We start from the raw sequence: 56,409 nt of genomic DNA, 5'->3' as shown, positions 1-56,409 counted from the left end.
AGTGAATAATATTCAATGCAGAAATCTACTGCTTCATAAGCCAATATGCCAAGATGTAAAGGTTCAAAGTTCACGAAATTTGACGCACTGCATCTTGTACCATGTTTTATGGATACACACACCACATTCTGTGAAATGTGTTCAAGGGGGGGGGGGGCGCTGCAACTGACAATTTTAATATCTCAAGAATAGTTTAGCTACAGCTAGCCTATATCACCTATGTCTCAGCTTAAGTTTTTAAATTTGGTACTTGGCTACATTCTTTAGATGCATGCTACATTTTGTGACATTTCACTTCAGTTTCATTTGGCTCGACAGAATGGTAACTAACAGCCGATACAAATTCAGCAGCGTGCATGCCAATGTGAATGGTCAATCTTAATTAAATTTGTAAGAGCATTCATAATGACAGAAGCAGTGTCGCTTAGCTTTAGAAGCTACAAAGCCACCCAATTTCAAATCATCCATAAGATGTTGATACAACAAGCTAGAACATTTCCCTGTGCTCGTCTCACATGGTTTGATCTTAAAAATGAATTTTGTGAATTGATCAACATTTACCAAATGGTCCTCTTTTACACTATCAAGCAGTCAAATCACTCAACGCTGTCTACTTGGGGCAGTTTGCACGTTCATCTTTGACCCAAAGGAACGTTGCTTGCGGCTATTGAACTGATAATGATAGTAATTTCCTGTTATAAATGTGAATACTTGTGAGCGTACATATTTAGTATTTATTTATATTTATATTTAAGACTACCAGACGCCACCTACATCCCTACAAGTTGTTTGGGAGGGTTGCCAGAAAAAAGCCTCTGCTGTCAATCAATCAACAACAAACTAAAGTGCCTACAGTTTGCCAAATGCAAGTCAGACTTTTATTATAGAGTTATATGGTCAGATGAGACCAAAATAAAGCTTTATGGCAACAACCATCAAACGTGGGTTTGGGGTAGACAGAAAGATAGCCATACAGAAGAGCACCTCATACCCACTGTGAGCCAAAGGCCCTGGACATCTTGTTAGGATACGGACTCGATCAAACACCAGCAGATATTAAATTAAAACCTAACAGCCCCTGCCAGGAAGCTTAAAATGGGCCATGGTTTGACCTTCCACCAGGACATTGACCCGAAATGCACCTCAAAATCGAATGGTTCACGGACCGTAGAATAAAGGTTTTGTCATGGCCATCACAGTCCCACAACCTACAGTAAGCCCCATAGAAAATCTGTGGGATGAGTTAAAGTGTAGAGTCTACAAGCGTCGACCTCGGAATCTGAAGAGAAACTGTATATAGGAATGGTCTCAGATCCCGTGCCATGTGTTCACCAACCTCATCACGCATTATAGGAGAAGACTCAGAGCTGTTATCTTGGCAAAGGGAGGCTGCACAAAATATTAAATGAAGGGGTGCCAATAATTTGAGATTTTTTTTTTCCATGATAAGAATGTAATGTTTCTTTCAATTATGTTACTTAAATTAAAGGTTATTTTTGTGAATATTGAGGATAAACTATGAAGAAATGTTTTTGCATCTTGTTTTGCTCATTTTTACTAAAGTATGCCAATAATCCTGGAGGGCACTGTAGGTGAAGCCTCTCTCGCTCCCTTGATGCATCATTGCAAGAATAACCGCCTTTTTCCTGACTGATCATTGTCCAAGAGAGAACACAGACTAGTTCAGATTATCAGGCGGTGTTTGTTCTAATTGAAGATGTGCTCATCTTTAATAACCATCAATATCAACACAAATGCTATTTTGCAAGATCAGTTTCCAGTTTGTGCCAATCATGCATATTCAACACATATGAAATACTTTTACATATTAAAAAAAATGCTGTAAGTTATATTCAAATAGCTGTAGGGGACAAAACTAAGTACTCATTTACATAATTGAAAATAAGACTGAAGACAATTTCCTTCTGCAGTTTGGGTGTGCTTGTCTAATTTATTAAAAGGTTATCTGAACCTCTCAAAAACTCAAGGTCCATTCTAGAGCAGTAGTCCCATTTCGGTACAGCATTTATAGGTTAATCTAAAAGTTTTATTTCATAAGAATTTTCCTTTTCAAATGCCCTTTAAAAATTAAAGCTTGGTTCAGTATGTCCATACTTCACTGAAACAAAGTCCATGGTTAGGACACCACTGAAATAAATATGGAATATGGTTGACAACTTGCTCAGTTTTCTAATTCATACAATAAAGTTATTTCTACTACCACAACTACTACTGTTATTTAATTATTTTCAGGCTGGTGGCATAAGTGTTGTAGAATGTAAATACCGGTAGCTTATAGAACTTGTGAGAATTGCAAACAATTGGTTTCATCAACATGTCTTAAATAAGATTAATACACTATCAATCAGACAAAATAAACTCTGTTAGGTAGTCCCCAGGGCTAAAATGGTTCGATCAAATCAAGAAACGAAAGGGAATGGGATCATCTGCCATAATTCTCCTGTAGTGCTCCTCAAATATGGCGTTTTGTTCAGAGCTGAAATGGTTTTGCCAGTCGCCAACCTCTCCTGTGGACACAGAGGAGAAAGAAGTTCAGAACACAGTCTCTCCTTCTTGACTAAACCTTCATCTAACTTGCTCCTGTCTTTCACCTTTTCTCATGAACACTGAGGCTCGCCTATCAAAGATGGTGTCCGGTACCGATGAGTAGTTAGCCATAGGATTGTCACGCATGGCAACAAAAGTTGTCCTCTGTACTATCTCATCAATCAGTGCTTTTGACAGGTTTTGTCCAAGAAAATCAGCAATGCGCTCCACCTCTTGGTAAGGGTTCTGGTGTGCAGAAACAATTAAAAGGGAAAATAAGCATAAAGCCAACTACCTAAAAACAGGTCATGCCAGCTCAGTTCAGTCAGCTCATTCTCAGTAAATGCATACAGGGTCAAAACATACCTCCTTCATGTCTTCAAAAAACAGGTAAAGAATATTCTTCTTTTCTCTCTCTCGCCAGTATCCTTTTACATGATCATACCAGGAACCCCATCCCACTATGAAGCAGAATATCAAAATATAAGACTTAAATTACTGATCAGAAATCATAACCACCAGTGTAACAATGGACATAGATAGATAACAATACGCACATTGTCCTTTCATGAACTTTTCTAAGTACTGGTGCCAGGGTCCTGGTTCTGGTTGTACAAGATTCATTCTGTCAAAATGGAAATATGACACAGCATTGTCTTTGGGATTGCGTGCCATGTATATAACCTAAAACATAAAAAACGATAGAGACAGCAAATTATGCTTGGATTTGAGTAATTGGCATGATGTGATTAGAAAAGCAGAATCCACAAACAGGTGGGAGAAGTCCATTAATATACATGTAGATAAAAACATATTTAGCCTGGAATAATATTTATTTACAGGTGACATACATGTGTAATCATATATGTGACTGTATATTTCTCACCTTGCAGCCTGCCTCCCAGAATGTTGTGGGAACAAGCTGGATAGGCAGATGTGTTTTGATAACTCGAGGAGGGTCCATTGCCTCTAATGTGGTTATACCTTAATCATCAGATTGTAGTAAGGACATTGTGTCAGTTATAGGCTACACAGAAGAAAGATGGAAGCCAATGTAGCCTACTATTGATGGCTCAAATTCTCTCACCGGACAGTGTAGGATTTGGGGAGGTCATCTCAAGGAAAGGCATACGTTCATGAATTGGAGCACGTTTGCACTTCTCAAAATCATTGTGGTTTAAAACCAGGTCAACTATCTCCTGTGTCCATGTTGTTCCTATGGAAAAGACCATAATGTAATGTATTAGGCAACTATCCACCACAAACCACTATACAACCTAACATTTCCCAGTCCACCTTCGCTCAAACAAAAAAAAAACTCCTCAAAAAAAGTTCGGAAACATTTCTTCAGTCGATTATCCCTCCCCTTTAATAATATCAATTGGTATTGTATTGTATATCGTTAGAAAGCCTGATTAGTCACCTTTACAACGAGGTACAACTTGTAAGGATCGTGCATTCGTGGAATGAGCAACACAGCAAACCTTGTGGGTAGCGGCCCACATTTTTTTGCCAAAATCCCCTGCAATATTCTTCTGTTGGTATTCACTCTTGTTTTGAGTTGCTTGGTGGATTGGATGATTCTCCCACAGTATTAAGGAAAAAACAACACATATTGACCATTTTTACACTTTATTCATTTTACACTGTCAGGGACCTCAGTAGCATGTGGAAGATCCATACGCAGCCAAAACAGCTTGGCACCTGCTGTGGGATGGCATCCCATTCCTGAACCAGAATTTGTTGCAAGTCAGCCAACATGGTTGCGTTGGTCACTCTGGCACGTACAGAACGCTCAAGCTCATCCCACAAGTATTCAATTGGGTTGAGGTCTGGACTCACGGCAGGCCTTTCCATCCTCTCCACTCCTAAGTTCTGGAGGTACTCTGTGATGATCCTGCCTCTGTGGTGTTGTCATCCTGGAGGATGGAGTTAGGTCCTAGATTCTGGAGATATGGGGTCGCCATTGGCTCCAGAATCTCATTCCGATATCTCACTAAATTCCAACAGAAGAATATTGCAGGGGATTTTGGCAAACATTTTTGGGCTGCTACCCACGCGGTTAGCTGTGTTGCTCATTCCACGAATGCACGATCTACATGCTACTGAGGTCCCTATAGTGTAAAATGAATGGGTGAAAGTGTAAAAATGGTCAATATGTCTGGTTTTTTCCTTAATACTGTGGGAGAATCATTAAATCCACCAAGCAACTCAAAACAAGAGTGAATACCAACAGAAGAATATTGCAGCGATATACAATACAATACCAATTGGTATTATTAAAGGGGAGGAATAATCGACCGAACAAATGTTTCCAAACTTTTTTTTGAGGATTTTGGCAACAACAAAAATTGGCCGCTACCCACACGGTTAGCTGTGCTGCTCATTCCACGAATGCACAATCCTTACAAGTTGTACCTCATTGTAAAGGTGACTAATCAGGCTTTCCAACGATATACAATACAATACCAATTGCTATTATTAAAGGGGAGGGATAATCGACTGAATAAATGTTTCCGAACTTTTTTTTGAGGAGTTTAGTTGCCAGTAGCCAAACCATCCATAGGCTACTTAATTCAAATTCACTCTGATGTAATTTATTTTTTCATCACTCACCTGCTTTAGGGTATGTGGCAATGAGCAGGTCCCCAGGCTCTGCTCTGAATCTCTCAACCCTTTCCCAGTGTGTGACTATTGGCTTTAACAATGGTATCCCCTGCACTTCCACCAGTGGACAACGATTTTGCCATTCCATCTTGTCTACCTGTTGTAGTAGCCCAGATAAACGTAAAGCACCCACTTAAATACCTAGGACCCATAGCCAATTTAATGGATTAGGCTACTAGACTCCGCGTATTTCCGCCTTGGGTTTTTGACACATATGACAAGAACATGTAATGGCTATTCTGGGTTACTGGAAGAAAGTAGGAAACACAAAATGGTTGATTATTAAGATAATATCTCCGTTGCCGACGGCATTTTAGCAAGTCTCTCACGATGACAAACGCACCCAAAGTTAGGCTATGTAAATTCGAAATATGACCATTCTTTATCCCTCTCCATCGAAAACTATTAATTAGTGTTCTGTTATGGCTTTGTCATTTGTTTGGGATCAGTCATTCGATCAGCTTACCTCAGATTGTATGTGTGAAACCACCCCGACAAATTGAGGTTCGTTGACTTGGTGTGATTTTATGAATTTCACGTGGTCCTCTCATTTTTGTGGTGTTCAAAGTACATTGTCAGTATTCGTTGCACCACCAATTAGCCTGTTTGAAGAAATATTTAACCCGCAGGCTTTAAACAAACAACTACAGAAGAAGCTCCAGTTATGAGACAAAAAAAAAACGTTATTATGAGGTGGCATCAGGTTTAGCCTGATTTTAATACGTGGGTCGTACGTTTGCTTACTGCTAGGCTAACTTGCCCCTGGCTGTTGTCATCTTGTGATTTGATTTTAAGTTACACATTAACGTAAAACAATGGCCCTTTCTTTAAAATGAATGAATGTAAGATAACTTTTGAAAGGGACGTAAACACGACGCTAGAAGTGACACTACGGTCGCGGAAGAGCATTTAGCTGACTGACTCTCACACCCAGTACAGTAGGTGCCAGTACTGCGCTTTTTTTACTAGAACATCGAGAAGAAGAAGAAAGTGCTCATTTGCTGGTGTTGGGGGAACCCCATTCTGACGAGGAGAGAGTGCATCATGGATGATGATGAGGTTGCCGAAAGCTGGGAGGAGGCAGCAGACAGTGGGGTAAGAGAGTTGATACCATAAAGATTAACGGACAATGTTACAAGGCAACATATAGTAGCACGTGTGTTCAGAGAGTTTGTCGGGATACATAGTAGCTGGTTAGTCTATTAGCTATAAATAAACTAGCCAAATGCTACTGCTAAAGGGGTAACACCACGGCGAGGTCGGAAGTAGGCCGCCACTTAAAGGGGAATGGAGTTGGAGAGTTATTTTAAGACTTTTACTCTTTAGAGGTATGGGACGATATATGGAGGTGTCAGTCATAATGTTTGGTTTTTGATAATGACACCATAAATGAGCGGTCTTCTGTGGTCTGATGTATACTCATTATGTGAAATACGATCGTTCTATTCAATGTAGCTAGCGCACCAGCTAACTAATTGTAGCAAGCAAACTTACCGATACCAAGTCCTGACGATACCTCTCTGTTATGGAGTTATGTTAGCGAGCTAACGTTGTCTTATTAGACTAATCTAAAACTAGCCTGGAAGTAAAATTCAGATTGTGTTTCTTTCTGCCGATATACTCCACATATTTTGCTGCTTTATGCTGCCAAGTATCTGAGCTAGCTTTAAAGGCCACTTGTAGCAAGCATAACTTGGTAGGCTAGGGAACAGCTCAATATGGCTAGTTAGCTAAGTTATCGCTAGCTACCAGTCCGAAGACTGAAATCAACACTAACTTAGATCGGTAGAGCCATGTCGCATGGTACTCCGTATAGTAAAACTACAAGCTAGTAAGCAAGCTATCTGGTTATCTATAGATGGCTTGCCATATCGCGACCAAAATAGTTCTTACTTGGTAGGTTACACATCTAGGTTTTAGGGCCAGAATATTCTGTGAAAGTAGCAAACTGTCGGTGTGTCTTAAATTGGATCTCTGGTTCATTTCTGAGACCGTTAACCACTGCTAGTTATGGTAGCTAGATTTGTTCGCCTACTTCGACTGCCCACGGGACAGGACAGTGCATCGCTTTTCATCATCAGCTGAAGGATATGGACAACCTCTTTATGTGAAAGACAGGCTTGGATAGAAGACCGTAGCCAGGATAGCCTTTTTTGTGTAATCATGTTGAAATTGGTTAACAGTATGATTTCTCACGAGTTATTGGCAAGTTATTCTCAGTCCTGCACGATATAAGTTCCAAAATATGCTGGCGATGTATAAATAACTCTGAAACTGAGACCCTCTTGATCTCACATGTTCCCGTCTGTCCCATTTAGAGTAGTCAACATGCCCTGTAGTCTGGATAGCAGCTCTTGATTCAATAATGTTTTTCATTTTAGGAAATGGAGAGAAGACTGGAAGAGAAGCTACGCATAAGTCAAAAAGAGAGGTAGGCTGTGACAATCAAACCTGTCAGATTGTTCGGATCAGTCAGTTTGTACAAAGGTGATGTTGATTTGTCACCCCTCCCTCCCCAGGATGTCAGGTGGGAACGCTGTGAGGTCTCCAATGAAAACGGGCATTGTTATCCAAGATGACTCGCTTCCAGCCGCACCCCCACCTCAGATAAGAATCCTTAAGCGTCCTTCTAGCAACGGATCCCTGGGGTCTCCAGTGTCGCAGAACCGCCCAACCCAACAACCCAAGTCTTTAGCCCAGCGGGAAGCTGAGTATGCAGAGGCTCGGAAGCGAATCCTTGGCAGCGCCACTCCAGATGACACACCACAGGAAAGGCCTAATACTGACAGGTAACAGCTTGTAATTGGAGATTTTTAGTAAATTATAATTTTTTTTAACTGATTACAACTATTTTGGTGGATAACTTAGTACATTTTATTGCCTGAGCACTGCACCTTTTTGACACAACACACACTCTGACCTCTCTGAACTATCAGATCACCAAGAATAAACACCACTCCGTCAGACGACACCCGATCAAACAATCACGTGGTCCGCCAGCCAGCAGGCCCAGACGGTACACAGGGCTTTCGGCAGCGTAGATAGGAATACAAATCTTTGCTGAGGAGATTCAAGGAGGAGGAGGAGGACGAATGGGAGGCAGGAGCTTCGAGGGAGGGTCTTTTTTTGTATGGAGAATCTTCTGAATTTGACATTTATCTGTAACGTAGGAATGCGTTGTCTCTTACCATCCCGCATGGCTTTTCTTTTTTTGGGGGGGGGGGGTCGCACTGTTGGGGAAAGGGAAGAGACTTTTTGGAGAAGCAGAGAGGATTCATCCTCTTCTCTCCATTGTACACTGTGATGAAGGCATTGCTTCTTATAGACACTACTCACTGTGATGTACCCAGAGTATGCCTGCCTGCCCCAACCACCGCCCAAACTTAAATAGATTGAAGAAAGAAATTATCTGGAACGTTCCCTTATCGCCAGGTGGCTTAAGGAATGATGACCAGCACCGTCTGAGAAACCTTTGCAGCAGATGCCTGACATGGACGTTGGACACAGACAGGTCTGTGTGAAAAGACTATGAATGATTTGAGAGGATCTGAACGAGGGATGGGTGAGGATAGAAGTGAGAGAAGTAGATTCAAACTGACATCAGGAAGGGCACAGGATGCCCGGCCTCTCCCAGCAATAACACCACCAGTTGCACTCTTGATAATCAGTCAATCCTCTTTACTGCTAATGTGTGTCCTTCAATGTTGTCTCAGCATAACTGTGTTACTTAAGTTTTTGGTTATTAAGTAGGAAGACTGCTAATTGCCATACATTTTTAATTTTTTTTTTTTAACCTGTTGCTGTTGAGTTGAAATTCTATTGTTTACGGTTAGCTTACTTTTAATTTTTGTTTCTCAGCTTATATCTTCTACAAGCCTGTCCTGACTTTTATTTATATGAAAGAAAACTGCAAAGTGAAATTTATAATTAATGGTGGGAATAACAGAATAACCAGTTTTTAAGTAGCTTTTCTGCATTTGTTTTGTATGATTTGAAATGGTAGTGGTTTTTAGATCCAGAATTTTTAAAATGTATAGAAAAATCGAAATGAAATGTCCTGTAAATATTGGTCATCCCAAACTTTAGGAGAAAATGGTGTATGGGCAATGATTTACCTATTCCTATACGTTCTTCCCTCCTCATATCTACGGTCAGCTGCATTCTCTCAGATGTGCTTTACTCATGTTGGAACTCAGGTGTTCCAACCGAGCCAAAAGGAATTTGGGGATTAAAAAAGAAAAAAACATGGGAATTTTCCCATGGATTAGTGGCACACTATCAAGTTATATTTGATAGTATGATTAACCCATTACCTGTTGAGTGTATTGAAAGCCAAAATGAGAAGAGATGTCAACCTTTCCAAAGACTAGAGGGATTTTCCCCTGAAACTGGTGGACAGCACGGTTTTTGATGGCTGTGTTAAGTCTCTCTAAACATGCACAAACAAGGCTGTATCCTGCTTCACAGTGCAATTTGAAACGAGAATATTGCTGTACTTTCTGCAATACCACATCTACTGCCTTCCCCCCCCCATTTCTCTCACCCATCTTTTGTCCTTTTGTTGGTTGTCTTGAACTTACCAGGACCTTGTCAAAGGACTTCACTTATGTTTTGTCTTGCAAACACTTTTAAAGATGTCCAGTTATATTGAATTTTATCCAGGGGAGTTAGTCACACGCTGATTAAACACACAAATCTGCCTGTACATAATAAAGAAAATGGCCATTTAATAAAGGTTTTTTTTTTAAATACAGTGTCGGTAAATGTATGCATTTGTTGTGTTAAAATATAATTTAAAATCAATCATTTGTTGGGTTATACCGATAAACCTTACCCGCTACTCACAAGTTTCTTTTCCTCCATTCATTGGCAAATCACACTCTTACACCTGTCCAAACACACACTAATGAATACCTAAAAAAAACAGCCTTTATTGCACATTACTGAATACATCTCTGACCTTTTAACAGAATAGTGCTGACATCTCAGCAGCATCACAACAACAGCTCATGGGTTATACATGCATCTGTGTGTTTTAATATTCCACTGTGCCTTATATAATAGGCGTCTTTATGGGACCTGGTTCCCTGGTCATGTTTTACATGATGACAGATCCAATTTTGCCACAAGGTAATCAACACAAAGTAACAGTCTTAAAGTTAACGCTAGCTAAGCCCAATGACTGTGCACTGTGGTGAAGACAGTGGTTGGTCTAGGGGAGGCCAAGAGAAATTCTCAGCTAGGAGGGTATCGAGACGTTTGTATTGCTTTTTGGATTTGCGCCTTCCTCGTAGCGAACGGAAGCAGTTCAGGACACCATTGTCAATCAAAACCTGTGAGAACAAAAAAAGAACCAGTTGTGAATTGAGGGTGGTCCCACAAACCACTTGCCCTGCAGATCATGGTCAGCTGAAAAATGAAGCTTACAATTATAAGTGTCATTTAACCCTTGCCTGTCAATGTATAATGGTTATAAAATAATTTTATAAAATAAACTAGTTATCTGAGTCTTTTTCAAGTGTATTATAAATACTGTAGAATTTTCATTGATGATCCAGTTTGTGTTTATAATTGGCCTTCTTACCTCGAGCATGTAGCAGGTGAAGAAGTTAAGAGCAGCCAAAGCCACCAGCAGCAGCTTGTAGTTCATGTCAGTGATTTGATACAGCTGCAGTATCCGGTAAGCGATGCGATGTGGGTACAGCACCAACCAGAACATTGCAGTGAACAGGACCAGCAGTATGAACACAAATAACACTGAGAGGACAGAGAGGAGTAGAGAGTATTACAGTGCTGTATTGATAACCCTACAGTACAGAATGTTTTCGTAACTCAAAAAGCAGATGAGGGATTGGCGGGTCATACTGGTGTATTTGACCACCGTCTGCTCTTTCTTACCATTGGTGTATAGTGGCTTTTTGTAGGGATATCCTTTGGTCACGATGATGGCCATGAAGATGTACTGAAACCCTGACACCAGAAAGATGCTTGTGTCTTCCATGTTTGGCAAGTTTGCTGCTCCTGCCAGAGTGGAGTTGAGTGGCACAAACCTGCAGGGCGAGGCCCAAAGGTACAGTTAAAACCTTGTTAGTTGGAACTCTCCCAATTTTACTGTACCCTGAAATAACAGATACACACATAATTTGTCTTTCATATTAAATAACTTAGACATCTCCCCTACCAGTCCTGAGAGTAGGTGATGAGCAGGGCTCCCACCTGACTCAGAATAAGAAATAAGGTGTGCAGCAGGAGACTCAACATGACCGGTAGAGCCAACAGGCTGGCAGGAGGCCGCTGAGGGTGGAGCTCATTGCTGGGGCCTCCTTTCCCCATCACGATGGCCAGGAGCGTCACCAAAGGCAGGTCAAAGAAAAGGAACTGCAAGTCGCCCAGGTTTGTTTTTACCTTGGGCCAAAAAAAGAGGAAGATGTATAAGAAAAATAGATAGGAGATTTTGGGGACAACCTTCAACATTGCGATGTGCAAAGATAATGATACTCACGGTATAAAGAATAAGGACAGAGGCGAACTGGATCAGACTGTATAATGCCATGTACTTGAAGAGAGTGAAGGACGTCACGAGAGCACACCTCCCTTCTCTGACAGGGCAAGAGACAGGATTAGGTGTACTCTTATTGTTCTGCATAGCAGGTTGTAATAGAATAGTTTTGTACAGCACCGCCACTTGTGCCTTCCAATCATTCCAGAATTGCCTCTTTTCACAAATCAGGTAAAATGAGTCCAAGGAACAGCAGTAAAATAACCATGTCTCACCGGATTAGCAAAGGCACACAGCTTATGTTGTCAGTGTTTGAAGTGAAGGGAGAGGCCACTGACGCCTCGGCCTCCGAGAGGGACACACCTACGTCAGCTGCCCTCAGAGCTCCACAGTCATTGGCTCCATCCCCACACATCCCCACCCTGTAGCTGTAAGGAGAGAGAAGAAAAATGTTGTTATGATGGTAGACAAGACCAAAAATATAAAAAAAATATACAGGTATATGAATAATATATAATAATTAATGTATAATGCAACATTTTTGTTGATGCTAGATATCTTCGGATAGTTATTAACTACGGTATAAATGTAACCATCCTCTCTTGTAACCCTTTCCACAATTGACTGTGTTCTTACTTGAGGTTCTGAAGTGCAGTCACCAGCTGTGTCTTCTGGTCAGGGGCCATGCGTGCATAAATAGTGGCTCTCATCAAAACCTACAGTTCAATGGGGGGGGGGGGGGGGGTGTTATAACTAAACAGCCAGCCTACTCATATCCTAAGGACTATTTCACTCTGATGCTCAGTCTCAGTTTTTCAGAGTTGAATTCAGATTCAAGATTAATTCTGGTATGTATTTCTCAACCTAAAACCTTCTTCAAAGTGAACAGATAAGGAAGACCCACCATAGCTTCATGAGTGAAAGCATACATGGAATTGAAATGTATGGTTCAGCAGATTTCTAGTATTATTACCTTGGGCAAATACTCCGGAAAGTAGTCGCACAAGGCGGAGAAGGACTTCCCATTGACAGCAAGGTGATAGCTCACACCGCTCTGGTAGAGCCCCTGAGACCAGAGAGGAGCAGAGCCTTTCATTAATAGTCTACATGAGCCAAATTCTCCTCAGGCCTCACTGCAGTGTCAGCAGAAAAGCGATGAGGGGGTCAGTGTTTGGTCAGTGTTGTTTACAGACCTGGGAGAGAACATCCATTGCTCCTTGCGATGCTGCCGCCTCCCCGCCTCCCTCTCCCAGATGAAACTTCAGCACTGCTGGCGAGTGGGCAGTGGGGGGCGACGTGTGGACAAAGATCACCTTCTCGTCAGAGGCCACCATCCCACACCCTCGAGCCACGTTCACCGCAGTGAGAATGTTGTCACCTGACACATGAGAAAAGGCCAGGAGGAACAGTATGACCTTATGACAGTATGACTCAGATGGTAAGAGTGAGTTCCCAATATGGAGAAGGTGCAACACATTTTTTTTACAGCTTAATACAAGATTGTAGGCATTGTAATTATTAGTAGCTGCGGCAATGATAAAATGTCATATGATACTGTGCCATTAACCACATTGAAGACAAGTATCGGCAAAATCGTTAAGGATGATGAAGTACATGGACATGCAACAGTGTTTGCTTTGAGTGTTGCAGACTATTCAGTGACTGTTCAGTGACTGCGTTGTAACAGTATTCTGCAGATAAAAATGCTGCTTGCTTATACCTGTTATCATGACGGTCCGCAGCCTGGCCTGACGAAGAGTGCTGATGACTTCTGGGCTCTCAGGCTTCACCAGGTTCTTCATCACCAGCAGACCGAGGAACCGCAACTCGCTCTCCACCTCATCCCTAGAAGAGTAAGAAAATAATGGATCATCATGGGGGGAAATCCTTTTTCCACTGTATTTAAAATTCAAGAGCTTAATAAGCTTCTTCAGTGTACTTTAAAATGACAGGAGTTCCCAGAAACATCCTTACCGTGAAATAGAGTTTAGGTCTGTCTTTTCATCAAGTGGCTTGTAGGCAAGTGCAAGTACCCTGAAACCCTCACTGGCAAAACTATGCAGGGTGCTGGTGAACTCAGCAGGTACTGTGGTTAAAAATAAGACAAGGTGAAGCAAATCCCTGGAGACACTGGACAATTAGCTTGCATCTGTTAACCCCTGAAATAAGCACTTATTTTCCCCCTACCGCTTTCCTTGAGGCAACGGCTGGCTACCATTTCAGGCGCCCCTTTGAGAAAGGCAGCGGCCCCTTGCCCACCAGGGGCCACCGTGGTCACACTCATCCGCTGCAGAGCTGAGGAGAAGGGGAAGCGCTGGATAATGGCTACTGACTGACTCATAGACTGTAAAAAAAAACACACACAGATACAGAACCACGTTATCATGAATCACAGTGAGTCAGACTACATGGCAAGACATCACTGGGCAACGTGAGAAATAAACAGAAATTACACACTGCTTAAGAAGCAGGCTGGTATACTGCCATTTATTCATTTTCAAATGTACCCATTAACCGGTCTTATTTAATTTGCATAAATCAACTTGCCTTGTGGCTGTATGAGACACAATAGAACACACTGACAGCCGATAGACTGGTTTTCCTGTAACTTTCCCGCAGGCTGTCTGCCAACACCTGTGCTCAGGTGTCTCCCTAAGTCCCACCCCCACCCTCCTCAAAGTCCTGCACTCACAACGTCTTGGGGGAGCAGCTCCTGAGGAGGGGGCCTCATCACCGCCAGCACTCTCCGCCCCCCAAACTCTGTGTGCGCTCTTTCATCCTCCCCTATTGGCTCTTCCAGCTCCTGCGTGTGAAAAAAGGTACAGTTTCAACCTATTACAGAATAATAGCCCAAAATGCTGCTCCTACTGAATTAGGCTTGGAAGGTTGGTTATACAGCCGCGGAAAAAATGAAGAGACCACTTCAAAATTATCAGTTTCTCTGGTTTTACTATTTATTGGTATGTGTTAAAGTAAAATGTAAATTTTTGTTTTATTCTATAACCTACTGGCAACATTCCTACCAAATTTCAAATAAAAATATTGTCATTTAGATCATTTATTTGCAGAAAAATGACAATTGGTCAAAATAGCAAAAAAGATGCAGTGTCTTCAGATCTCGAATAATGCAAAGAAAACAAGCTCATATTCATTTTTAAACTACACAATACTAATGCTTACACTTAGGAAGAGTTCAGAAATCAATATTTGGTGGAATAACCTTGATTTAAAATCACAACTTTCATGTGTCTTGGCATGCTCTCCACCAGTCTTTCACATTGCCGTTGGGTGACTTTATGCTACTCCTGGCGCAAGAATTCAAGCAGCTCGGCTTCTTTTCATGGCTTGTGACCATCCATCTTCCTCTTGATCACATTTCAGAGGTTTTTTATGGGATTCAGGTCTCGAAATTGGGCTGGCCATGACAGGGTCCTGATCTGGTGGAACTCCATCCACACCTTTACTGGCCTGGCTGTGTGGCATGGAGCATTGCCCTGCTGGAAAAAACACTTTTCAGAGTTGGGGAACATTGTCAGAGCAAAAGGAAGCAAGTTTTTCTTCCGGGACAACGTTGTACTTTGCCTGGCTGAGGTTTGTAAAAGACCATAAGGATTGAAAAAAGCGGACTGGAGGGTCTTCTAGTTCGTCTTCTCTGATGAGTCCAATTTTCAGCTTTGCCCAACACATGGTCGTCTGATGGTTAGACGGGGACCTGGAGAGGCCTACAAGCCAGAGAGTCTTGCACCTACTGTGAAATCGGACTCATCAGAGAAGACGAACTTAGAAGAACCTCCAGTCCGCTTTTTCAATCCTTATGGTCTTTTACAAACCTCAACCAGGCAAAGCACAACGTTGTCCCGGAAGAAAAACTTGCTTCCTTTTGCTCTGACAATGTTCCCCAACTCTGAGAAGTGTTTTTTCCAGCAGGGCAATGCTCCATGCCACACAGCCAGGCCAGTAAAGGTGTGGATGGAGTACCACCAGATCAGGACCCTGTCATGGCCAGCCCAATTTCGAGACCTGAATCCCATAAAAAACCTCTGAAATGTGATCAAGAGGAAGATGGATGGTCACAAGCCATGAAAAGAAGCCGAGCTGCTTGAAAATTTGCGCCAGGAGTATCGTAAAGTCACCCAACGGCAATGTGAAAGACTGGTGGAGAGCATGCCAAGACACATGAAAGTTGTGATTTTAAATCAAGGTTATTCCACCAAATATTGATTTCTGAACTCTTCCTAAGTGTAATCATTAGTATTGTGTAGTTTAAAAATGGATATGAGCCTGTTTTCTTTGCATTATTCGAGATCTGAAGACACTGCATCTTTTTTGCTATTTTGACCAATTGTCATTTTTCTGCAAATAAATGATCTAAATGACAATATTTTTATTTGAAATTTGGTAGGAATGCTGCCAGTAGTTAAAGAATAAAACAAAAATGTACATTTTACTTTAACACATACCAATAAATAGTAAAACCAGAGAAACTGATAATTTTGAAGTGGTCTCTTAATTTTTTCTGCGGCTGTATATGGCATGGTCAGTGAGTCATTTCAAATTTACAAATGTCTTTTCTTCATGCTGATTCACACAGCTGCAAATGTGCTGTGCAAGACACTTTCAAATAGTTAGACATGTTGAATACACATTTTGGAATTTAGAGTCCAGGGGCCGTATTCACAAAGAATCTTAGGGCTAAAAGTAGCTCATAAGTGGCGAATTTAGGAGAAACTCCTAAAAATAATGGGCGTGTCAGTCTTAAATTTAGGACTCCTATTTTTTTTTACTGAGAGCAATTCACAAAATATTTTATCCCTAAAAGTAGCACCTAAGTCTAGGACAGCTTAAAACTCCTCATGAGGACTCCTAAGTCACTAAGACCTATTCACAAAAAGTCTTAAAATGGCTGAAGCCAGACGTAACGTGTTGGAGACAATGAACGACTCTGAATTGTTGAGAAGATATCGTTTAAACCGTGAAGGCATCAACATTTTACTAGAATTAGTGCGGGATGCAATCACGTCTCCAACTATCCGAAACAACCCAATCAGTCCGGAAGTTAAATGTTTGATAACATTACGATTTTTGGCTACGGGGAAAATGCAACTTTGCAACGCAGACGACTTCAGAATATCGCAATCATCAGTAAGCCGATTCATTCATCAAACTATCACGCACTCTGTAGACCACACATTGTACAACAGTTTATCCGGTTCCCTTTGGACAATCGCCTACTTCAAAGGATCAAGGTCAATTTCATGGCGTTTGCAGGAATACCCGGTGTCGTGGGTGCCATCGATGGAACACACATTAAAATAATTGCTCCATCCAGAGATGAGGACGTCTTTGTAAACCGCAAAAAGGTACATTCAATTAATACACAGATAGTGTTTGATCCAAATTTCACAATCATGGATATTGTTGCGAAGTGGCCTGGATCTACTCACGATTCGCGCATTTTAATGGAGAGCGCGGTCTGCGCCAGCTTTTTGAGCGGCACCATGTACCTGCTTGATGCCACTTGTTGGGTGACAGTGGCCATCCATGCAAGACATGGCTTTTGACACCCTTCCTCAATCCACAACCGGGAGCACAGTTGAACTACAACATGCAAGTATACGCATGAGGCCTATTTTGGTGACACAATACCTGTAGCCGCGACGGCTCTTTTAAAGTCCACTCCGCAATCTCCATCCTACATTGTGACTGGAGCGCATACCACCGCTTCTCGCAGTCATCGACAGAGCGACACACGGCAGGGAATGAAGCATTTATGTTAAGACATATGTCCTCCCATGCCTCACGCATAGTTTGCAGGGTGCTTTAATTATTAATTCTTTGATTTCATGCAATTTCCGTGTTTTTTTCGGCAATTTCTCTTTCTCTTAACGTGCAAAGCGTCATTCTCGTTGGATGCACAAACTTGTCATCATGCGTGTGCATTCTGCTAAGTGCACTGTCCATAACTATTTAATATGACTTCATTTGAAGCCTAGGTTATTCTCTTATTTTCTGTTTATTTAGTGGGATCGTTAGGGGGATGTTAGGACTGAGTTTTTAATGAGAGACCTGTCAACAACCAATCACCGTCCTCACCCCTTCTAAACTCGTGCATGAGAAGCGACGTCATCCATAGCAACGGAGTTTTTATCTTAAGCTTAGGAGTTGGTATTATCCTTAGTATGAGTAGGTCTCAGAGCCGTTGTGAATCACTTTTAAGAAATTACTCCTACGTAAAAGGTTTCAGCGCGAGTTAGGAGCACTCCTAGTGGTAAGATAAAAGGCTTTGTGAATACGGCCGCAGGGTCTACTTTTTTTTGTATATTTTATCTCTTGGGTTTTCTTTGACCCTACATTTTTAGCCATGTAATCAATATTGTCCTGCATGACTTGTCACATACATTCAGCAGCATCTTAGTAACACATTTATCAACATCAACCACAACATTAATCCATTCCATCATAAAAGACACACAGAACCTTAGTTGTAAGCAGTCAAGTAATATATGTCTGAAAAGAGCGTAATACGATTATTTTCAATATTTTGAAAGTGATTCTGAACGGCAGAGCAGACAACACCCTCACCCAACCAGTGGACTCAATCATTTTCAGCTCCAGGGGGTCTCCCAGCGGCTGGCCTCCCAGCAGGGCCACGGTGTGACAGCAGGCCAGGCCAGAGAGCATCTGCCCCGGAGGCAGGAGGCGTGGATCTGGAACCAGCTCCGCGAAAGTGTTACCAGTGGCCTCCATTACCCCCCACACATCCAGACCTTCCTCTGTCAAGGTGCCTGTCTATAGGACAGATAATATGGACACCAACCTTAAACAACCATGACAAGATTTCAAATTTCTTGTTACATGGAAAAACACCCATGTCTCAATCAAGAATGGAGTGAAGAACTGAATAGGGCCCTCTATGTGGATACTTTACAGAGGGTACATTAGTCAATACAGCAGTCACAGCACCCTGTACTACTTTTTTGGAGAACACATGAACATACTGGATCAAATGTCTCTTCTTAAGATCCAGAAATCTTACAGTTTCTTGTTTTTTAAGAGATTCCAAATTAAATCACAAGGCCCAAGAATTAGTCGTATCCTACTAGTGTGAAACATATGCATTCATGTTGTCATCTTATAAAACGGTTCTCCCAATGATTTCTATTGAACTGTGTCTGTGAGCACCAGAAGAAAGGCATACTTAAGGGGATTCACAGTTTATAATCACAAGCTCATTGATGACTGTACTTCTAACAGTTATAGGGCTTCATCTTGGTTTGGGTTTCATTGAGGGCTGGAATGTTCACAGACGAAACCCAGATACAAATTACAGAGTTTCGCAAAACAGGATCAACAAGATTTTTTCTTTCTAGGAACACGTCCCCTTTGTTGGTCCTCTCATTGTGACCCCAAAACCTCAGTGTCTCTGAGACCTGCAACCTGTCCTGCTTAAACAGCCTGCTTATTTTAATGTTTATATATTTATAATCACTTAAAGAACTACTATGGAGATTTGGTCTAAAAGTACTGGCCTACCTACCTAAAAAGCATGGCAAAACTTTGTATAACCAACAGCCCACTTGGTACTGATAAAGATGGATAAAATGCTAACTTCCATCTTTTGGCAATGTTGTGCTGTTCTGACCCGGGTCACAGAACTATTAAATGCATAGCCTGGACGGCTACTGGGAACAACAGCTGTGTTTATCAATCCTACACATGAATTTGAAGATTATATCAAAAGTATTTGCTCATAAAAAAAAAAAATACCTCAAAAAGTGGCAAATCGTTGCATAGTGTTGCTTTAACTTCATCTGAATGTAATCATTGAGCAATACATCCTAACTCTTTAACTCAGAACAACATTACCAGCAATAACAACAGAACATATAAAAAGGACACCTCTAGCTTCATTAATTCACCTTGTCAAAGCAGAAGAGGGAGACTTTGCCACAAACATTAATGCGGGGCGGGCTGATACAGAAGATGCCCTTCTTTTTTAGCCGGCGCTGAGAATAGATGGTGCCAGTGGTGATGGCGGCAGGCAGTGCTGGTGGCACTATGATGGTCACAATGTCCAGCATGCGAATCACACGCTCAATCACAGTTGTCTGGAAATGAAGCACAAACCACAGGATTACTGCAAAAACTGGAACCACACTGCGAGACGGGAAGTGTTACGACATGGTGTCGTAATTGATTGAGCCTTATCTGCAAACCCGGTAAAGTTGTAGGAAAGCCACACAGCTTGCGTAAATCAACTGGAGTTTTCAGCAGACAGAATTAGTGCAACCAATTGAGCATCTAGAATCAGAACATTACATGCCTGCGACATGGCGGTTCCACCACAGAAACAGTGATTATATTGAAGTGCAAGGCCTGAGACTTCAGTACACTGACAGTCTATGAACATCGTGATGTAGAGATGGTACCAAACTGTTGACCTTACGCATTAGCCTTGCAAGGTGCAGGATGATTTCAAACAGTCAATGGCGTGTTTACCCATTTTCATCCCATAAAATGCTGACTTTAATACAAATTTGAATTTTGTCAATATTAAAACACCAGCACTGATATCTTTCATTACAGTTCAGTCACCTAATTAAGTTGCACTTAAACTGCACTTAGACTTTAAGTAACAATGTTCAGGCTAAAACATAATTAAAATAATTTTGTAATTATGGTACTCACATTGCTCAAGCTCAGCATCACTAAGCTATAAATTGTGCCCATCAAAGCTGAAACAAAAGAAATCAATATGTGGAGTTGAAAATACACATAGAGAGCACAAGTATCCTTGAAGTCTAGCTAAACATTAGACTAGGCATGTAAAGAAGTTTTTCCACAGAAAACCTGCACTTTGTTAAATCATAGTCTAGAAAGCCAGAAAGCAAACAGTGGGGGGAGAGGGCCATGTTTACCTAGCACTCCCAGAAATAGCAGGAACTTAACGGCATCCTTGTAGAAACGGAAGTTAATTGGCTGTGGGTAGAGAATGGAACTGACCAGATCTCCTTTGGCTGTGAAAAATCCTGAGGTAAGGAAGAGAAACCAGCTCAAAATACTGCCGCCTTACAAACTTCAGAACAAAGATTCAGTGATTTAACACTACAAGGCAAGGCAATAACCCAGTCAGCAGAAAGTCTGGCAGTGGTGGAGACATTACATTACACTACACAGGAAGCTGGGCAATTAATATCACATTTCATTTTAACACCACTTTTAAGGGCAGACCACCTGTGTGAACGACGATGGCAAGAGCCCCTCTTCCTCCAGGGCAGCCCCCTTTGGCCTGGATGGCCTGTGTGCCACAGAACAGAGTGTGTCTCCGCTGGGCGTCAGCGCTGTACCTCTCCCCAGCCACTGGCAGTGGAGTCTTCATCACAGGAATGCTCTCGCCTAACAATGGAGAGGAGAGGGGAAAAACACAGACCAGAAGGTGTTGCATTACAGTAGTCCACTTACATCCTGTGCAATCTTCAAAGTGGAACACAGGCTTAATTTACCTTTTTAACTTAGGTGAAATTTAACGTAAGACAAGACACCAGACGGATTTTGCACACACACTTGTTTGTAATACATTATTCCAACGTTGTCAGGGTCAAAACCTGAGGTTACAAGTTTTGGAGTTATTTTAGATTCAGATTTAAGCTTCAAGTCTCGCATTAACAAGGTCCACCTTAAAAACATAGCAAGAGTTCCGCCATTTATAAATCAAAAAGATGCTGAAAAACTGATCCATGTCTTTATTTCAAGCCGGCTTGATTATTGTAATGCAATTCTTACTGGTCTCCGAAAAAAAAAACCTGAGAGACTTCAGCTCATTCAAAACTCTGCAGCTCGGCTATTAACCAGAACCAAGAGGAGAGAGCACATTAGTCCCGTTTAAGCGGCTCTGCACTGGCTTCCAGTACCCTTAGGATTGACTTTAAGGTCCTTCTCCTTATATTCTAAAGCCCTTGATGGGCTAGGACCAAGTTACATTGCAAACTCCCTAGTCAAATACTTGCCTTCAAGAACACTGCCATCATCTAATGCTGGTTTATTAGAGGTTCCAAGCAAAAGCCGTTAGAAAATCGGGGACGCAGCCTTTGTCAATTACGCCCCAAAGCTATCGAACATACTGCCTATAGACATCAGGGAAGCCAGCTCGCTTAACATCTTTGAAAGAAAACTAAAAACATACCTCTTCACATCAGCCTTTAACTAGCTACCACTTCACCCTATATACAGGTGCATCTCAATAAATTAGAATATCATCAAAACGTTGATTTATTTCAGTAATTCTATTCAAAAAGTGAAACTCATATATTATATATATATTCATTACACACAGACTGATCTATTTCAAGTGTTTATTTCTTTTAATTTTGATGACTATAACCGACAGCTTATGAAAACCCAAAATTCAGTATCTCAGAAAATAAGAATATTGTGAAAAAGTTCAATATTGAAGACACATGGGGCCTGATTTACTAACAGGATTGTGCCCATTTCTGGCGTAAAATAGCGGTCGTAAACATAAAACGGTATTTACTAAGGGGCCGCAGCGCATATTAACGCCTGTGGGTGTGAACAGGGGAGGTAACTTGGAGGTGGGTGGTAACGTAGGCGTGAGGCGCAATTTACATGGGTGGAGACAAGGTAAGTGCGCCTAATGATGTCATGCGTGGTATTTACTAAACTGCCTGTGGAGCGCACGTCTCCAATTTGCAGGATAATTCTCCGCCTCATAAAAGCACGTCTTAACCAGGAAGCGCAATTTCATTGAGTCTGAAAACGTTGATATGGCAGCAGTGATAAGAGAAAGGCGAAGAAAGAAGACAGAGACAGCGCACAGAAATAATTTTTTCAACTCGCATAACACATTTTCAGTTAAATGAACCACAAATCATTAGACGGTACAGGTTAACCAGCCACGCAATACTTCAATTACTGAACCAGATCAGAGATGACATCTAACCCTCCAACGGAGATCACATTCCATTCAATCAGTTGGTAAACATTGCAAATATTGGCACCGGATCATTTCAAACAGTTATAGTATCAGCAGTTGATATATCTCAGCCTTCACAAATATTCACACAGGTACTCGAAGCATTGCTATGGCGCACTGGTCAATACATTTCCCCACTGCCACAGCTGAAATTATAGACATCAAACAGGACTTTTTTTGAAATCGCAAACTTTCCGAATGTAATATGAACCATTGATTGCACCCACGTCCATATATATTGTAGTGAACCCATGTCCCTTGTAGAAATTATTAATCTCGCCATCTACACATCTATATTGTTATAATAGACAGTTTATGCATTAATGCCACCAATAGCATATTCTTTATAATCGTGTTCTTTTAAAAACATCTTGCTGTAGGTGATGGCGGGCAGAACAACATTATAGCAGCGCACATATTGAATCAGGTTCAGTGATTGAGCGAACGTGAACCAATATATCAATCTCCACTTGCTGTAGCTTCATCTTCTCTTCCTAAATAAATACCACGGAAAATACGGAAAAACACTGTGCGTTAATGTGCGAACGCAGTTTAAGCAGCGGTCGCAATGTTAGTAAATCAGGCCCTATATAGGGCGGAGTAAACACAGATTGACCAGCGTGATCTGGTTTGATAAATACCAACTAAAATGCGCTAAAACACCGTGCGTTAATTTGCGAACGCAGATTAAGAAGCGCTCGCATATTAGTAAATCAGGCCCCTGGTGTCACACTCTAATCAGCTAATTAACTCAAAACTCCAGCAAAGTTTTCCTGAGCCTTTAAATGGTCTCTCGTTCTAGTTCAGTAGGCTACACTTTTATGTGGGAGACTTGACAGTTGTCCAGAAGACGATCATTGACACCCTGCACAAGGAGGGTAAGACACAAAAGGTCATTGCTAAAGAAGCTGGCTGTTCACAGAGTGCTGTATTCAAGCACATTAATGGGAAGTTGAATGGAAGGAAAAAATGTGGTAGAAAAAGGTACACAAGCAACAGGGATAACCGCATCTTTGAGAGGATTGTGAAACGAAGCCCATTCAAGAATTCAGGGGTGTATCACAAGGAGTGGACTGCAGCTGCTGTCAGTGCTTCAAGATCCACCACGCTCAGACGTATCCAGGGCATGGGCTTCAACTGTCGCATTCATTTTGTCAAGCCACTCTTGTCTCACCTGGGCTAAGGACAAAAAGGACTGGACTGTTTGCTCAGAGGTCCAAAGTTATATTTTCAGATGAAAGTAAATTTTGCATTTCATTTGGAAATCAAGGTCCCAGAGTCTGGACGAAGAGAGGAGGGGACGAAGAGAGGAGAGGCACAGAATCCAAGTTGCTTGAGGTCCGGTGTAAAGTTTCCACAGTCAGTGATGGTTTGGGGCTCCATGTCATCTGCTGGTGTTGTCCCACTGTGTTTTCTCAGGTCCAAGGTCAGTGTAGCCATCTACCAGGAAGTTTAGAGCACGCCATGCTTCTCTCTGACAAGCTTTAAGGAGATGTGGATTTCATTTTCCAACAGGACTTGTCACCTGCCCACACTTCCAAAGGTACCAGTACCTGGTTTAAGGACCATGGTATCCCTGTGCTTGATTGGCCAGCAAACTCACCTGACCTAAACCCCATAGAGAATCTATAGGGTATTGTGAAAAGGAAGATGCGAGCCACCAAACCCGACAACGCAGAAGAGCTGAAAGCCACTCTCAGAGCAACATGGGCTTCCATAACACCTCAGCAGTGCCACACTGATCGCCTTCATGCCACGCCACATTGTTGCTGTAAATCATGCAAAAGGAGGCCCAACCAAGTATTGAGGGCTGTACATGTTCATACTTTTCAGTAGCTCAACCTTTCTGTGTTAAAAATCCTTTTTTCTATTGGTCTTCAGTAATATTCTTATGTTCTGAGATACTGAATTTTGGGTTTTCATTAGCTGTCAGTTATAATCATCAAATGTAAAATAAATAATCACTTGAAATATATCAGTCTGTATAAAATTACTGAAATAAATACACTTTTTGAAGATATTCTTATTGATTGAGCTGAACCTGTATATACTATAAATATATATAATAAATACTTTTCATTTAAACATTTTTTTTTTATGTCTATTTGAATGTGCATGTAATTTCTTTGTGCACGTAATGTATTTGCTGTAAAGCGCTTTGACCTGCATTCTTTTGCATGAAAGGTGCTATATAAATAAAGTATATTATTATTATTTTGATTATAATTAATGATGACCATAAAGTCAGCAGTTAGCTCAGACTTACCGGTCAGCATACTCTCATTAACCATGCACTCCCCAGCCAGCAGGGCAGCATCACAGGGCAGGAGCAGCCCTTCTGGCGGGACCAAGATGCAGTCCCCTGGCACCAGGTCCAGAGAGCTCACACTCTCCTCCTCTAAATCACAGACAGATAGGGGGCACCCACGAGAGGGAAAACAGAGTTGGGATTATATCTCATAGCAGGAAGCACATTTTATAGAGAAGCATGACACGGCAAAAACTCACCTCCAGTGTTCCTGCGCACAGTCACGGTTGCAATAAGCTGGGCCATTTTACGCAACGTAGTGCTTTGCTGCAGACATGTACAGAACAGACAAGAGAGCCCAATGAGAGTCAAATTATACATTTGACATTTACGTATGGGGACTTTCATCAAATATTTGTGGACAACATCTACACACAACTGCTCAACTCACCTTGCGTATCTCATACAGAGAGAGAGCAATGGAAAAGAGAGAAATTATGAAAATACAGGCTGCATAGTAATAGTATCTGTCCATCATCCACAGGATGATACTGCAGACCTGGAACATGTAAAATGGGTTGAGCACCTGTAGGGACATAGGAGACGAGGAGAAGGTTAGGTGGGACCAGAGAGACAAAGGGATTTTTCCACAGAGCACTCACAAAGTTCCAGCATCACATCACAGAGAAGGAGCACCAAGCCCTTCACCTCCTCAAAGAGCAGCTGCATATAGGATTTCACAGGGACATCAATAAGGTTCTGGCCATACACCTTCCTCCTGCAACCAACAGAGAATGAGAGAGAGAGATGAACAGAGTGATCGTTTTCGATTTTCTTCATTTAACTGAGAACCACACGATACTTGGCACAGTAGAAGGAGAGACAGGGAATCAAACTAACGGTAAGACAAGCAGAAAACTTCACAGAGTGAGTTTATTGTGGTTGAGAGCATTATATAAGGATCAAGAGGCAGCAGTTGTGTGTAGGGCACTAGACTTGTGTCTCTTCCCCCCTGCATGTCTCCATGGGACTCAACCCTGCAGCCCTCAGGCTTTAGTCCGAGTCTTCAAACCACCAGTCTAACCAGCCAATAGGAAGTGATTTCAAATGTTAGAGTGAGATACTGACCTGCTGCTCTGCTCTTGGCAACTCAGTCCCTGCTGCATTCGGTGCAGTTCAGCACAAGACCAGTCAACATTCAGGATACTACAGGAACAGGACATTTTTTTAAAGGCTCATCATCACAAAATGTCCTCCATGTGTAGTAAGAAAATTAAAAGAGTGCTCACACTCCTGCAAGTTTCAATTGTCCTCTTTTTTTTTTTACCTGACTTTGCAGAAAGCTCCCTTCCTGGCCATCCACACATACCGTATACCTTTAAACACATAGTACCGGAGCAGCAATTTCTGGAAGATGAAATATTAGACACATTTAGAGAGTGCTGAGTAGGACAAAGGTCTTGGGGGAAATAAAGGAAATAGGATATTGCCCCAAGTCCTTACCTCCTCCTTGTGTAGCTGCACTGTGTCTCTCCACTCATATTCATTTCCCTCACCAGCCGCCGGGCCCAGACTGCAGGAGGAAAAAAAACATCCCGCTATTCTCATTTAACACTGGAACTGAGACAGCACACTAAATATAAATGTGGCTGGGTAAGGAATGGGAAAGAAAATACAAACGGCGCTTCTCACCCTTCTTCATCAATCTCCTCAGTGAGCACCTCAAGGACACACTGCTCACCAAAGTCATCCTGAAAGACATAACGTGCTTTAACTTCATAGCAAACTGCAAGAGGCAATAGCGTCAGCTAACCTGGTACAAATTAAACAAGTATTACATTCAAGACACGATACCAGGACATTCTCATATGCACAACAGCTAGCCGTGACCGATGCAGTCATAAAGCCTGAGAGCTGTCGTACCCTTAAGAGTATGGTGTCCGCCATGGGCAGCGGGCATGTTCGGCAGCGGGCCAGAACCCCCCATCGCGGACGCCACTTGAACAGCAGCAGCAGCAGACCCAGGGAGAGGACTGCTCCAACATAGCACAGCGACACCCGCCAGCGGACCCGTTTGTAACCCTGGACATTCTGCCAGGAGGATTGAACATGTGGATGTGGTAAACCATTACACAATTTCAAATTGTCTTTATTTACTTTAACACCTATAACTACAGACAGGAGTACAAAGTGAAATTTTCAAGAAAAAATACCATAAATGTACTAGGTATACACACTGAATGAGTGAAAAATGTCATGCATTTCAGCATACCATATGTGAGATAGCTGTCTGACATGGAAGTGCAAAACAGGGTGATGTGAGCTCCGGCTCAGGGGAACCAAGCCCAGGGTCGGGCAGGGTGAGCCCACGCCCCTCCTGCTTGCAGCCCCCTGTGTAGAGAAAACCATGGTTGCTCTCAAACATTTGCATAAGCAAGCATCAGTTATAAGACTCAAAGTGCACACACCCCTAATGTAAACAACAGGGAGTGCAGTTATCTGACGATGAGGAAGTAACGCACAGCTACTGTTGTGATTTGTTGACAATGTTGGGCTGAACATTCAGAAAATGCAGTCCTGTACCCGGAGATGCCTTATATAACTACATATGTAATACACAGGTAATATTTTAGACTTCTATAACATCTACAGTAATTGGGCTTTGTAAGGATTACATTTGGACTGCTGGCATTGTGTATCTCAGGTTAATTTAGTTTAATATAGGTTACTTCACATTAAAACCATTTGTGTGAGGTGCTGATGAAAACAAAAGAAAATGGAAAGGACATAAATACTCTACACAGTCATTTAAAATGAGGTTGACAAAATTGCTTCTGTATGTACTACATGCACTAATGAAAGTATAAGAATTTATAATGATTTATATTTAGAGCTATAGGTTAAAATACTCATATAGCCTACTTAGGATCATGAAACTACATTTCTTGCAATTCAAGGAAAACAGTGACCACCACTACAATAAGTTTCGATGGAATGTGCTGGTACCGCAACCTCTTACTGCATAGGCTACTAACACACTTTAAATGTGAGGGAAAATCCAAGGTATGCAATCTTCTTTCACATCATAAGGAGCACAGGCTCAAACACTAAACTGTGTTTATTTTGTGGTCTGAATACTGCTCCCATGGTTCACAGATGAATTAGATCCTTACACCACTGTAGGCTAATAAATTAATACTTTGACATACCTGGACAAAAATGTGGTTTAAGCCTTTAATCTTTTGAATCTGTAATCTGATTATGTGTATTTTCAAATATATCCTATTCCAATTATTGTTACTTAGTTGTAATGATACTAATCCACATCAGTCATTTCCCACCACTGTAGATTAAATGTGATTAGCCAATTCTTATGTGCCCATTGAGTTACAGTAATCCATGAGTATTGCGGTTACACCACTGCAGTTTATAGAACAAATCATGTAAAAAAAAAAAAAAAAAAAAAAAAATAGGCTAGCTGTCGGTTATGGTCGTCTCTCTTAAGACCTACACAAAAACAAGAGAGGGGAAATGAAACAAATCAGCTGAGAGAGTTTGTGCTGTCGTTTTCCAGTCACGAGCTCATTCAGCAGAGGCCAACTAAAAAATACCACAGCCAACACCCAAAAAAATAGTTGTTGTAAATACACACATACACATTATAGGCCTGTCATGCCTTCTTAAGTAACTAGCCTACATATTCCATGGCGTATCCGTGGACCTAGCTAACGTGAAAATGTAATTAAAAAGGATAAGGCAATCATAAATTATATAGCTAGCCTACTTCTCATTCGGGTTGTAAATATCAGTCAGTACATAATATCAACAAATAGGCTACACTTTTTTGTAAAAATTGAAATGGACGTTCCTGGTGTTACAAGTTGTGGCTGCACCAAGGCCATGCAGCCGGTGATAGATGTCGTGTCAGCAAGGAAGCGAAATTCCGGGTGACTAACAACTCACATTGACAACCGCTGACATATGTTTTTGGTATAAGGAGTCTTTCATGCTGGTTGTTTGTTTTTAATAATAAAACATTATGCCTACATAATTAACAATTACTTAGCCATTAACACAGTAGCATAGGCTATAGTTACATTCTCTATGTCTCTGTATGACCACGGTTCAATAAACAATTCATTCTCAAATATGCTTCTCCACGGACAGCCACGTATGCGCCCAACACTAAGCCAATAGCCCACAGTCCATTCAAAAGGTTTCATAATCTGCCATTCCTACCCTGCAGCAGACAAAATGTTGAAAAAGAAGTCACCAGTCCATGCGATTACAGAAATCACCGGTCCGGATAGTTTTGTGTTCTTCCTCAGGTAAATTTGAAGCTGAACTGATACAAGGTGCGCAGCAACAGACACACCTGTAACAGTCCCGCCCATCTTTTGACTATAATAACCCAATCAGAACAACCTTCCCATCACATACAAAATCCAGGTAAGGGCTGGTCCTTTAAGGCTTTTTAATGTGCTAAATGTTTCACAATTCAATGTATTATGAAGCGCTACTAGGCCTAATTATTGAGTTGAAATCATGCAAACCTTGTTTACTGTTATATCAGCTATGTTTTGAGTGCAAGGGTTAGACTGACCCCATAACACATCACTATCAGCAACATTGACTACCAGCGCCTATTGCAGGATGGACTTGAATCATTCTGAAAAATGCTTTATTATTTACAATAAATCTGCCTTCCAAATTGTGCTGCGGGTTCGTCCACCAGCGAAAGCTTGTTATATTTTTAATGAGCAGAAAGAAATGCTGGGCTGTAGAGATAAGCTTCACGCAAGATTGTTCCGATATAGCCTATCTGATAGGTCTTGCATGCATTCCAAGAATTTAAACACCGGCACATTACCTTTATATATTAGCTTTTACTTAAGTTTTTCCCTGCCAGCCCTTATAGGAGGAATGTTTGACCAATAGTCTACAGTTGTGAATTTCAGCCTATATCAGGTCTTCTTTTCTCAAAGAACCGCAGCCTACCTTTGTATAGTCTATTGACTTACCCAAAGTCTCCATTTCTCAGACGAGTCAGCACTTTACACAGGATCCACTCCGCATTGCGTTGTTACAAAGTGTCTCTAGCCGGAGAGAAACACTGTGTTTCAGTCACACTCAGTAGTGTTTGACAGCCAAGCTAAGAATCACATTGTTGTTATCTTCCTCCTCCTCATGTGTGACGATAATACCCTTCCTCTTTTGCTCGGGTGGACTGTGGGACACACCGACAGAAACCTAAACATCGCCATCTAGTGTGACTTATAGGGGTCACACTAGGCAAGGCAAGGCAACTTTATTTATATAGCGCATTTCATGCACATGTGCAACCCAATGTGCTTTGCATATACAATAACAGTAAAGACAATAAATAATTAAAATAAATAAAGTGGAACAAGTAAAAAGAAGATAATAAACATAAAAATATAAGATTAAAAAGTAAGTGTACTGGAAGAACATAATCATACGGAATATACTGTAGGTGCTACAACTCACAGTTTAGACAGGTACTCCTGTAGCAAGCAAATCAGTGAAGCTAATCAGTGTCCTTAAGCCTGACAAAACAAGATGGTTTTGAGCTTTGATTTATAAGTAGCAACATTTGGGGCACATCTAAATGTTTCTCGGAGTTTGTTCCAAAAATAAGAAGCAACATTTTTTAATGGTGCTTTATCATGTTTTGTCCTAGGTCTATAGACGGTTAGTAGTCCCTTTCCAGGTGACCTAAGGGTTCTTGATGGTTGATAAGGAGTGAGAAGATCTAGGAGGTATTTTAGGCCCAAACCATTTAGGGTTTTGTAGACCAATAAAATAATTGCATAGTGGAAGCCAGGGCAAAGATCTAAGAACTGGTGTTATGTGGTCGTATTTTAGTTTTTTTTGTAAGTAGCCTTGCAGCTGCATTTTAAACATGCTGGAGTTTTTGGAGGGTTTTCTTTGGAAGGCCGGTTGCAGTAATCTAGTCTATTAGAGATAAAAGCATCGATAAGCTTTTCCAGGTCTGGTTTAGATAGAAGGCCTCTTATCCTTGCTAAAATATTTAGGTGGTGATATGCTGACTTGGTTAATAAATGAATCTGGTTTTTCTAAGTCTAAGTCAGCATCTAATATAACACCCAAGTTTCTGGCCTGATAAGTAAGTCTGTAATGATAGGGATTTGAGATAGGGCACTGACCTTAATTATCTCGTTTTTGTTGGGACCAAAACAACTACCTCTGTTTTGTCCTTGTTTAGCTGCGGAAAAATGTGGGACATCCAGTCATTCATCAGGGAATCAATCGGACTATAGTCAGTGGGTGAAAGGGGAACGTAAATTTGAGTATCTTCGGCATAGTTATGGTAGTCAATATTGTTGTCTCGCAAAAGTTTTCCTCAGGGTAGCATGTAAAGATTAAATAGGAGAGGGCCAAGGATTGATCCTTGAGGAAATCCACACATCATGTTGCCAATGGAAATAAAATAATCTCTGTTTTCCAGATATGACCTAAACCAGTGAAGGACCGTATCACATAGTCTGACCCATTTTTCGAGTCTATCTAATAATATAGAATGGTCGACGGTATCAAATGTAGCACTTAGATCCAATAAAACCAAAACTGATACATCACCAGTGTCAGAGTTCAGGTGAATGTCATTTACCACCTTAATTAGTGCTGTGGGCGAAATCCGGATTGAAAGATATCGAAGCGATCATTACTTTTGAGGAAGGAACTAAGCTGCTGATAGACAACCTTTTCAATGACCTTACCTATAATGGTTGGTTTGATTTTGGTCTGTAGTTATTTAACAATATCCATTACAGGTTGACAGAGTAGGTTGGCAACGATTCAATTATCATCACTGAAAATAAAATAACTGCTTTTAAAAAACACCAGGCTATTTGCTTGTTGTGCACAAACTAAATTGTTCTTCAATTTCTAAGCTAGGTAACTAGGTTTTGACCAACAGCTGACAGCCAATGATTTTCTGCTGAAGCAGATAAGACATTTAAGAGACAAATGTGTTTATTATGTTTGTGTATAGGTTATTCTGAAAAGCAAAAAGGCAAATTAAAGGTACCCAGTGTAAGTAAGATGTCAACAAACGTCTTGATGTTGCAACCAAAACAAGTTTGATGTCACATAGTCATTGTTCATGATGAAGTAATTTCTTGGAATGTTTTGAAAATCAGCCTATACTGCCAGCTTAAAATCTGCCACACACAAACATACACACACCTTAGTTACATTCAGAGAAACCTTTTCACGTCTTTGTGACATCCAACAATTCATATATTGGGTATCTAAACATATTTAATAATAAATTCCACGGTGACAGTCCATGCTGTTCAAAGTATATTACATACACAATATATCCACTGGATAAAAAAGCACATATGCAGGGGCGTAGCCACCTGGTGGCCAGGGTATAAAGCTGAAATAAATAAATGCATTAGTATTTTTTTTATGAAGTCGTCTTATATTGTCATTTGTCACTTAGGCTACAAGCCCCATATTCGCAGCATGTGTGTGAGTTTTAAAATAGTAGTTTTTGACGATCAAGTGCCACCCCAAATAAAAGACTGGCCAGAGCTGGCCCCCTCAGAAATAATGTCCTGGCTACGCCCCTGCACATATGTTTTATATGGATGCACTGAGTAGTGCATTCAAAATAAAAAATAAAACAGTTTATATTTCCAAATCTTTGTGGAATAGACTCTCATGTCCCTTTTCTAAGACCTTTCCATCTGGTGTTTTCCTCTTACACTCCTACACTGTTTCTGACAGACATACACCCCTTTTGGTTCTTAACCTCCTGACCCACCCATAAACAACCTCCATTTTCCTGTGAATTGTTCCTGATATTAATCATTCACAATGAGCACTAAATTGACATAAGCAGGCACTCTAAAAAGAACATTGTGCAAATTGTGAGTTCAGATAATCACTGTCATTTTGCTTGTATTTACATTGTTCACAATAAGTTAAATGTGTGTTCGCTAAAACACTATTCACACTTGAATTCCAGAGACGATATTATTCAGCAAGTTAGGAGACAGACATATTTTTCTCCTTGTACGTCGCCATCATTTTCTTGATTTCTGCAATAGCCTTCCCTGGGTTGAGTCCCTGTGAGTGTAGCAAAAGGCAGGGCAAAAAAAGGAAAAGAAAGCTAGATGAGCACATGAGCCAAGTAATCAATGCACATCCATTAAAGAGTATCAAGACAAGTCAAGACAAGTCAAATGACAGTATTACGTAAGTAAAGGCTTCATATTCCGTGCAAGACTATAAAATCGTGAGGAGTTTTCCACGTTCCATTTCGGTTCCTTTCACACTGAACAGCTGAAAGGTGGTCTGTGTTGTTACCTTGGGGCAGGTCTTTGTGCAGTTCATAATGGTGTGGCAGCGGTACAGGGAGAAGGGGTCCTGCAGCTTAGAGAGCCGCTCCTCTGTGAAGTCATCACGGGAGTCAATCATCCAGCGATAAGCCTTAAATGGGAAGAAAGCATCTGTTAAAAGATACATTCACTCTTCGGTGGGAGGTGGGTGGATGGGTTAGCCATAGTGTAGGCTACAATAGCAACTTCACAACAGGATCGCACTTACACAATTATAATAATTTCATGCAATCAAAACTGTCAAACTGGCTTGCTTAGCAATCACCAGCATGAAAAGTTCAAGTGGTTTTATGTCTAGTCCAGTATCCCCAGGACTAAATCATGAAATTGATTTCAGAGCTTTTTGTAATTGTTGATGCATGAGGTCTGGTTCCCATGGTGTTGTAGATGGATAAATATAGCTACTGTTTTATGTATTATTGTTTGCATATCCTTTTTTCCTTTCTATATATGTTGCCTCGTCATCTAGTGGTCATACTCTGTATTTGTCACCGGTGAGTTACCATTTGCTCTCTGCTTAGGTGTTGGCAGTTATCTCGCATGTACAAAAGGGGTAACCGTGTCCTGAGGGCTTCACCCTGAAGAATGCTGTTTGTGCCACTACACATGGGTTGTTATTCACCTCATCTTTAACATGCATGTCCTAGGCTTTTAAGAAGTTCATTATGAAATAGCCATCTGAACAGCCAATTGCAGCTTCACACACAACGAAAACAAGATTGGATCAAATCTGTTTTATCCACTCTGTTCGCACACTTTAAAGGCACCCAGTGCAACTTTCGAGGCTTAAAAATAAACATTCAATTTCTAGTCTTTTTTTACACGTAGTACGTTTCAGTAACTCCATACCATTACATACCGACATTCAAGCAGCTAAGATGAGACGTCGTTGTGTGGTGAGAACTGATAGAAAATCGATAACAACAACAATCGCCGCCATTTTCTTTATTTTTTGTAACCTACAATAAATAAAGCAGGCTTCCAGTCAATGGAAAAATGGCCTCTCCCCACCGGCGATTGTTGTTGTTTACGATTTTCTATCAGTTGTCACCACACAACGACGTCTCATCTTTGCTCCTTGAATGTCGATATGTAATGGTATGGAGTTATTGAAACTTACTACGTGTAAAAAAGACTAGAAATTGAATGTTTATTTTTCATTGAATGTTTACATAAAGTTGCACTGGGTGCCTTTAATGGGAGTAGGAAACAATGGGAAATTGTGACTCACGTTAATCCATAAAATATACAATAAGATATACTTTATCCATTATTGATGTATTTGTTTAGGGAGGGTGTAGAAGATGAGGATATTTGCAGATATTTCCAACACCCCTGCCCTGCATGCAAAGAGCAGCTAGTAACAATTTGAAGAAAAAACAATAACACAAAAGTAACTAATGAGTTACTCATGTGCAATTATAACAGCATCTCACCAGTCAGAGTAAAACAAGATGGGGCCTGGTAGTATATTTGTTTTACTGAAAGATGAACAGTTAGGTAATAGGTTTAAGATCTTTAGGCACATTTACCTGCATGAGCACTGCTGGTCCAAGGTATTTATCCCCATTCCACCAGTAGCTGGGGCAGCTCGTGCTGCAGCAGGCGCAGAGGATGCACTCATACAAACCATCCTGATAGACGAAAGACAGGAAGTGATCAATACATAGAGAACAAAATATGCATACATCTTTTTCCTTGTGCAATATTTACTCATGTAATAAACACTAAATAGCAGGACAGGGGGCATATTGGTCAGTTCAAGAGACTGTATTTAATGTGAGTCATTCCTGACACAGTACAAGAGCAATAACTGTGGTTGGGTTGACCCTGATTTCACATTTACCAATTTCTGCCGGTCCTCAACCGTTTGGTGGTACTGCTGCTTCCCCTCTTGTGTTTCATCCTTTTTCTTGAGATAGGGCTCGATGGATTTGTACTGGGCATAGAAGTTGCTCATGTCCTGAAAAATAATAAAGATCCATTAATCAAATGCTGGGCAAATGCCTGAGCTAACAAATGACATATGACCAATTTTTTGGGGTAAAACATTTATAAAAATGAAATGTATATCAAGTATATGTACTCACAGGTACAAGGTCTTTGACGACATACATATGTGGAAGAGGATAAATCTTGGATGCTTTGCTGGTGTTTGAGTCAATCTTGTTCAGGCAGGCTAAGGTGTTGCCTCCATTGATGTTCATCGCACAAGAACCACAGATGCCTGTAAAAATATAAAAACAACAAAAACTTTAATGTCTAAATCACAGAATTTAACATATATATTACCATTGCAGATCCAACTGTCTTATTGTGACATTGGCCTAGCCCTCACCTTCTCTGCAGGAGCGTCTGAAGGTCAGTGTGGGGTCCATCTCATTCTTGATTTTGATAAGAGCATCCAAAACCATTGGGCCACATCTGTTAAGGACATTTAAGTGATTAAAGTTGGACACCAGAGGAACCATAAACAACAACTTTAATTATCGCAAACAAAATCCCTGAGTTGAGTCCCTTTGAGTGTAGCAAAAGGCAGGGCAAAGAAAGTACAGTACGGTGGAATTGATGTTAAGTGGTTAAAAACTTCACTTACGTATTGAGGTCTATTTCATATGTCTGCATCCGTGGTTTGTCCCCTGGTGTGTCCGGGTCCCACCGGTAGATTTGGAACTTCTTTATCCTCGGCGCTGGAGCTGGGGCTGCAGCTGTCTGTGCATAACGCACCATCTGACAGAAAAGGGAGAGGAAGATATAAGAGACATCAATTACTGCTCAAGCCTTACCCGAGACAACATGGTAGGCTATGACTTTCTTTTTACCTATGTAAGAAGTTTGCATGGTTCGTACATGACTTCTTAAAGGCAGAAGACACATTATGTGTGGTTAGCCCCCTCTACTGGCACCAAACCTACATAACAGGTTATATATCTGAGTTACATCACTTTCCCTTCGTTACCCAACTCACCTTACGAGAGTGTTCGTTTTGTACACAAGACGAATAACAGCCTTAAATATTTGTTATTTGCTTGTTTATTTGTTTATTTTATTATTGTTATATTTGTTAGTTATTATCTTTGTCAACTTCTATTTCAGATGTAGCTTTGTATTTAGATAACTAAAGCTGTGACCGGTGCTCGTGTTGTGCAACACGCTGAGTGTTAACCTGACAAACAAAATGTCCACTTAAAATACATCAATTGTTCAGTAAGCCTAAATATAGGTCCATACTTGTAAGCACATTACATCAGACGGTAAACAATTAAATATAATTTCTCAATCTGCATGAAGAAAGTAACTTCGAGTATAGCCGGAGACTTCCTCTTCGTCTTAGTTTTAATTTTAAAAAGTGTTTTATACAGACCACCCTACACTTCTCCAGCACATACAATTACATTATTTCTGGCTACCAAAGGTGTTTCTTTACTTTCATTCAGCAGCTTGACATTGATGATAACACAGCACAGCCTACTAGGTCCTACAATGACTCTGAGGAACAAGTATCCTAGCCTGGTTTATTTGTGAAAACATAGCCTACCGTCATTGCCACACAGCCGCGGATTGCCAAGGCGCTCCGGCCAATGTGAATACATACGATCGACATCTTTAAATTGTGACAATACAACGTCTACTGTGATACAGGCTAGTTCCACAAAGGATATCACTCCCGTTCGGATATGTAAGCTACGCGTCACGAAGCCCTCCTACTTCAGGCACACTCATTCACCAATCAGCTGCCGGCAAATAGACATCGCTGAATAAGCCCAACAAGTTGGTTGCATCACAACTAACAATCTTTAATGATGTACAGTTTGGTGAAGTACATCCATGAATGATGAGGATTCCTTACTTGTGGGACACTGTCCCTGTATTTACATGCCATTAATCGATAACCTACAATTGGTTGGTGTATAGTTAACCTATATGTGATTCTACTTTTAGAGAAGTCATGGGCATAGGTCAACATGCAATTTGACACTTACACAACTGCATGTTTCCATTTTGCCCGACTAACTACTGTGTAGCTATGGTAAAAAATTGAGGTTTTCTTACAGACTGAGATTCAGTGGTGATTGCCTTAGCATATACATTTTCTTGGAATTACAAGGCAGGTGTTTTGGTTTTTGCTTTGCTTACAACACGCAGCACGTGTTGCGGCTGTCTACAGTCAGTAGTGTGTTGTTATATCTTCTATGGTCAGGCAGTGGTTATATTGCTTAGGTTGCTGGTTAGGAGTATACTTGCACAGTGAGAAGTGGAAATAAACTCACAAAAGGTGCTAAATCTGTTACCAACAGAAACCACTTAATTGGCCTGCTCTGTCAGTCTCAACCTTGAGCATTCCTATATATCTTTAAGAAGCCCTAATTTTCTAGCTGTAAGATGCATGATCAAGCAGCTGCTGTGACCACCAAAAGTTGGCCAGCTGCACACACACCTGGGGTCAGGAAGCAAACTGAGGTGTGAGTGACTGCAATAAATCATAGTATGGGAATGGGGGAGGCCATTGAGAACCATCTAATTCAGAGCAACCTGATTATCATATAGGACAGCAAAAGGTTGCCAGATCTATTTGTTTTTGAAGCCCTTTTTCTTATAGCTCAATGTCAGAAATGTGTCTGTAAATGAAAATGGAAAATGGAAACCTACAGAAATGTTGGTTATGTAAAGGCCCACTCTAATGGGGACACAGGTCTATGCTGTTGACTCTTTTAATGAGACAAGGTTAGGGGGAGGCTATTTAAGTATGCTAAAATAGAAATACTGCATTTCCCCCCTAAAACACCATTCTTCCTTCTGTAACGCAAATAGAAACTAAATGTCAAAAAACACATTTTCAAACTATGGGGTGCCAAATGCGCATGCCACTTGTATGATTTTCTCTGTTTATTTATTTGTGTAGTCTTATTTTCCTGTCTGAGTCTGAACAGTCTCCATTCATTCCAATTCCATACAATCCATGCCCTCCTTATAATATTCCATAGGATAGGTCGCTTAGAAACTTAGAAACTAAGGATAGGTTACTTAAAAACTAAATGTCAAAACTAAAGGTCAAAAAACACATTTTCAAACTATGGGGTGCCAAATGCGCATGCCACTTGTATGATTTTCTCTGTTTATTTATTTGTGTAGTCTTATTTTCCTCTTTAAAAAGAGTAACACACTAACGCTGCATGGCACTAACTAAAAACGTAATATTGGTCTGTCTGAGTCTGAACAGTCTCCATTCATTCCAATTCCATACAATCCATGATCTCCTTATAATATTCCATAGGATAGGTCACTTATACAAGTAATACTATGTGGTTTGCGCGCTGTGCAGCCCTGACGCTCACGAACTAGCCCTCTTGTTCCCACGCCCACCCACCTCTCTTTACGCTTGCGTCGAATCCAGCAGAGGAGTACGCGTGCAAGCAACAGTGCTGGCTGGCTTGGTAGGTAGGCAGGCTGCACAGACCCGAACCCGAAGGCACAACACGAAAGTGCAACTATGTCTTGGCTCTTTGGATGGGGCAGAGGCTCTGGAACACCTCCGCCAGAAGAAGAGACACCAACGCCAGCTGATGGGGGGTCGGGAGGCAGCGGCGGAGGTGCTACACCCAAGGACAAGTGGAGTAACTTCGATCCCACTGGATTGGAAAGGGCTGCGAGAGCGGCCAGAGAACTCGACAAATCGCGTAAGCAGACCGAAATTCACGCCTAAACATACGTTCTAAGATTACTTAGCCCTACACCACACCATATGTCATGTCAATGCACATGGTATTGCCTACCGCATAGGAATACATTTAACTGAATGTGAGTGAAATTTACTTGATTGTAGGTTGCCTGTTTGTCTTCTTGGCAAAGTTTTGTAGCGTGTTGACTATATTTGAGATAAATATAAGGTTCAGTTCTACAATGGACATCGTATACACTGTAGCAAAACACAAGGAAGTTTAATGTAAAGTAAACCGGGGTCTCGCGGATTGGTTGAGTGCACGAGATGCAAGGGGGTTCAAGTGGGCGTGTCTGACCGAGTTGCCGAGAGAACAAACTGTTCCTTACATGCCGAATGGAATGGGTCGCTTCACCTGTTCATTTAGGCTAGCTTTACACTATCATTCCAAATCCATTCTTTGCACATCCGATCAGAATCCGATCTGTTTGATCGACTGTCCGTTTTATATAATCAAAGTGATTAGATCCAATCTATATGACCGCTAGTGTGTAGGCTATGTATGTCTATGCATGCCTATGCATGGACAGGAACATGCGTGTGTCACAAGTCAGGGTCATTTATAGACCACGTGTGTTCCCCTTGCTATTCTGCTTTGTCTAGCATGGAACATGGAGCACAGTTTACTCCACGCTACATCATAGATTTGCTGTGAAAGTTGTATGAATATAAGTGTAAATATGCTCAGTCTTAACATTGAAGATATGTAAATTAATAATGTAATAAAAAAATGTGACTAAATCTCCTTTCATTTCATATTCCTCAGGAAATGCTAAAGAGGCACTGGCATTATCACGTATGCAAGAGCAAACACTGCTTATGGAGCATCAAACCAAGTTAAAGGTGTGCATCTCATTCTGTCCTAAACGAGGAAGTTAGTTCAGGGCTGTAGTCTACGTGATACGCAGGTATACGCCGTATTACCACCTAAAACGTTTGTGGGTTTGCGTATATCCACTAAAACCTATGTCTCCACTAAAACCTAGGCCAGGGGGGAGCTGTGGCACCGACCCATCACAGACAGTATACCCACCACAGAAAACTAGACTACAGCACTGAGTTAGTTTAGTTCAACCCCTTCCCCAAATGTGATCACTTGAAGGGGATGTTGACCTTGAACATGAAAGTGATGTTACTCATCAGTAAATGTACAGCAAGTCCCAAGTCCATGCTGATAATACTAGTTCAGACATAGACTTTTCTCCCTTCTGTTAATTTTTCACTTTTTTCATCCTTGCCCTTCACCATGATGATTGGAACCTATTTTAAGGGCGGAAACGGCCTTTTCCACCCGGTCGTGTTGATTAAACTGTGGCAATAAACAAAACTTTCTGCTCAAGCTGTGGATTTTGAATATAGGCGTGGCGACATAATCTTCTCTGGCAGGCAACCTGGTCTGATTTATCTATCTGGCAACATCAATCACATTCTCTTTTTTGGAAGAGTGGCACATTATGCCTACATATTCTGTAATAAGCAAGGAAGCAGGAGCAAACCTGTGTTATGAGTTAATGCAATTAATCTATCTGGGATATCGTTGAAGAAAACACACATACTGGCAGGCTTTTTTTTTTAAAAAAAACAACGTTTTCAACATGGTTGTCGCCGCGAAGGAGAGGTATGTTTTTTTTATTTTTTATAAATAGGCGCTGTCCCAGAACTTTTTGATCGTACCTCGTAGGTTACAACCTCCCATATATTTTGCTTTCCCAATTTATGTAGGCTACTGGTCTGCTCTTGTGATTTAATATTTCCATGCCTCTGGGTTATCCCATGTCGCTAGTATATTTACACTCTACCTCTGAGATTCTAGGCACTCTGAGATTCTTTTGAATGAAAAGTGCGTTAAAAATAATTTATTATTATTACACAGTCAGTCACCAGTACCCTCTGGTTAGATAAATTAATAGCCTACCTTTATGTCCACTCTCCTGTTGATCCAGTGGTCAACTAAACATGCTTTCACCCACCTGTTAAGTTCTGTTGGGGTTCTAGAGGCATCAACTGCACTAAATAGCATACAGTTTGTTCCCAGAATAATTAAAAAAGCTAAGTAGTAAAAGGATAAAAGTTCAATCTAATTAATTTTGAATACCATAGCAACCTGAGGCGCACCTAATATGCTTTTACTGTACCCTTAACGCTTAAGATCATTCTCTCACAGTATGTAGCCTATGCCATTGGGGAAAGGAGTGAAAGAGTAGCATACTTAAAAAACATGGGTTCCATCGGAATTTCTTTTAATAAAAATTAGATTATATATGTAGCCCATCACGTATTGCGTATGTTTTCTACATTTTAGTCTGAAATAAATTCTCCAGAATGTACGGGGATTGGCTATATCAATGTCAATAAAAATTATGTTGGACTGTTCTGAAAAGCAAAATCAATCAGGCTATCCTGATTAACAATATAACAGTATGTTCAAAGGGATGTTGTAGGGCACTTTCAGACAGCTCTGACAAGCTACAATTATGTTTCATCGAATTTATTGGTTTGGAACAACAAGAAGAAGCACTTGTTCATTCCTTGTAAAACTGTCCAGAACCCACTGCGACATTGCCATCTTTTTACATTGTAATCTCATCTGACTCATTCAGTGTTGTCATTGGATTGCTGGCCAATGCTATTGGTTGGCTTTAACCTAACCTTCTCCCTGGCGCTGCCCGCTCAGTGCTTCTGATGATGCCTTTACCACTCGCTTTACGTTTGTGCAACAGTGCGCATGCGCTGCCGTTTCCACCCTCAAATTAGGGCCCAAAGTGTCATGTAAAGCACAGTAGCACCCCAATGGTTTTTACTTCCTAAATAGTGTGTGAAGTGCTGTGTCGTTTTGACAAAAGCTTTTCTGCTCCAGGAATATGAAGCAGCAGTAGAGCAACTGAAAACAGACCAAATCCGTGTCCAGGGAGAGGAGAGGAGGAAGACCCTTGGGGAGGAGACCAAGCAAAATCAAGCTGTAAGCAAAATCATTTGGCATCTTTAATAAATAGGTCCATCCCTTAATGTTCCTGTCATTGACATTGTTGTATCCCATTGTCTGTGTTTCCTCTAGAGAGCACAGTATCAAGATAAGCTGGCTAGACAGAGGTACGATGACCAGCTACGCCAACAGGTGACATTTTATTTGCTTTGCCAAGAACATTGCCTTGAAACAGGTCATTACTATGTGTGATGGTGTTGTGAGAAATTTTGTCTGTACAGATCACCAGCTCACAAAATGCATGAACAATTGAGTCTTTGATTATCTGAGCAGCAGGTCCAGGATCAGACTGAAACTCTTTCCTTTCTTATGCTGTCGTATGTTTTTTATTTTCTATTTGATTTAGTTATGGTTTATATTAACATTTTACAATTTTGACCGTAAGGGCTATATCCTCTTGGGTTGCTATAGTTTATTAGCCTAGTCATCAGTTTTGGTCAGTGTGTTTCTGTGGGATTCCCTTTTTTCAAATAGCTGAAACATACAAGGGTAAATGTGACATTTGTTAGAAACCATTGGGTGTCGTTTTGGCTTTGCTTATAACCATGCAGTGATTTGGTTTATTAATTTATTTGCTCTCTTTTTGTATAACAGCAACTCCTCAATGACGAGAGTCTTCGCAAACAGGAAGAGTCAGTCAACAAACAGGAAGCAATGCGAAGAGGTATAGATAACTCAACATCTTAACACGGCAACAAAACAGCCCCACAAGTGTAGCATTTGACACCCTTTGAACAATATTGTTTTATAGTTTTATTGAAATGGATCCAACTGAAACCTACAATCAGACGGGCCACTTTATTTGCAAACAGCTATTTTTTGATGCAGCTTGAAGTGGCTGTTTGGAAAAAGTGTATTAATGATGGAATCAGTGACACTGCTACAGAGTTGGAAAGATAATCTGCCCCCTCAACCATTATTTTGCAGATATGATTGCCCACCCCTAATCTGTTGAAATTGAGCAGACCAATCCAATTCCCTTATCTTTCTTGCCCTCAGCCACCATTGAACATGAGATGGATCTCCGGCACAAGAATGAGATGTTGCGCGTGGAAGCAGAGGCTAAGGCACGTGCCAACGTGGAGAGGGAGAATGCCGACATCATCCGTGAGCAGATCCGCCTGAAGGCAGCCGAGCACAGGCAAACTGTGCTGGAGTCCATCAGGTTAGTCGGACACCTCAGCTCCCCAGCATGAAGTTTTGGACTGAATAGAATTATCTCACCTGATCTCTTTCCTACAGTAGGCTTTGCAAGTTGTCATTCTACATAATGATCTTGAGCTGAGTAATAGGCCTGAATTTTGTATCCAATTGTTTTTATTTTTTAACTGATTATTTTTCTTTCTTTCTTTCTTTTGCATTAGAACTGCCGGTGCTGTGTTTGGAGAAGGCTTTCAAGCCTTTGCCACAGACTGGGATAAAGTCACTGTTACTGTAAGAGCTCCCACTCTTCCTCTCATATAATGCATTGAACTTATTTCTGAATCCTGCTGAAGCTATCCCACTCTACATATCAGAGTCTCCAAAACACATTTAGCAATTATTTGATTATCCTCTAGGTGGCAGGCTTGTCTCTGCTGGCAGTGGGTATTTACTCGGCGCGCAACGCCACGGGGGTGGTTGCCCGCTACGTTGAGGCACGCCTGGGAAAGCCCTCGCTGGTCAGAGAGACCTCCAGGATTAGTACCGGCGAGGCAATAAAGCATCCCTTCAAGGTAATCCCCCAAGCAGGCCAATGTGCCCCGGCAAGACCTCCCTCTCAGCAGGCAGAGTAAATCACAGATTGACTGTATTTACAAAATACTCAAAGGCGACGAATGTCGGCCTGAGCCTCTCTCTTCTCTCCTCAGACAACCAAGCGCGTGTTCAGCAAAGCCCAGGATGCCCTGGAAGGAGTTGTGCTGAATGTGGGTATTCACGGTAAAGGCAAGAAATTGCCAGCACCACCACTTTTTACCCAGAGGTTATATACAAAATTAATATTCTGTCCTGCAAAGGACATCAGAAGTGGAGGTTATTTCTAATACTTCTGACCTTCCCTCCCCTATTGCTTGTAGCCTGGCCTGGAGGCGCGTGTTCGTGACATTGCCATTGCCACACACAACACACGCAAGAATCGCGGCCTCTACAGAAACATTCTCATGTATGGGCCCCCCGGCACCGGCAAAACCCTCTTTGCCAAGGTAAAAGCTCGCCTTCATTTAATGTTTGTTAAATAGGGCCAACATTTGTGTATTGTTCAAAATAACCAGCATTATCTAGCAAATGAAGAAACAAGGGGCAAAAATGAAGTGGTGGCTGTGTACCATATGATGTACTTGAGTGACTGAGTGTTCATTCTGTTAAACGGCTAATTACACTTGCTTTTGCCGTCGGCTCTCAGAAACTGGCTCTGCACTCTGGGATGGATTACGCCATCATGACCGGGGGAGACGTGGCACCCATGGGCAGAGAGGGCGTCACTGCCATGCACAAAGTCTTTGATTGGGCTAGTACTAGCCGGCGCGGGTAAGTCTCATCTCCACCGAAGTGCACTGATTCACAGAATCCCTCCCTGGAGCAGATGGCACAGGGGGACCATTAGTAGAACAGCACACACTAATGAATCATCTCTGGTGATGTTTTAATGCATCGTTTAATGTGATGTGGCCTTAAGATTTATGACAGTACCACTATGCAGAAACTGCTATTTCCTCCTGTTATGTATGTGTGACTACCATCTCATTTTACTAATTTCTCCAGGACCTTTACCCAAAATAGCAGTGTTGAAAGTTTATGGAGTCATCAGTGTCTGTGTTCCTTAGAAAATGAAAGCTATGGCCGTGGTGTTTGGAATCATAGGTTCTTTATACCATGTCACTGAACCTCGAAGATGCACACATGGGACCTGCCCTTAATTTTTTTAATCAACAGAATCTGTGTGTCTTGCAAATGTTATAAATAAATAAATAAGTAAGCAATGCTTAGTGAGCCACGGTCAAAGCAGTACAGTGACGCACTGTTCTATTTCATCCCCATCCCCCTTTCAGCCTCCTGCTCTTTGTGGATGAAGCAGATGCTTTCCTGCGCAAGAGATCGACCGTGAGTCAGCCGGGAGCTTGGCTAATCAAGTGCACGGCAACCGTGTGTCACTTTCATGATTTACACATACACATGCACGTATCATTTCATGATTTACCCATGTAAGTGTGTCCCTGTTTGCAGGAAACGATAAGCGAAGACCTCCGAGCAACCCTCAACGCATTCCTCTACCGCACCGGAGAGCAGAGCAACAAGTGGGTGCAGTGACTTTGTTCTCATGACCTTTCTGACCTTGGAGAGAGACCAGAAGAGCATGACACCCTCCCCAGGTTCCTGTGTTAACCTACTCCTCTGCTCTCTTGCTTTAGATTTATGTTGGTGTTGGCCAGTAACCAGCCTGAACAGTTTGACTGGGCCATAAATGACCGTATTGATGAGATTGTCAACTTCGCCCTTCCTGGACTGGAGGAGAGAGAGAGGCTGGCTCGGCTCTACTTTGACAGATACGTGCTGGGCCCTGCCTCTTCAGGCCGACAGTAGGTTTATTGATCAGATTCAGCTGGCATAGCAACGAACAAACACTTAGCACAGTACAGCCTAAATCACTAGACCAATATCCGTCAGGTAGTGTTTCTTAAAATTATATTCTGTGAACTTAATATAATAATTATATAATAATGTGATATAAGTTTATTATAGGATATGCCACAATGTTAAATGTAGTTCATCAACGTAGCTCCTGTAGTGTTATGCTGCAATAACTAGATGACCGGGTGATTGGGTAACTACAAAAGGAAACTTCTTCGAAAGGCAGTTCTAGACCCACATTTGAAAATCATCACATGCTTGCCTTAAATGATATGTTCAAGCTGAAATGATCAAATACATTTTATCATCATCATAATTTGTTGAGATAAGCAGAATTAATGTTTTTCAGTTGACATTTAAGTTCATGTACAAAGTCAAACTAAAAAGTAAATTTAGCAATAACTCTCTCTCTCTCTCCTGTTCATCCTAAAGGAGGCTGAAGCTGGCCCAGTTTGACTATGGCCAGAAGTGTACGGATATTGCTAAATTGACGGATGGCATGTCAGGCCGTGAAATATCGAAACTTGGTGTGGCCTGGCAGGTAAGATTGTGTTGGTGTGTGTGTGTCTGTCTTTGATTAGACTGTCAGATTTAGGGGTTCAAAATGCTTTTACCGGGAAGACTTATCTGACACATGCACTTGAGAAGTAATGAGAATTCTCCTCGCTTTTCCTGCCAGGCGGCTGCGTACTCATCGGCGGACGGGGTCCTGACAGAAGCCATGATTGATGCGCGGGTCACTGACGCAGTCCAGCAGCACATGCAGAAGATGGACTGGCTGCATATAGATGGGCACACAGAGAGCTTGGGCAAGGTTGGCATCATTTTGCCAAAGGACGCAGTGGCAGATGCCCCTAGTCAGATAGGATTCACTGCAGCCGAGGAGGTCCTCACTCCTGCCCAGGACTCTGCTCCTGTCATTCAGCAAATTCTCCCCGTCATGGAGGCAGTCATGGCACATGATCAGGCCGTTTCTGAAGTTAAGGCAGCTGAAGCAGAAGCAATGCCACTTGTAGATGCAGCGCCTCTTGCTGCCCCAGCTATCAAAGAGGGAGAAGTGCTGGAGGCTCCTGTTGGAACTGCAGTGGCTGAACCACTGGTGCAGGAAGCTGAGGCTCCAGCTGCCAAGGAGACGGAGGCTGTCGCATCCATTCCCATCGTGCAGGAAGTAGACATCACTGCAGAGGTAAAGGAAGTGGAGACTGCTCCTTTAACTAAAGAAGAGCCAGCGATCACTGAAGTGGCAAAGGAGGCTGAAGCACCAGTGGTTGAGGTCGCAAAGGAGGCTGAAGCACCAGTGGTTGAGGTCGCAAAGGAGGCTGAAGCACCAGTGGTTGAGGTCGCAAAGGAGGCTGAAGCACCAGTGGTTGAGGTCGCAAAGGAGGCTGAAGCCACAGTGGTTGAGGTCGCAAAGGAGGCTGAAGCCACAGTGGTTGAGGTCGCAAAGGAGGCAGAAGCCACAGTGGTCGAGGTCGCAAAGGAGGCAGAAGCCACAGTGGCCGAGGTCGCAAAGGAGGCCGAAGCACCAGTGGCTGACGTTGCAAAGGAGGCTGAAGCCCCAGTGGTCGAGGTCGCAAAGGAGGCTGAAGCACCAGTGGTCGAGGTTGCAAAGGAGGCTGAAGCACCAGTGGCTGAGGTCGCAAAGGAGGCTGAAGCACCAGTGGTTGAGGTCGCAAAGGAGGCCGAAGCCCCAGTGGTTGAGGTCGCAAAGGAGGCTGAAGCACCAGTGGCTGAGGTTGCAAAGGAGGCTGAAGCACCAGTGGCTGAGGTCGCAAAGGAGGCAGAAGCTCCAGTGGCTGAGGTCGCAAAGGAGGCTGAAGCTCCAGTGGCTGAGGTCGCAAAGGAGGTAGAAGCACCAGTGGCAGACGTTGCAAAGGAGGCTGAAGCCCCAGTGGTCGAGGTCGCAAAGGAGGCTGAAGCCCCAGTGGTCGAGGTCGCAAAGGAGGCTGAAGCCACAGTGGCTGAGGTCGCAAAGGAGGCTGAAGCACCAGTGGCTGAGGTCGCAAAGGAGGCTGAAGCCCCAGTGGCTGAGGTCGCAAAGGAGGCTGAAGCTCCAGTGGCTGAGGTCGCAAAGGAGGCTGAAGCTCCAGTGGCTGAGGTCGCAAAGGAGGCTGAAGCCCCAGTGGCTGAGGTCGCAAAGGAGGCTGAAGCTCCAGTGGCTGAGGTCGCAAAGGAGGCTGAAGCCACAGTGGCGGAGGTCGCAAAGGAGGCTGAAACCCCAGTGGCTGAGGTCGCAAAGGAGGCTGAAGCACCAGTGGCTGAAGTCGCAAATGAGGCTGAAGCACCAGTGGCTGAAGTCGCAAATGAGGCTGAAGCACCAGTGGCCGAGGTCACAAAGGAGGCTGAAGCCCCAGTGGCCGAGGTCGCAAAGGAGGCTGAAGCCACAGTGGCTGAGGTCGCAAAGGAGGCTGAAGCCCCAGTGGCTGAGGTCGCAAAGGAGGCTGAGGTCGCAAAGGAGGCTGAAGCTCCAGTGGCTGAGGTCGCAAAGGAGGCTGAAACCCCAGTGGCTGAGGTCGCAAAGGAGGCTGAAGCACCAGTGGCTGAGGTCGCAAAGGAGGCTGAAGCACCAGTGGCAGAGGTCGCAAAGGAGGCAGAAGCCACAGTGGCTGAGGTCGCAAAGGAGGCCGAAGCCCCAGTGGTCGAGGTCGCAAAGGAGGCCGAAGCCCCAGTGGTCGAGGTCGCAAAGGAGGCCGAAGCACCAGTGGTCGAGGTTGCAAAGGAGGCCGAAGCACCAGTGGTTGAGGTCGCAAAGGAGGCTGAAGCTCCAGTGGCTGAGGTCGCGAAAGAGGCTGAAGCACCAGTGGCTGATCCTGAGGACAAAACCAAGCCCAAAACTAAAGACCCAAAGAAGGGCAGCTCATGCACAATATCATAAACATTGAGAGACTTTCATTTCTAAGACTGGGGGCGGAGGTGGAGGGGGGGGAAAAAAATCAAAGGACACAAATGAAACGGGGAATATGTAATGGTACTGACTTCAGGGTTATATCTGGTTTGATAATAAGCTGCTTGTTGATTAAGGGGGATGAGTAGTAAGTTGGGTTTGGGCGTTCAATGTGGATAGGGTGGATGCAAGTCATCAAAGTAAAAGGGAGAAACTTGTTCAGCTATAGTGTCAACACGTTCACATAAACAGAACAAAGCTGCACTCTAATTTTCTTAGAGAGGCAATGCAACTCTGTCTCACCCTTTCAGCTGCCCAATTCACTTGGACCCTTTTGAGAGGTATCTTGGAAGATACCCAGAGAATATCTTGTGGATCAAAGCCTACAGCCTACAATAGAAAATGTATGCAAAAGTACACAGCATTGTTTGAGTTTATCCCAGGTTGCTTTTTCTGTATTGAATACAAATGAGCTACTTCTTCCCAATGGACATGGAACCAGTGTGCCTTCAGGAGTTCAGTGACTTGTGCCTGAACCTCTTACTAATCTGCCTGCACCCAAATGCATGTGAAGGCAAGTATTTCAAACAGACCATGTTGCCAGTAACCAGAGTAAATACCCAGAAGGCATATATACCAGAGGACATGTTTTGTTATGCTGTTCTTTTTTACCATCAGTGTGTTCCTCATGCCACTTTTTGTGATTGTGCCTGTGTGAAACTCATGAATGAATTCAGAATCTATCAGTGACCGCTTAAGTTATATACTATATTGTGGTTACCTGGTCACTAATGAAATGAGTAATGTGAATGGTGACCTATTCTCTCTCTCACACACATGCACAGGGCATGTAATGTAGTATAAAACCATACTGGGAAATGTAGGAATGCAAAGAGATTTTCAATTTTCAATTCCATCTCACAGAGGTCACACAAGTGTCCTATTTATGGTTGGGGGGGGGGGGGGGGGGGGCCTTTGTCTAGTGTTAAGATGTTGTAGTGATTTTTGTTTTCAGAGAATTATGTGTGCCTTACTTTATTTCAATTGTTCTGGTGTAAATGGATTTGTCTAAATGGATTTGATAAAATGTTATGTTTGCCTCTTTTGAAAATAAATATATAAATATAAATATAATGTTTAAAGTTGGTTTCTGGTGTGGTTGTCTTTCCAGGCACCCACCCCCTCTTAGATGGTTGCCCTGCACTCCATCTGTGCTGTTGTGCATTAGAAATAACCTGTTCCAACAACAGGTGTCACTGTTGTGCTTCAATGGCACTTTTAATAAAACAGACATTTTATCTTCACAACAGCAATGTCTGGACATTGAAAGGAAGGGGAAATCAGGTCAGGGTTCTCTTTGCTGGCAGGCTGGTTGCTCTTGTTGAATATGGAGTTATTAAATAGCAAAACAGGAAGGGCTATTGGACACAGTGTAGGGAAGACAAGGCAAGTGCTGAACTCTCAACTCATGACAGGTAACTTTCAATGTAGCGCAGAGAACCCTGACCGCCAATCTGTCTCTCCCCTCCCTCTCGGTATTTACAGATAAAATTAATACATTCATTTATTTTCACTAAGTAACAAAGCTAATTAATCAGTAAGTAACGGAGATCACTTCACTCTTATTCAAGCTCTTGCAGTCCATTCCACTCACACTACTCACTGTATTTTCCCCATTGCTTCGCTCATGCCCACGCTGTTCATTACAGCCAGTGACCTTCCCTCCCCACCCTCTACAGCTCCCCTAACCCTGTATTATCTTTGAAATCCCATAAAACCATATTTGTAATAATTATTTACATGAGTAGTTATCTCTAACTACTCCATCACAAAACCATGGAACCCACCCAGACCCAAATTATTACTCCCTTCCCAAAAAAAGGTCACCCATCCTCACTGAAAAACTCAATGGAAAATAAAAAAAATAAAAAAAGTCAAAGAAAGGAACAAGAAACCCGAGTCTCACTGCCCCATTTGGAAACTGCCCGTTCCCCAACCATTCTAAAAGTGCATGCCGAGTTTTCAACAACAAACAAACAAACAAACAAACAAAGTGGGAGAAAAACTATACAACAGAGACCCTCAAAAATAATTTGTTCCTGCAAACATATTTGGACATTGACACTAGGTTAGAATTTTGGTGGCATTAACTCTCCTCTTGAGTTTTTTTGTTTTCTTTCGTTTTCTTTTTCAAATACTGAATTGTGTCGAGGGGAGATTCAAAGAGTCTAGGAGGTGGTACTGACAGTGACGGGCCCGTGACAGTGGGTCTCTGAGGCAGCAGTTGGCAATGGGGCAGTTTGGCAATAACACTGTCAAGAGTCAGAGGTGACGGGGACTGGGGTGACCATTGTGGTAGAGCTTCTGCTTGATGTGCACCATGTTGCCGCTGTTATCCTCAAGCTGCCGCAGCTGTGCACGTCTGCGCAGGTCTCGCAGGTTACAGAACTGTGGGAGCCATGACCAGGAAGGGGTGTCTGGAAGCAGGAAAGAGACAAAATGAGGTTGCGAGACATAGAAGTAGGACACTCAAAAATGGAGCAGACTTCATTAAGGGCATACTCTTTGCTGTTTAGACCTCAGGGTTTGTTTTTCCACTAGACTAAAGATGACTGCCATTCTGTTGTTTTGTATAATACATGTGAATGGGTAGTCCATATTCAACATTTAAATGTCACACTTTATACATTTTACAACTAGGTATAAAGACATGGTTAATTGTAGATACATCTTTGTATATCCATGTACTGTTGCCTGCTTTAGAGGAGAGAGTAAGAATAGTTAAATAAAGAGATGTGTCAGAGGTATAATGGTTGTGGAAATGGGATACAACACATTCTAAATGAACTCACCCCTTGAGCTCTTACTACAAAGTAGTATATTTTACAATTACGGTGTAATTTTAGGAAATAAGAGAAATGAAAATAAAATCATTATCTTTCTTAAGGTGTCCATTTCATTTTCTTAGCTTGCACAGAAAGCACTAGTTGTGCCAAGGGGGCTTTGGACTGACGGGAAGGAGTGGCGGGACAGAGAGAGAGAGAGGGGGATGAGAGATCCACAGACAACACAGCCGGTTACACATCACCCTGATGGAAGTGGTGAGGGGAGTGGGGGATGGATGGGGGGAGGGGGGTGGTGGTGGGAGCTGGAAGGAGTTGCTGGCGGGCAGGGGGGTGTGGGGAGCAGAGTTATTTATAGCAGTGAATGGGTATGCCATCTACAAGGACTGCTGTGAAGGGTATCCAGAGAACGCCAGAATAAGGGGCGCGTTTTTTTCTTCTTCTTTTTTTATTTTCTTCCTGATTTGAATGAAAAAAGAAGGCAATGGAGATGGAGCAGCCAGAATTGTAACACTAATGTAATGCAGGAAGCAGGGCGGGGGAAAGCATCCTTTGTGCAAATAGAAGAATACTAGATAGGGAAGCATTTGTGCTCAGTCATCAATTTCTATTATTGTCATTCTCAATTTTCTAATCATGCTATTTTGATTTTAATGAAAGATTCTTCTAAATGTCACACCCCTGCCAAAACTATTGAATTTGGATTGGGAAAAGAGAAAGAATTAGCAAATGGAAAACTGATTAAGAGGGAAGGTATATGTCAAGGATATACTGCAGTGAGCTGGAGGTGATCTATTAAAGATGGAGAAGGAAAGAATGAAGAGTGAGAGAGGATTCAAGAAATCAATGTGTTACACTAGATGCGGCATGTATGTATATGCGTGTGTATTTCTGTGCAAGGGAATGTGTGTCTGTGTATTTGCGTGCAAGGTGTGTGTATGTGTGTCCTCACACATGTCTCTCCCTCGCTCGCCTTCTCTTTCCAGCTGCTCTTGGTCTATTTATAGCTCGCCGAGAAGAGCGAGGGTGCAGGCGAGAGTGTGGATGTGTGTGTGTGTGTGTGTGTGTGTGTGGAGGCGTTGGGGGTGGGGGTATGGCAGTATCTCCCCTCACCGCCACCACCTCCCCAACCCCACCTACACCATCATCCCTACCCCCACCTGCCTTCAGCCTGCACATCGTACTCCATCAGCCTCACCTTCTCCCCCCATCTCAGGGAGGCTAAATGAGCCTGACCTGCCTTCCACGTCACACTCTCACTGGCTGCTGTGAGTGCACCACTTCAGGGGGATCCCCCACATTCCTTCTGAGACACATTTCACACCAGCCTCATCCCTTTTGTTCCTCCCTGGCTCCATTGAAAACGGAGCTTGATTATAGTATAGTAGTACATAGTGCTTGATTGTAGATGCTACCCAGCTCTGCTAGCTCTCATCATGCATGTAGGAGATATAGGTTTGTGCTCACTGCAGTGTTTTATGTGCTGTATATGGTTATAAGCACATCAATCTGCCTCTGAGCCTTGTCGTGCGGTGTATTATGAGCTGCCCTCTTCATGCTGAACTTGAATCTGTCATGGGAGTATGTTGTTCGTGCACATCAGCCCTGCCTGTTATTTCTCTCTCTCTCTCTCTCTCTCTCTCTCTCTCTCTCTCTCTCTCTCTCTCTCTCTCTCTCTCTCTCTCTCTCTCTCTCTCTCTTTTGTCTTGGTGTGGGTTGCCCCTCTTCTCATCTCTCGGTATCTCGACTGTGCAGTCCTCTAACAGGCTCCCTGTGGGATATTTGAACATGGTAAATCTGGAAGTGTTTTCTTCTAAAAGCTCCACTCCAGCTCCCAGTCTCCACATGGCTATCACTTAGCCCCTGAAGGACTATGCGGTTACAAAGACCCTGCCAGCATTTTGTTCCTGTGGTCACACGCTCTGTCTCATGTGAGCTGTCATACCGCAATGTGCAAGGGTAATTAAAGCAAACTGATGTTTTAGCCGGTGTTGTGAATGTTAATGAAACCATCAGTTTGATGAGAAAAGGGTCAAATGTTCTTTTCTCCTTAATAGCCAGCATCAGTCACTATCAAACACTATCAGCGATCAATAATACCCCACACATGTTACCAAATGATAACAGCTAACCTTCTGCATTAGAATAGAAGGATAGCAGGGCATTTAGAACTGTCATTTTTGTGTAAGTGGCACCCAATCAAAAGTCACTCCATTGCAGTTCTGACAGCAGATTTTCCACTTTAACATTTTTGAAAAACCTTTCTTGAATCTAGGGTTAGGTTCTTTTACACACTAAAATAAAAGTATGCAGTCTTGCACCCTATGGGTCCACTAGTTTGCATTCATACAGGATCCCTCAAAGCTTCACCTTCAAAGCCTCACACAGCATCTCTGATAATATTCATAGCCTCTCACCATTAAAGTAATATTCAAATGTAGTCTACTCTTTTTGCCAACAAGGAACCAATGTAGCTAAACTGTCAATGTGTCTCTGCCTTCCATCATTTCTCTCCCCAACACTACACCCTCCTCTGAACTGCTCACCGTAGTAGCGACTGGCCCTCCAGGCCCTGACGGCGCAGTGCAGAGCCCCATCCAGCCACAGCAGCAGCCAGCTGATGCAGAAGCCCAGGAGCAGGCCCAGCATCAGGTCCATCTCCTGCTTGGTCACGCTGTCACTCACAAAGTAGTTCTCCGACGAGTCCACCAGGGAGTGGTCCCCATCATACGGTATCACATAGTGAACATGGTGCCTGTAATGTGGGAGAGTGAAGATGTTAAGAGGAGTTGTAAGGCACCGGGTGACTGGGTGATTTATCAGAGGGGACACTGAAGGGGGTTTAGGCTACCAGCAAAATGAATAAATAGATGTCGAAATAACTGAAAGGAAAGGGTAAGCAAGAGAGCGGTGTAAAGTACAGGTAAACACTGATCTGGGTGTGTCAGAAAGCCAGCGTTCTGTCTCAGATGAGAAGTGACAGAGACTCCCAAGTCTTAAGCTAGACAGACACAGGCACCAAAGTTAAGGGGAGACCTGTAAACTTTAAAGGAAAACTATGAACAAAGGAAGTACTCTGAACTTCTGCTTGGAACCAGAACTACTAAAGGCTCACAAATCTAACTAAATAAAGCAAGCTTTTCTTTTTTAAGCTTTGATGTGTGTTATGTAACAAATGTGTGTCACTGCTTGCCTGAAGATCCTGTTTTTTTGTTTGTTTTTTGGAGGGGTTTTTTTGGGGGGGGGGAGTTGTGCCTGGAAACATGCTTTTTGTGGTTGGTAAGGTTAAATTGATTGTCTTTTAATACATTTCCAAAAGGAAATCACAGTTTAATTCTGACAGTACTCTCAAAAAGATCTCACATTGAAATGCTACAACACTTTCAACCTTTGCAGAAAATATTGCTGTTGCCCTGTGGGTATCTGTGTTTTCTTCAACCTAGTACCAACACAATTTGCAGACAAATGGTGTAGCTTAAAATTAGGCAGGACATGATTTAATACTTAGTTTGTTAGTTTGTACTGAAACTAAAGGCTCAGTTACTATACATCGTTATGATATTTCCCCTGCTACTTCTACACAACGTCACAAAGAGTATGTCTCAACCAAAGCATATGTGTTGCTGCATTGGGTTACAGAAACAATGTCTCTCACCGATGGCATACAACAACATGCACATGTACCCAACTGCATCCATGCGTACGTACACAATTGCGAACAGATGAAACAGCCATATGATGACTGCAATGTTTGAGCAATACGCTCTGTGGCTCATTTCACTCCCAGGGCTTTTTAACCAGCAGTGGGCTTCATGGAGAAAGCTTCTCCCTTAGACCGCTCAGATTTTATGGACAAGAATGATAACCTTCTCACAAATCAAACACACTGGGCATTGACAGTAGTTGATGGAAAGTATTACCAATTGCTCTCCTTACATGGACAAAGTGCTTCCACTTTTCATAGAATCCCCAAACCTCCCAGCTCTAAATTAAAGGGGAGTAGATGTCATGGAAATGTTGTAATAACCGGTGATTAGGTGTGACAAATGTATCATGTGAATTTCACTATATCTATATGATGTGTCTTTGTTGTCACTGACTTAACTAGAACATTAGAAGTCACAATGCAACCTCACACAGAGGGATTACTATTGTAAATATTGCAGTGGCCTTTAATCTGTGCCCAGTTTCATGCCATGATCATCGAATATGTTAAAAGGCTTTAATTACATAAAGCCACTGACAACAACACAGAGAGACACACATCTCTGAAACGCCTCTACAAGTCAAACATTAAATTATCAACAGCTGGACATTCGGAGGGTCATGCACTGTGTATGTTAAAAATGTAGGAATAGAAAAGCACACGTTCAGGTAAAGACAAAGATTGAATTGTATATTGCTTTCTAAAACAGTTGACCTGACAATGCTTAAGTACTGAATTAGGGAGCTACTGTAACATTGTGGGATCTTTCAGCTCATGTAAGGGCTTCACAAACAGTATTTATCCAGTGATAAAGAATGCTTAAAGTCAAGACCTTGCTGAACTTGGAACAAATCAGATTGAAACACTTTGCAACCTATTTTACAAATCTGTGAACCTCAGGCAATCTCGGTTCATTGTGTTCAGTAAGCACACATGGAGCAAACATGTGAAGCGGTGTATAATACCATCTGTGAGAATACTCATCAAATAAGACCATCCATTATGCAATGACCATGTAGGCACCAGACCAGCAAAATAGTTAGTTAGTCATTGTTCTGATAACACTGTGTTACAAACACTGACAGAACATCTTCCTTTTTATCTCTATGTGTTCTTTAGGAAGCTATTATCATTTTAAGGATGACCCAGTTTAATATCTCTTTATCAAATGAGCTGACACATTTCCAACGAAAACCATGGAAAACTGGAATAAAGTAGCTCTTTCAGTGAAAATAAAAAGTAGGTTGACAGCCTAGTGCAGTTGTCCAAGTCTATGGTGTGATATTAAAGTAATTGGACAAAAAGACTAGCCATATGA

The 56,409-nt window shown here is 42.1% G+C and overlaps 6 protein-coding genes across 10 annotated transcripts in view; 2 read left to right on the top strand and 4 right to left on the bottom strand.

Moving 5' to 3' along the window:
- Positions 1 to 1,718: 1,718 nt before the first annotated feature.
- sult1st5 (sulfotransferase family 1, cytosolic sulfotransferase 5) lies at positions 1,719 to 7,805 on the bottom strand. Of its 3 annotated transcripts, none has more exons than XM_080853522.1 (8): positions 7,666 to 7,805; positions 5,164 to 5,311; positions 3,635 to 3,763; positions 3,434 to 3,531; positions 3,105 to 3,231; positions 2,914 to 3,008; positions 2,613 to 2,793; positions 1,719 to 2,528 (listed from the first exon to the last, which is right to left on the bottom strand). In XM_080853522.1, exons 2-8 carry the CDS (start codon positions 5,300 to 5,302, stop codon positions 2,416 to 2,418), a joined length of 882 nt encoding a protein of 293 aa, XP_080709648.1. In that variant the 5' UTR covers positions 5,303 to 5,311; positions 7,666 to 7,805; the 3' UTR covers positions 1,719 to 2,415. The 3 variants fall into 3 exon arrangements, with proteins under 3 accessions (XP_080709648.1, XP_080709649.1, XP_080709650.1); XM_080853523.1 differs by lacking the exon at positions 7,666 to 7,805 and adding an exon at positions 6,709 to 7,583; XM_080853524.1 differs by lacking the exon at positions 7,666 to 7,805 and adding an exon at positions 5,681 to 5,760.
- Positions 6,091 to 9,963, top strand: szrd1 (SUZ RNA binding domain containing 1). Of its 2 annotated transcripts, none has more exons than XM_080853525.1 (4): positions 6,091 to 6,309; positions 7,596 to 7,645; positions 7,734 to 8,003; positions 8,151 to 9,963. In XM_080853525.1, exons 1-4 carry the CDS (start codon positions 6,259 to 6,261, stop codon positions 8,257 to 8,259), a joined length of 480 nt encoding a protein of 159 aa, XP_080709651.1. In that variant the 5' UTR covers positions 6,091 to 6,258; the 3' UTR covers positions 8,260 to 9,963. The 2 variants fall into 2 exon arrangements, with proteins under 2 accessions (XP_080709651.1, XP_080709652.1); XM_080853526.1 differs by lacking the exon at positions 6,091 to 6,309 and adding an exon at positions 6,320 to 6,542.
- Positions 9,964 to 10,087: 124 nt separating this feature from the next.
- Positions 10,088 to 30,127, bottom strand: atp13a2 (ATPase cation transporting 13A2). 2 transcript variants are annotated; one of them, XM_080853520.1, is made up of 29 exons: positions 29,976 to 30,127; positions 27,227 to 27,345; positions 26,878 to 27,045; positions 26,647 to 26,705; positions 26,458 to 26,527; positions 26,282 to 26,361; positions 26,083 to 26,160; positions 25,663 to 25,732; positions 25,406 to 25,540; positions 25,215 to 25,281; positions 24,973 to 25,104; positions 20,948 to 21,109; positions 20,632 to 20,742; positions 20,402 to 20,448; positions 19,633 to 19,821; positions 18,296 to 18,502; positions 14,406 to 14,516; positions 13,901 to 14,057; positions 13,688 to 13,799; positions 13,434 to 13,558; positions 12,907 to 13,091; positions 12,687 to 12,779; positions 12,350 to 12,429; positions 11,989 to 12,141; positions 11,717 to 11,813; positions 11,396 to 11,619; positions 11,113 to 11,264; positions 10,799 to 10,971; positions 10,088 to 10,547 (listed from the first exon to the last, which is right to left on the bottom strand). In XM_080853520.1, exons 1-29 carry the CDS (start codon positions 29,986 to 29,988, stop codon positions 10,380 to 10,382), a joined length of 3,537 nt encoding a protein of 1,178 aa, XP_080709646.1. In that variant the 5' UTR covers positions 29,989 to 30,127; the 3' UTR covers positions 10,088 to 10,379. The 2 variants fall into 2 exon arrangements, 1 of the variants encoding a protein (XP_080709646.1); XR_013968927.1 differs by having other exon boundaries at positions 10,420 to 10,547; positions 11,431 to 11,619.
- Positions 30,128 to 32,031: 1,904 nt separating this feature from the next.
- Positions 32,032 to 37,012, bottom strand: LOC308377874 (succinate dehydrogenase [ubiquinone] iron-sulfur subunit, mitochondrial-like). The gene is made up of 8 exons (XM_080854637.1): positions 36,886 to 37,012; positions 35,944 to 36,077; positions 35,686 to 35,771; positions 35,438 to 35,574; positions 35,194 to 35,310; positions 34,880 to 34,981; positions 33,316 to 33,438; positions 32,032 to 33,075 (listed from the first exon to the last, which is right to left on the bottom strand). The coding sequence occupies exons 1-8, from the start codon at positions 36,949 to 36,951 to the stop codon at positions 32,995 to 32,997; spliced, it is 846 nt and encodes a 281-aa protein (XP_080710763.1). The 5' UTR covers positions 36,952 to 37,012; the 3' UTR covers positions 32,032 to 32,994.
- A 1,775-nt stretch (positions 37,013 to 38,787) lies between these two features.
- LOC308377237 (uncharacterized protein) lies at positions 38,788 to 48,533 on the top strand (the record flags this gene model as incomplete). The annotated part of the gene is made up of 16 exons (XM_080853821.1): positions 38,788 to 39,025; positions 39,833 to 39,909; positions 41,924 to 42,025; positions 42,122 to 42,181; positions 42,644 to 42,713; positions 43,049 to 43,214; positions 43,414 to 43,483; positions 43,609 to 43,764; positions 43,900 to 43,956; positions 44,107 to 44,232; positions 44,433 to 44,557; positions 45,079 to 45,130; positions 45,254 to 45,324; positions 45,439 to 45,606; positions 46,091 to 46,199; positions 46,338 to 48,533. Exons 1-16 carry the CDS (start codon positions 38,839 to 38,841, stop codon positions 48,531 to 48,533), a joined length of 3,792 nt encoding a protein of 1,263 aa, XP_080709947.1. The 5' UTR covers positions 38,788 to 38,838.
- Positions 48,534 to 50,864: 2,331 nt separating this feature from the next.
- Positions 50,865 to 56,409, bottom strand: part of tmem240a (transmembrane protein 240a) — a gene marked incomplete at both ends in the record, with an annotated part of 6,771 nt that continues 1,226 nt past the window's right edge. Inside the window, 2 exons of the mRNA XM_080853347.1 lie at positions 50,865 to 51,019; positions 53,932 to 54,140. Of these exons, the coding sequence (XP_080709473.1) occupies positions 50,865 to 51,019; positions 53,932 to 54,140 (364 nt within the window). The remainder of the gene's footprint in view (positions 51,020 to 53,931; positions 54,141 to 56,409) is intronic.

Source organism: Sprattus sprattus (genome assembly GCF_963457725.1).
Source record: "Sprattus sprattus genome assembly, chromosome: 16".
Classification (NCBI taxonomy): domain Eukaryota; kingdom Metazoa; phylum Chordata; class Actinopteri; order Clupeiformes; family Clupeidae; genus Sprattus; species Sprattus sprattus.
Note: the sequence above shows the minus strand (reverse complement) of the source record. Positions and strands in the feature narration are given on the sequence as shown.

What these genes read in the sequence shown, in the direction of transcription:
- szrd1 (XM_080853525.1), top strand. Translation starts at nt 6,259, where the DNA reads ATGGATGATGATGAGGTTGCCGAAAGCTGGGAGGAGGCAGCAGACAGT. An exon ending in CGCATAAGTCAAAAAGAGAG is followed by an intron (nt 7,646 to 7,733) that starts GTAGGCTGTGAC and finishes CTCCCTCCCCAG; the next exon opens with GATGTCAGGTGGGAACGCTG. An exon ending in GAAAGGCCTAATACTGACAG is followed by an intron (nt 8,004 to 8,150) that starts GTAACAGCTTGT and finishes CTGAACTATCAG; the next exon opens with ATCACCAAGAATAAACACCA.
- LOC308377874 (XM_080854637.1), bottom strand. Translation starts at nt 36,951, where the DNA reads ATGTCGATCGTATGTATTCACATTGGCCGGAGCGCCTTGGCAATCCGC. An exon ending in GACCAGCAGTGCTCATGCAG is followed by an intron (nt 33,439 to 34,879) that starts GTAAATGTGCCT and finishes TTCCCATTTAAG; the next exon opens with GCTTATCGCTGGATGATTGA. An exon ending in GCACAAAGACCTGCCCCAAG is followed by an intron (nt 33,076 to 33,315) that starts GTAACAACACAG and finishes CTACACTCACAG; the next exon opens with GGACTCAACCCAGGGAAGGC.
- sult1st5 (XM_080853522.1), bottom strand. Translation starts at nt 5,302, where the DNA reads ATGGAATGGCAAAATCGTTGTCCACTGGTGGAAGTGCAGGGGATACCA. An exon ending in CCCAAATCCTACACTGTCCG is followed by an intron (nt 3,532 to 3,634) that starts GTGAGAGAATTT and finishes CTGATGATTAAG; the next exon opens with GTATAACCACATTAGAGGCA. An exon ending in AAAGTTCATGAAAGGACAAT is followed by an intron (nt 3,009 to 3,104) that starts GTGCGTATTGTT and finishes TCTGCTTCATAG; the next exon opens with TGGGATGGGGTTCCTGGTAT.
- atp13a2 (XM_080853520.1), bottom strand. An exon ending in GCTATTTCTGGGAGTGCTAG is followed by an intron (nt 20,449 to 20,631) that starts GTAAACATGGCC and finishes CTTTTGTTTCAG; the next exon opens with CTTTGATGGGCACAATTTAT. An exon ending in ATCACCTACTCTCAGGACTG is followed by an intron (nt 11,265 to 11,395) that starts GTAGGGGAGATG and finishes CTCGCCCTGCAG; the next exon opens with GTTTGTGCCACTCAACTCCA.